Below are 72,089 nucleotides of genomic sequence, written 5' to 3'. Positions count from 1 at the left end.
TAGCGCAATCACACTAGAGGATATATAAGGTAACGAGCCGTTGAAATAGTTTGAACGCAAATCAATCACAGAAGTAGAAACAATTATAGGACTGTTCGGAATTTCTCCATGGATTAGATTGTGGGAGAGATTTAGAAATTGGAACTGAGAAGACAAGTTCCAAAATGAAGGAGGAACAACACCAGAAATCCTTGTATTGGATATGTCCAAATTCTGAAGATGTCTTTGTGAACAAAGCCATGTGGGAAAATTTGGCCCCAAATTCCATGACCGCAAGCTTAAATACCCCAGTTGAAAAGGAGGAATCCAATCGTGACTTACATTTAAAGTCAGTCGATTTCCAAATGCATAAAATTTTTTCAATCTTGTTAAATTGGAAAAATGAGATTTGGACACAACACCTTCCAACATATTTGATTCAATATATAAAGCCTTTAGTTTGGAAAGTTGCCCAAAATTTTGAGGGAGAGTTCCACTAAATTGATTATGTGAAAGATGCAGGATTGTTAGAGATGAAAGATTTCCTAAAGACATTGGAATTGGACCTGAAATTGAATTCCTTGAAAAATGAAGTTTGACTAGATTTTTGAATAGACCAAGTTCATCCGTCAAATGACCATGAAGTTGAGAATAACTTAAGTCTAAGATCTCTAGTCTATCTGAAAGACACCCTGATAAACTTTCTAAGATTTCAGATATCTCTTGACTCCATTTGTTGGATGATAATCTGATTTCCCTTAAGTTACAGAGATTACCCAACGATCTTGGCAACTTTCCTCCAAGTTCATTGAATGACAAGTCAATACTAATGACTGATGTTAGGTTTCCAATGGCATTGGAGATTGTACCCTGCAAATTATTGTAGCGAAGGTTGAGAAACTCAAGACGACTAAAACTATACAACCAATTGGGAATTGAAGAGTTGAAATTGTTTCCCGATAGATATAGGTGCCTAAGAGAAGTCATGTTGTGGAGACCAATAGGGATTGGACCTTGAAAGTAATAGTGAGATAGATCAAGAGAAACAAGATTACGAAGACCAAAGATCCATGATGGGCTCAAAGTATTTTCAAAATAGTTTCCTGAAAGATCAAGGGTAAGGAGAGATGAAAAGTTAACAGTAGGTGTCAGTGGAATGAAAGGAAGTTGGCAACGTGACAAGTGCAACTCAAACAAGGAAGGGAGTGTGCTTGTGAGTTGTAGCCAATCAGAGTCTTTGCTAAGATTTACACCACTCATATCGAGATGTTGTAGCAAAGGAAGACCAGAAAGCCATTGAAGGTTATTCACATATAAACCGTGAAAATGAAAACTAGAACTTTTGAGATTGAGATAGAGCAAATTGGAGAGGTTTCCAAGTTGATAAGGTATTACTCCCACAAATCCAGCATGAGAGAGATTAAGAGATGTTAAACTCTTCATTGAACCGAGAAATGAGGGGATAGGAGAAGCAGGGAAATTATTGAAGCTGAGGTCAATGTAATTCAAATGCTTCAAATCAAGCAGAGAAGGATTTAGCTTACCACCAAACACTGACCGCCAATACGCTTCGTATTGTTCTTCAGTTGCAGAATCACTCGGATAAATGGTTGAAAGATTGAGTTGATGGACGTGAGCAGTGAGGTTGTGGCAGACAACACCAACCCAGTGACAGCAATCCCCATCAACAGTCCAAGAGGAGAGCCGGTTTGAAGGATCAATAAGGTCTTTCTTGAACTTGAGAAGGGCGCGTCGCTCGGTATCGATGCAACGAAGCTGAGAGGGAGAGTGAGAGTGTCCAGTGCAAAAAATGAAGAAATGAGGAAGAGGAATAATTAGAAAAGTGAGGAATAGGAATCCTAAGGAACCCTCCATTATCAGATTATGAGAAGTAAGGGTTAATTGTGAAAAAGGGTAATTTATAGGAGCACCCCGTTTGATTTTGTTTTGTTTTGTTTTACACTTCAAATTCTACACTGTCCGCATTCCGTGGTCTATGCTTCAAGCATTGACTGAAGTCTTGCAATTAGGACCCTCCCTCCATTTTGTGGGGCCTTTATCTGTAGTATTTCAGTATTTTTTAGAAAAAACACTTTCTCATTCCAGGGCTAGGGCCATAGACTTTAATTAATAGATTGAGAATATTGTTTTAATTTAAAATGAATTGGGGAATTCTAAATATAAATAAAGTATACATTATGGTGAAATAATGGCAAAGTGTTTAGCTCTAGAGTGAGGAAATGTTTAAGAAATTGAATAATTGTAGTCTTAGTTATAACCTAAGACTATAATTTCACTCAATATCTTTGAATTAATGTAAATTTTGACAAATCCACCATTAGATTACATTTTTTTTTTCCATACCTGCAAAATTTTCAATAAAATTAAAGTTTAATAAATATGTCATCAATCAAATGTTTAACAATAAAAAAACTTAAGTTCAACCCGGTAAAAATATATCTCCAACTTTACTTAAAATGCCTACAAAACAGGATACTCTCCTACTAATCTATGATTTCACAAAAAAATTATCCAACATTTAAAAAAAAAAAAAAAACACTTCATTGCACGTGCAAAGTGCATGTGGTGAGACTAGTAAAATCCTATTATGATTGAGTCAATTTTGACTCAAGATGTAATGCTTTTATCTTCTTCTTAATAAAATTATGATATTCTTATTAATATATATATATATATATATAGTACGCTTTATAAAATAAGAAGAATACTAGTTTTTTTTTATCCACCTAAAGTGAGTCAGTTCGGTTCCAAAAGCTCTTGAGTTCTGGTTTTGTATTGTTCATATAGTTTATATATGGTAATATTGCTTATTTGAGTATTGTTGGTGGAAGTTTCAATGTTTTGTGTGAGTGTGTAAAAAAGATGGTTAGTTGTTATAGTAATTTGAAATGGAGTACCAAATTGGTTGTCGGAGTCTCTCTCTTCTCTTTCCCCTAATTCGGCATTATCAATGCCAAATTTCTGTGAAACTTAGCACTTAAGGTACCGAAATCTCCCCATCTTCTCAATCGCTTAAATATATATATATATATATAATTTTTTTTTTTTTTACAAATACCATAAACTCAAATTTTAATAATATTTTGTTAAAAGACTCACAAAATTCAAAGAAAAATAAACAAAACTTTGACTTCTTTTTCAAAACCCAAGTTAGATCAAATGCCAACAAAGTCCTAACCATAAGAAGGTTGCTATGCTGCCACCATTGTGATCAAAATCAAAATACAAAATGATAATTCTAAACTCATGATTGTTCAAATAATGATAAGTCTATTTATATACCTTTTTTTTTTTTTTAAATTACAAATTTATAATCCAAAGACTTTGAACTTCTAAAGTCTTAAAAGAGAGTTTGGAGATTTTGTTTTTCTTTTCTGAAGTATTTGGAGTCTCCTTTACGCTGGGCAAAACTTTTCAATTTAGAAATTTTTTTCTTAAATTACCTAATTTTCCACACCAAACTTTTCTTTATGATGGAATTCCACAAAATGTTTTCCACAAAATTTTTTCTTATAGTACCTAATTTTCTACACCGAACTTTTTCTTTTTGATGGAATTCCACACTACACATTGAATACACTCAATAACATTTTTCTCCATCTAGTTTTTCCAAGAAAGTATCGTTCAAGAAAATTAAAAATCATGGGACCTTAGAATCTTGACAAACAATAACTGTACGAAGAATTCAACATTCATTTCATGGAATAGGATAATACTCTCTAATACCGTATCCAACATTAAACATTTAATCTAGCTTTTACTTACTAATTGAAAAAGTATTTGAAAAAAAAAAAATTTTGCTGGCTGCCACATATCAATTTTTATTGGTCAATTTCGAGTGTCTTTGTAGTCTTTCCTAGGAAAAACACTTTCTCATTAAGGGCCAGGGCCATAGTCTTTAATTAAAAGATTGACAATATTGTTTTAATTAAAATGAATTGGGGAATTCTAAATATAAATAAAGTATACATTATGATGAAATCATGGCTAAGTGTTTGGGGAAAATGAAAGAGATTTTAGTGCGAAGAAGGAATTGGAAAAGTGATTACCTGGATGATGATGATGATGATGATGAGGATTTTGGTGTGATTGGGAGTGGCGGTGACTCCAGAGCTCTCCAGCCACTGAGTTTGAGAGCCATCTTGCACCTGAGCGGTAGAGACCTTGAACGAGTTGGGCTTCCAGATTTTGTTTATATACTTTATCGTTGTCAATTATTTGGGCCTTTGGGGATTCGGCTTGCTTTGTCAAGGGCCTAAAGGCCCATGGGCTGTGGCCATGAGACCCTTTTTCTTTTGGTGTAGTGATTTTTTTTTTTTTCCAAAAAAAAAAAAAAAAAAGCTGCCACATCAATTTTTATTGGTCAATTTCCAGTGTCTTTGTAGTCTTTCCTAGAAAAAACACTTTCTCATTAAGGGCCAGGGCCATAGTCTTTAATTAAAAGATAGACAATATTGTTTTAATTAAAATGAATTGGGGAATTCTAAATATAAATAAAGTATACATTATGATGAAATCATGGCAAAGTGTTTGGGGAAAATGAAAGAGATTTTAGTGCGAAGAAGGAATTGGAAAAGTGATTACCTGGATGATGATGATGAGGATTTTGGTGTGATTGGGAGTGGCGGTGAATCCAGAGCTCTCCAGCCACTGAGTTTGAGAGCCATCTTGGGCCTGAGCGGTAGAGACCTTGAACGAGTTGGGCTTCCAGATTTTGTTTATATACTTTATCGTTGTCAATTATTTGGGCCTTTGGGGATTCGGCTTGCTTTGTCAAGGCTGTGGCCATGAGACCCTTTTTCTTTTGGTGTAGTGATCTTTTTTATTTTATTTTATTTTTATTATTTTTATTTTTATTTATTTATTTTGTAATGGTTACAAACTTACAATGTGAAAGGTGGATTTAAGCTTAGGCTTTTTTTTTTTCTCAAAGAAAAAAAAAAAAAAAACCTTAGACTTTCTGTTAGAAACACCATGACATGAGGTTTTAGCAAGTTACATGCGCACCGTAGTACAATACTTTATGATACAAATGTGCAAGAAATACTTGTCACAGTGCCAACTTTGTTTCCTTCAGTAGCATTATGTTCTCAAATAGTTTAAAAATGAAGTACGTATTTCAAAATGAACCATATTTTGTATGGCAATAATCAACAAAACTATTATAACTGAAAACATTGGCACCCACAACGTCACCATTAAACAAGACCACACAAGTATTAAGGATATAATGTTTAAAGCATACCTTGTACAATACATAACCAGGAATTTTCAAAGACAAAACAAATATGCCCAAAGCAATTTCGCTGAAGAGAACAAATATATTTCAAAGATTTACTCAACTAGACCCATTTTAATTGTTAATTCGAAAGATTGTGTAGAAAATGAGAGAAATCAAGCTTGAGCTTTTTCAATTCTCCTTCGAAGTTTGAAGCGCTATTTGTCAGATTCCAATGAGAGAGAGAGATTGAGCGTGAAAGAGAGAGACTGAGAGAGCCATAAAAAGGAAGATACGACGTCGTCTGTGTATTAGAAACTTATGAGGAGCGTGAAATACTCATTTGCCCTTCACTTCATGATTTTAAACAATAAAAATGGAATCATTTTTGTAGGGACTCAATTTGGATTGGACCTAGAAAAAGAATGGGAATCTAACCCAACAAGCCCAAACAATACATTTTTAGAGAGTGGGATGAAGAATTAGGTCCTAACAGACAGGCAACTCTAAAAACAGGAATTCCAACCCTTTGGAGGCCGAGGCATCCAGGCAGCTCCTTAAGGTTGCTCCTCGGCACTCATCCGAGGAGCTTCCTTCCTTTCCCCATTTTTTCCTCTCCCTTTTTTTGTTCTGTTGGGTTCTTCTTATATAGCCCCCTCTCCTTCTTCTCTTTCTTCCATCTGTTGGTCATCCATGCGCTTTCCTTCTAACCGTCCATCCCATCAGCTGTACTATCAGTACTCAAGTGATTTACAGTGACCAAGGTTATCCAGTCCAGGAGTCACATCTCCATTAATGTGACCAGGGGTTAGGTGAGCGCATTTATTGTGGAGGTGACAACCTCTCCTAAACTCGTCTCCCCCCCACCACTTGGAGTTAGTCTCGGTCTGCCGAGGACAGGGATATCCTCGGTGGGGGTTCTAAGAGCTTGGGCCTTCATACATCGTCTTCGTACAATACTTCTTCCTCGGCATGGGCCTTAGGTCAGATGTGAAGTGGGCCGAGGTTACCAGGCCCATAGGCCCCACAATAGCCCCTCAAAATCCTGCTGTCCGTACCTGCGGACGGGGAGGAGGGTTTCGATATCCCTGGGCCCTCCATATGATTCACCCAACCTCAGCCCACGTCAGTGTTGGAGCCTTTTCGCCTACCTGATGTTCGTTTCTGGCGTTTCGAGGCCCAATGTGCCCTCGCATTAAATTCTAGCGGCTGCACATTTCCCACTTCCTACGGTGTGATGATAATCACTCGGTAGGGATTTCCTGCTTTTATGGGCGGGAAGTTACAGTTGGTTAACTTAAATTGGAGGTATAAATACTTGTTTGACCCGTTTGTCATTCTTATTTGCGTATTCACTAACTTCGATGCACGTACTGTGAATTTGGTTCAATTTCCACACCGTCCAGCGCCCTTTTCTAGCGTCGAAAGCCTGTCCGAGGAGAATCTCCCTATTTTTGTAAGTCTTCTCCCCCCCGCTAGCAAAAAGTTTTCTATGATTCTTCTTTCTCTTTCCCTCTTTCGAGTCCTTTAGTCGTTGCTAGGGATGGGGAAATTTAAGAAGTTAGTTGAATCTGAAGAGATGATGGAGAAATTTGTTGCCGATTATGGGATACCCCGTAATGTGGGCTTGAGGTATTGTGAGGAGGGGGAGTGATACGCTAAAAGGAACGAGGGCAAAGTTGTGATTCCCATAGTAGCTTTCGTAGAGGGAGGCATGAGAATCCCTATGAGATCAGTGATGAGAGATTACCTCACGCATTTTCGGCTGACCCCTACCCAGTGTGCCGTTAATGTGTTTAGGATATTAGGGTGCGTAGACGCCTTGAATGAGAAGATGGGGTTGAGGTTAACCCATCATGATGTGAATTGGTGCTACAATCTTCAGCACCTGAAGGGGAAATCATATTACATGAAGACGAGGGACGATAGGGTTCGGCTCATCCAGTGCTTCCCCGATTCTAGTAAGGGTTTGACTCAAGATTTCCTCATTGTATCAGGGGAATGGCACGATGGTCTCTACTGCCACACAGTAGAGGGAGAGCCAAGTAGGGTACCTGAAGTAGGAGGTGGCCTAGATTCTTGTATTTTTTCTTTGTTGTCTATCTGCTTTGGTTGATTGATCATAGGAGTTTTGTTTCTCCTTCCGCAGATCCGCAGGCCTTTGCGCGTCATTTTCATCTGGTCAACAAGGAGGACTTGGAAACCGTTCTTAGGGCGGAACTTTTTCTGAATGAGGCTGACAACCAAGTTAGGGCCGCCCACAAGATCCTCGGATGCGATCCAACCCAGAAGTTGTTCCCAGTCCCAAAGTATGTTATCAGGGCTCGTGATTCTCGGTTCAGGCAAATCACTGTGGTAGAGGACGGTTTTGCATTTCCCGAAAGATCCCCCATTCCGGAAGGCATTCCATTGGCAGGTTCTTCCTCTTCCCATAAAGCGGCAGAGACCAAGGAAGGGAGCTCGGAGAAAGGCGACTAAGTGGTTGAAATAAGTTCGTCTGAGGACGAATTCAGTGTGTTTGACCAAGTTGAACAACCCGAGGATCCTCTCGGTGATCTAGGGGACCCCCACTTGTTCGAAACCGATCTTCAGCCCCCGAGGGTTATTGGCCAAACAGAGATGGGTCTTAAAAGATAGCCTCAAACCAGTCTTCTTGATCTGCTTGAGGGCAAGTCTGAGAAGAGTGTACCAAAAGAGCTACAGCCCAAGCCCCCTCTCCCAAGATTTAAGCCCTCACCTGCACAGACTAGGTCGTCCTCTGTCCCTCCAATTTCAGACTCTCAGCCTAAATCCTCCGACCCGAAGAGGAAGAGATCCTTTAACGGTAAGGAGCCCGTGGATGGGGGCAGATCCCATTCTTCCCCAGGGGAAGGTGAGGCACGCCGACCTCCTAAACAACTGAAAATTGGTAGCCAGCACAAAGGAAAAGAGATCGCTCAACAGTCCGAGCCCCAGGCCTGGCTGCCTGCTGCCATGCTCCATGGAAAACCTTTGATGGATGACGCTACGATCCAGGAATCCCGAGGAAGTGAGGGGGCCCACGTAGCCAATGCACTAGAGAGATCCCTCCTTCTCCCCGTCGACATGGCTGAACTGGGGAGCATGGATGGGCCAGAAGTTGCCTACAACCTCAAGAGATACCTGGGCATGGTAAAACCTCTGATACTTGTTTATTCTGTTTGAATTTTAATGCCTAGCATCACCCTTCTTCTTTACAACGTATTTGCTACGGTTGGCAGGCCATCCAGGCTATTTTCAGGTTGGACAAGGAGGTCGACGGCCAGAGTAACGCTTTGGCGCAGAAGCGTGACAAGTTCTTAAAGGCTGCAAGTACCCTTAAGAGATCTGAGGCAGATCTCAAGAACGTGATCGGAAGTCCGGAGGAGATGACAAAGGACAGAGATAGAGCGGCCTCTGACCTAGCTGCGGCTACGAAGCGAGCCGAGGATCAGAAAAAGCGCTTGCAGGATGCCGAGGGCTAGCTGCGGGCTGCCGAAGAGGACGTCGCCGATTTGAAGAAAAAGTTGGCCAAGGCGGTTGGGGCAAAGGGTATTGCCGAGTATGCCAGGGACGAGGCCGTAAAGGCTAAAGACGAGGCTGTATTTGTAAGGATACACGCTGAGCGTTCCTTAGAACAGGCAGAGGAGGAGGCCTTTGCTAAGGGGGTCGCTAAGACTGAAGCTACCTTCAAGGCACAGGTCCCTGAAGTATGCAGGTGCTTTTGTTCCCAGACTTGGAATGAAGCCCTCAACCAAGCGGGAGTTGATGTCTTGTCTGACCTTAGGAGGGCAGAGAGAATATATTATTCTCCCGCAATTCGCGAGGTTACCTCCATTACTTCCAAGGAGGAGTCTGCATTACCCGCGGCAAGTGAAAGTCAGACCAAGACTGCCGAGGACACATCCTCAGCTGACAGACCTTCTGAAGAGGCTGAGCCCCATGGAGCGTTGGAGGGGACCGGAACCGATGGTCAAGAGGTGCCCCAAGGTGGGGTGAGGCATCCTGCTGACTCCCGAGCCACCCCTACTGTCCCTCAGATTTCTCCCATCGTGGAAGGGTCCTCTGAAGTAGCCCCTCCGAATCAGGGTTCCTAGGTGTTTCAACAGGCTCTTCTAGACAAACTGCCTACTGAGTTGGGGGTGGCGTAGGACACTCTTATTTGTTTTCTTTTTCATTTAATTTTTGTTTTTTGGCTTGGCGACATTGTAACGAGAATACATATTTTCTATTTGAAATATATATTTAGTAGCTTGCTTTTAGTTTCTTGATTGATGCTTCCTCTTACTTGTTATACTCTAATTTGCTCAATATCTTGGTTCTGTTTTGGACTTAGTCTCGTGAGGCAATCAGCTGTCCCTGAAGCGTGAATCCGAGGACGGTACTACCACTCAGTTCTATCTAATGCTTTTGTTCTTCCGCAAATAGTTAGCTTTCCCATAGGCTTGAATCCGAGGAACATGCAAGACCTTGGTTCTGTCTAACATCTCTGTTCTTCTGTAAATAGCTAGTTTCCCCATAGGTTTGAGGCCGAGGATCATGCAAGACCTTGGTTCTGTCTAACACTTCTGTTCTTCTGTAAGTAGTTAGTTTCCCTATAGGTTTGAGTCCGAGGACCATGCAAGACCTTGGTTTTGTCTAACACTTCTGTTCTTCTGTAAGTAGCTAGTTTCCCCATAGGTTTGAGTCCGAGGACCATGCAAGACCTTGGTTCTGTCTAACACTTCTGTTCTTCTGTAAGTAGCTAGTTTCCCATAGGTTTGAGTTCGAGGACCATGCGAGACCTTGGTTCTGCCTAGTACCCAAGTATATTTGAGTGGTTAGTTTTCCCATAGGTTTAGGTTCGAGGACCATGCAAGACCTTAGTTCTGTCTAACACTTCTGTTCTTCTGTAAGTAGCTAGTTTCCCATAGGTTTAAGTCCGAGGACCATGCAAGACCTTAGTTTTGCCTAGTACCCAGGTATATTTGAGTGGTTAGTTTTCCCATAGGTTTGGGTCTGAGGACCATTCAAGACCTTGGTTCTGTCTAACACTTCTGTTCTTCTGTAAGTAGCTAATTTCCCCATAGGTTTGAGTCCGAGGACCATGCAAGACCTTGGTTCTGTCTAGTACCCAGGTATATTTGAGTGGTTAGTTTTCCCATAGGTTTGGGTCCGAGGACCATGCAAGACCTTGGTTCTGTCTAATACTTCTGTTCTTCTGTAAGTAGCTAGTTTCCCCATAGGTTTGAGTCCGAGGACCATACAAGACCTTGGTTCTGTCTAGTACCCAGGTATATGCTCTGCTTCGTCGGAAGTGGGCCACCCTGTGGACTTGACCCCTGACCTCTCAATGCCCTGGGCAAGGGTAGTTTGGAATTCTAACCTTACGCGTGGCAGTAATCCCGCCCTCAACTCAAGTTTCTACCCTCTTCAGTTACAAGGCATCTCTTGACTATTCGCATTCCCCGCTTGACGTTTGGATGCACAAGGCGTGCTCTCATTAATATTTTCGAAGATTGATGCAGATCCAACGGTCAATAGGCGCCTTGGAATTTGGTCGTGATTAATGTCGCCGATAATTCTTCCTTCGTGTTTTGTGCAGATCAATTCTCACCAACTTCCACTCCTTGTATAAGGCTATCAGGAGGGAGGCGTCCTCCTTCACTTCATGAATCTTCTAACAAAACAGGAAACATGTCCTCCCAACTTTCCAAGCTCCTTCAATAACCCTGTCAGACTTATGATAAGAGTTTGGAGAAATGGGACAGCCCCGGATGGGAGTGAGGGTGTATAGGCTAAAGGCCCTCCTCCCTCGACCAAGAGCCGCTGCGGCAACAATCTACGTCAGACTTTCGGCGTGGCAAAAATTGGGCATCACCTTGATTGTGCCGTACAAGGCAACAAAGAGGAAGGTCCCTGAAGTACATAACGCTCTTCTATGGGGCGCATTCCTGCCAGAGGAGACGCGCAAGATTTCGTCATGTTTGGTGCTCGAGTGTTGCCGTCTCCAACGGCCAACCGCGGTGGGGCTAGGAGAGAATCAAGGGAACATAATGAGGAGGGGCCGCCAGGCGCCCATGCGTCTGCTCCTATCTTGTCGCCGGCACTACCGCACCGGCCCAGGAGTTGTTGGTAGCCTTGAAACAGGCCTAACTCAGCCCCATTCCCTCTAGTTAGCTTTAGGTCAGGGCTGTCTGGGCCTCTATTTGTAGCCTTAGCTTTAAAACACGCCTGTCTGAGCCTCTGTTTGTATCTTGTATTTCTTTTTCATTTAATAAAATGATGCGATGCTTCATCTATTTTCTTTTGAATCTTCTACCTTTCTGCAAAAGTTTATTTATTTATTTATTTATATATTGTTTTTTTTGTTTTTTTTTTGTGGCGCATCCTTATTAACCTTCCGTAAACTAGCTATTTAGGAACGATCGTCTGTTGCGCCTGTTAGTACACAAATTCTTCCCACAGACGGCGCCAATTGTAGGGACTCAATTTGGATTGGACCTAGAAAAAGGATGGGAATCTAGCCCAACAAGCCCAAACAATACATTTTTAGAGAGTGGGGTGAAGAATTAGGCCCTAACAGACAGACAACTCTAAAAACAGGAATTCTAACCCTTTGGAGGCCGAGACATCCAGGTAGCTCCTTAAGGTTGCTCCTCGGCACTCATCCAAGGAGCTTCCTTCCTTTCCCCATTTTTTCCTCCCCCTCTTTTTGTTCTGTTGGGTTCTTCTTATATAGCCCCCTCTCCTTCTTCTCTTTCTTCCATCTGTTGGTTATCCATGCGCCTTCCTTCTGACCGTCCATCCCATCAGCTGTACTATCAGTACTCAAGTGATTTACAGTGACCAAGGTTATCCAGTCCAGGAGTCACATCTTCATTAATGTGACCAGGGATTAGGTGAGCGCATTTATTGTGGAGGTGACAACCTCTCCTAAACTCGTCTCCCCCCCCACCACTTGGGGTTAGTCTCGGTTTGCCGAGGACAGGGATATCCTCGGCGGGGGTTCTAAAAGATTGGGCCTTCATACATCGTTTTCGTATAATACTTCTTCCTCGGCATGGGCCCTGGGCCAGATGTGAAGTGGGCCGAGGTTACCAGGCCCATAGGCCCCACAATTAGTATAAGTAGAAATAAGATGTAATTTAAGAAAAAAGAAAAATCTAGTACCACAAACTATTACACAACTTCTTTGCCACAACTGTGATATGATAGAGTGAGAGCAATGAAGAAAAAATAGAGAGTTTATGTGTAAATAATTGACAACCACTTATAATTTGCCACGTCAGAGTCGTAACAAAAAATTGTGGAATAGTTTGGTCATGGATACAAAATTTGTCAAATTGTGGTACAGTACAAAAATCAACAACAATTCCTCACCCATAAAAATTTGGTTAGGAATGAACTTTTTTTTACTAATAATTTGGCACCCCCACAATTTATCTCCATCAACCTTTCCAAGCTTCAATCTCTAATTCCAATTACCTGTTTATATTTTAAATTGAACAAATCCAATGAAACCTCTTTATTTTTTATTTATTAAAAAGGTGATCCCTCATAGAATCTATATATATATATATTAGAGCAAGACTTAGGTACAATACTTAGGTGCTGTTCCTTAGGTTTCCATTTTAAAATTCTACCATGTGGATTTTTTTTCATGGGATGAAACTGTTTTTTTTTTTTTTTTAATTAAGTAGCCATATGGCTGAATCTTAAGAGAGGAACCTAAGGAATAGCACCTAAGGTACTGTATCTAAGTTTTTTCCTATATATTAATAGGTAAAACTTAAAGAAAGCTCAATTAGAATTTAAATTAGAATCTAATTTTGTGCTGTGGGGCCTGTTAGGTAAAAAGGTATAGTAATCCTCAGAAATGGGCTCGGGGCCCAAAGGCCCAATCCGAGAACACGTAGTAATCCGAGGACAGCCTAAAAAGTTTTATTCTTATCAAATGGGTGGTATGGAAGAAACGAGTAGATATTATATACAGCGGCATGACATACGTCCGAGGACAACAAAGTCCGAGGTCAAGGTAACCTTCATGCTAGCGGAAAGACCCCACCAAGTTGTATCTGAACTGGAAATTGGATATAGCTTAGGAGGCGTCGGGGAAGCTAGCAAATATCTTTTTAAATATTATTTTTGTAAAACCTACTAACATTGAACTTTGATGTTATCCAAGGAAGACATCTAAGATTCAAATCTCCTCCCCCATTATAACCATCAAATGAATAAAAAAATGAAGTTGAGGAGATAATTGTTGGAAAAGGGTCAGTTGTAAAACATCATGAGAATTACATCACAACTTTGAGGCCATCTGGGGTATGAGAAAAGTCTCAGTCTATCATATCCGTGTTTTTAAAGTTTTTGAAGAACTAAATGTATTCACACAACTGAAAATCTGATGTGTCATTTTGGTATTTTTAACAGATGACATGGCATTATTATTTTAAAGCATTTATTAGTAAATTAATGATTTGGGAGAATTTGAATCATATTAGAAAAATAAAATGTCAAGATTTAAAGAACTCTATATGATGAAAAATCAAAATTTAAAGAACTCTATATGATGAAGTATCTTAAAAACTCTAAATGATCTTGATGCATTCAAATTTAGAAATATAAAAACTAACAAAACAAAATGAAATAAGAATTTTTATTTTTATTTTTGGTTAAAACTTAAAAGGGTTCTAGACTTTAAAATTTCAATGAAAAATGTATAAATATATAAAATTCAAATTCATATTAGAAATTAAATAATATTTATTTATATCAATTAAATTTATTCATGTCAAAACGAGTCAATTTGTTCATACAATAATAAAGCAATAATGAATTAAGTCATTTTGAGTTAATTGCGATTACTCTGGAGATCTTTTGGACAGTTTTCAAACAATACAATGGTTACACTAACTTGGAGCTCATTGGGTTCCACTTTAGGGATTCCAAAACACCATTATCGGCAGCTTGTAAGGGTGATTATCCCCTTTGTTCTTCCTTCTTTTAGTAATGGATTGCAAATTATTAAAATAAAAATAAAAAGAAAAAAAGAAGAAGAGAAAGGGTCCCAAAACACACGTTTTCCAACCCAAAACTCAAAAGTCAAAACGCGTGTTTGGTAAATTATTGCAAACACACGTTATCAAAATGTGCGTTTTCTAGTACGAAGGAATCCTACGTTTTCATGTGGCACCACATGAGCTACAATTGCAAAACGCAACAAATGCAAAATAAATATTATTGTTGGGAGGGTGCATCCATTTTCCAGATTGCCCATAGTTTTTTTCTGGAAAACCCAATTTTAACCCTTCTATTCTAAAAACAAATTATGCATTGTGCAGCCTAGAGCCAGATCTCAAACTCTAATTTGTAGGAGCTCTACTATTGGATTCCTCTCCTTTGTGCTGCTGCAGATTTGATTCTTTCTCTTTTTCTTCTTCTCTCTATTTTTTTTCTAATTTTTTTTTTATGTCTTATATATCTAATCTAAGAAAAACCTTTTTAAGGTAGAGTTTTTTTATCAATAGGACACCAAGCAATAACCACGAGGTACCAAAAACCACTTGTGATTGAGCATACTTTTGGTGTGTGAAAGAATAAATGGAGAATTATCAGAAACATGCCATCTTTTCTATAGCTTTTCATAATTTTGTTAGACTAGATGATAGGGGCTTCAAAGGTATCAACCAAGATTTAATTCCTATTAGACAACATAATAGTGAAGCAGACAACATGAAATCTTTAACAAATCCTGAGATGGTGGTTCTTCGAGATTCCATTGCTAATTCCATTTGAGGATAATAATCAGTAGTTGTCTTTTTTTATTTTTTATAATATCATGTAGTACAATTTAAACTTAGATTATTGGTAGGTATTTTATCATCTTTTTGCATTATCATTTTATGCTCCATGACATTGAATTTTTTTGAGATTTAATTAATATTGATTTTTCGAGATTTAATTAATATTGATAAGAAGTTATTAATAGTAATAACAAATAGTTATGACACAAAAAAAAAANGCACATTTTGATAACGTGTGTTTGCAATAATTTACCAAACACGCGTTTTGACTTTTGAGTTTTGGGTTGGAAAACGTGTGTTTTGGGACCCTTTCTCTTCTTCTTTTTTTCTTTTTATTTTTATTTTAATAATTTGCAATCCATTACTAAAAGAAGGAAGAACAAAGGGGATAATCACCCTTACAAGCTGCCGATAATGGTGTTTTGGAATCCCTAAAGTGGAACCCAATGAGCACCAAGTTAGTGTAACCATTGTATTGTTTGAAAACTGTCCAAAAGATCTCCAGAGTAATCGCAATTAACTCAAAATGACTTAATTCATTATTGCTTTATTATTGTATGAACAAATTGACTCGTTTTGACATGAATAAATTTAATTGATATAAATAAATATTATTTAATTTCTAATATGAATTTGAATTTTATATATTTATACATTTTTCATTGAAATTTTAAAGTCTAGAACCCTTTTAAGTTTTAACCAAAAATAAAAATAAAAATTCTTATTTCATTTTGTTTTTGTTAGTTTTTATATTTCTAAATTTGAATGCATCAAGATCATTTAGAGTTTTTAAGATACTTCATCATATAGAGTTCTTTAAATTTTGATTTTTCATCATATAGAGTTCTTTAAATCTTGACATTTTATTTTTCTAATATGATTCAAATTCTCCCAAATCATTAATTTACTAATAAATGCTTTAAAATAATAATGCCATGTCATCTGTTAAAAATACCAAAATGACACATCAGATTTTCAGTTGTGTGAATACATTTAGTTCTTCAAAAACTTTAAAAACACGGATATGATAGACTGAGACTTTTCTCATACCCCAGATGGCCTCAAAGTTGTGATGTAATTCTCATGATGTTTTACAACTGACCCTTTTCCAACAATTATCTCCTCAACTTCATTTTTTTTATTCATTTGATGGTTATAATGGGGGAGGAGATTTGAATCTTAGATGTCTTCCTTGGATAACATCAAAGTTCAATGTTAGTAGGTTTTACAAAAATAATATTTAAAAAAAAAAAAAAAAAAAAAAAAAAAAAAAAAGAAAGAAAGAAAGAAAGAAGAAGGAAAGAGAACCTAGGCCTTAGTACCTGTGCTAGCTTGGAGTATACACCAAGCATTGGAAATAAGACTCAAATCCCTCTAATTGCTCAATCAGTCAACATCAATTAGGTCCAACAGAATCATTTAGCATAACTACAAAGTATTCCAAGAATCAAGTGTACCACACAGTGAATTAGTTTCCACTAAATTATCAACCTGTGCATAAGAAATCATCACTTAACTGGCCTAGGGCACGGTTTTGAGTTAGATCTTAACTTCAAGATTCTACTAGGCCTATGAACCGGAGATGCATATTTACTCGTGTAACTATGGAAAGACAAAGCAGGCCTCCATTAATGCAGGTTGCTTGAAGATATTAGAATGCACCCTAAGATAAATGACTGAGGCAGTAAAATGGGTACAATTAGTGACATCATTGAAAGGAACATTTTTAAGTGGGAGTTGCTTGAAGATGTAGAATGCAACTCTCATAACTGACTCTAGGACTCTGAAAAGTGAACATTTTTGGCCCAAGAAAGAAAGGAACACATTCAACTTTGGAGAGAGAGATATCACCTTGTGGCCTATGTATTAATTAGATCATATCTAATTCAAAGAGATTAGTAGAATATCATTTACATTGATAGGATTCGTTTGAATAAATAAAGACAAGTTATGCTTCCTTACATACCAAGTTCCTCACAATCTAATCATTTTATGCTAGAACACACTCTCTTCAACAATTGACAACTCTCTGACTTTCGTCAAACCTGCCAAATCATAAGTATAAGCTCAAGTTTAGTATCATACAAAACTGTACTTCTCTAGTTATTATATTTTTTCAGATTATTTATACCCAAATATAAGATGCAACTTTTTATTCTACTACAAATTTTGATGTGAGAGTGCATCCTTTAATATGTTTAAGTATATGCACTTCATGTTTATGTGGATATGATACTTCTGCCAAATCATAGTGAAAACCTTACCTTTCTTCTTAAGCTTGTTTCGGAAGCTTCTTTTCCTGCTAAATGCCGTCTCCTGCAGACATAAGAAAATAACCAGTCATCATTCATGAAGGTGCAAATATTGGCAACAAAATAATAGGGAACCACATATGGAATTTACAATACATCAGTAGGAAAAACTAGCATTCATGTATGATAAAAAATCAATGAGAATTGTAACTTCCACCAAATTGTACATTCCTAAGTATCCAGCATCCCATTAAACAACACTACTCTAGGGGGAAGAAATAGAATTGCAGAATCATTGTTTGTTCTTCAAAATCCTGGGCCTAAGTATCATAAAATCTGCCTATTCACAGAAAACACATCTTTGAGAATCAAATTACAAGTTTCAAGAATTACCACAGGCTGACCAAGTTCCTCTGCTTGACGAACTGCAGCAACCAGATCCCGGTTGGATTCAGAGTACAGGCTAGTGACAAGTCCAAACTGACCAGCTCTACCACTGCGACCAACCCTATGCAAAAAATCTACCGCAGAAGTAGCAAAGTCTGCCTGGAATAGATAGATAATTTCAAGAGTTAAGTCCTCTATCAATTCATATACACCCCAAAAAATGTTGAACAAACAGAACAAAATTAGAAAAACAATTTGAAGGAAGCATGCCAGTTATAATAGTACAAGAGGTCACATGACAGAAGAGCATGTAAGAGAGAAATGAAAGATCATCTAGAGTGTCCATCTGTAGGGTCCCATACTAAGGCCATGATCATCTCACTACCAATAACAAGGTTTTTCATTTTCCTCTGGCTCTGACTACAAAGCACTCATTGTGATATATATATATGTATATATTGGACCTTGCTTGAATTTATAGGAAGTCTACAGTTTAGTGTCTTTTACCATTATTATATATTGTAAGAATATTTTCCCTTTCTCCTTTTTTTCAAAAATTCTCTGACATTGAGAAACTTCTAATTTTAAGTTCTTGTATTAGTTCTGGAAATCTGTGTCCATCAAAAAAAAATTTTCCAACATTTTACAATAATATTATTTTGTTTTCCTATTTAGATTTACTCTAATGGCATGGAGTTAGTAAAGTGACTCTAGTTGTTTAGTGACCACTCATTAAAAAAATTAATGTTTATCAATTTCCACTCTAATGTTTCAGAATTAGCAAACACACTCGTAGCTGCTTAAGTGCTTAGTGCTTACTCTCATGATTTAAAAAGTTCTTTTGATGTCTGTCATTTGCATTCTCTCATTTACTTACTGTTATGAAACCTAGCGTTAGTACTTATCAAAAAAAAAAAAAAAAAAAAAAAACTAGCATTAGCAGGGCTTTCTGTCCTGTGAAAGGAGAACCAGATACATGATGGAGGAATAGCTAATTTCATAAAAAGAGATGCACCTGAATAACGTGTGAGACATTTGGTATGTCAACCCCACGTGCAGCAGCATCAGTGCACACAAGAATACCACCTTTCTCTTTGAGATCAGTCAAGCTCTGGGAACGTTCCTCCAAGGAGACATCCTTATGGTAACGGTAACAGTGAATGTTAGCTTTCAACAATATATTTGCCACTGCTTCTGCAGCCTCAACAGTGTTTGCAAACACCATAGTTCGGCATTCAGTAGCTTTAGATTTAAAACCCTGTTTCACAGCATTTATGAGTTCATCCACCTGAGTCTCAGTTGTAACTTCAATCCACCTCTGCTTCAATCTGAAATGGAATTGAATCAATAATCACCAGCTCTCATGCATTTTCACATGCATCATAACACCAAAGAGGTTATTTAGCATAATTTTTTTTTTTAAATGACGAAGAGCCTTTTCAAGGCAGGGCTACTTTGTGCACCCACCTTAGTTGAGTCAACCACAGATACAAGACCCCACCCATAAGAATACATATTAAATAAAAGAATGGTTTTTTATATAGCATTACATCTTTAACCAATTATGTATATACTTTTAAGTTCATTAAGTCTTTACTAGAAAACAAGGCCACGCTGTTTGGCTAGAACTGGAAAATAAAAAGAAAAATTTCACCATAAATCACTGGAGTTGCATCTCTTTTTTTTCTTTTTTTTTTTCCCCACCTGAAGTACTATTTGAGGGTAAATTCCCTCCTCATGACTCCTCCCAATCTTAATCGACACTAATTTCCATGAGCTAAGCATATGATAATGGCTGCACACCTATGGGGCTCCACCCAACAAGCATGCAAGGCCTCACCTATTCTACACTAATGATTGGCAATGCAATCAAGCTATTGTTAAAGCATTTGCCAATGAGTTGGCTAAGGATCTCTTAAAGTGGAAGAAGTCATAATTTTGACCCACACAGTTCAGGAGAGATGGGTATGTATCACAAATTTCATATATATGCCCTGCCTATTCCTCTCAATTCTATTATCCAATATTTCCTTATTAGTTACACACAGAAAAATTAATAATGCTCATCTACAGAATACTTCAATGTACCAAGCAAGGGATTAAATTGTCATTTACTGCCTGAAATGGTATCTAAACTCATGCCCACTGATAGCATTTAGGCATCAACGATGTGAATAAAAGGGATCACCATGGAAATATAGATGTAGACATATATGCATACATAAATGAACATAGTGCATGGAGCAAACATCTCCAACCATGTGTATGATTTCATCATTTCATGTGCTATGGCACCATAATATAACTTTTTTGCATGGTTGTAAACAGTCTTATAGTGGGCTAAATGTAAGTGACCAAACTGGCATTTAGCAATTGTTGTTAAGATAAGTCATTAGATCACCATACACTTACTCTTTATAAGAAGAGTCACCATACACTTACTCTTTATATATATTGCATTGTGATACCAATATTTTCCCATTGAGCCACCATTAAACCTAATCTTTTTGCTATAGGTCACCATGTGTTACTAGTATATATTAATTTAAAATTAAAAACAAACACTAATGCTTCAAAAGCAGATGACTAGCAAAGGGAAAAAGAATATCACTAGAGAAAATAGTAGGCGACCAGAAATAGATGGGGCACCTGGGGTTGTGACAATGGAGGTAGTTTCCACTGACCCAATTGGCATTTGGAAACATCTGTTTCAACACTTGCCCAGCAGTTTTCTTTCCATTTACTGGAAGGGTGGCTGCAACAAAAACGTACTGTTTACTGCGCTCATAAGTTTTTCTCACTCTCCTCCAGTCTTTTCTTTTATTAGACCCAGCTTCAACTTCCTCTGCTAAGTCATCAACATGAACATCCTCATAATTTTCCTCCCCTTCTGATATGATGTCAGTTTGTAGGTCCTCCTTATCATCTAAAGTAAAGTGTGATGAAGGTTCAGACTCCAATTCCACTGGCAACTCAGATACAGATTCTTTTGATCGAGACAATAGCTTTTCATCAAAGCGGAGCATGTTTAATAGACGAATAACTTTATTCTGGAAGCCCCCACTAAGAAGCATATCTGCTTCATCTAACACCTGCAAGTTATAGCAAATAGATATGTTACTTATAAATTATGCGATCTCTCCTATGTTATAATTCTGGGCAGCCAGATCAGATTTGGAATTATTGAGATAACCAACATATTTACACGTAGTTAGTTACATGAAAAACATACCACATATTTTACACCACGCATAAACTCCAAACAACGGCGTTTGTCTGGGTCAATATTATTAAGGAGAGCAGCTGGTGTCGACACAAGAATATCAGGCTCATGAACTGGCCATCCCTGCAGTCAAAGTTTCTTATATGTGAGAACCAAAAATCTTAAAATGTCTACGGACATAACCCCCAAAGAAAATTGAACCAAATCCCTTCAATTAACATACTATGTAAAGCCTTAGTAGCCCATATCCATCACAAGAATAATTTGCAAATAAAGTACCTGCCCACCACAGACAGCTGCAACTCTAAGAAGCGGTTTACCATCATCGCCAAAAAGACCATTTGCCATCCGCACCACTTGCTCACACAGCAGCACATTTGGGCAAAGAACAAGAAAAATCCTTTGGGATTGGATTGATTCTTGATTAGAAACAGTATTTACAGAATCATCATGTGCAGAGCAGAGCCTATTGATCAGGGGAATCAAATATCCATGTGTTTTACCACTACCGGTCTCTGCAGCCACAACCACATCCTTTCCCGAAAGTATAGCTGGTATACAAGCAGCCTATATTTCAAATAGAAATATCTTAATAACAACCCTCAATAAACTCATTAAAAATAAATGCACAAGGATTTGGATTTCAATCATTAGTTTTAAATGACTTGAATAAAGTATGAAATGATAGGATTTTCTTTATTAATGAAATTTATGAAGGAATTTGAGCATTATCAATATGTGGATTTGAAATGACTAAGTGTAAAATGTCGTTTCATATCCATAATATCAAGTGTTTTTCTTTAGCAAACTCTCAAAACCTTACATCATCATGTGTTGTTAAATTTATATCAATCAATTTATACTACTGAAAAGTGAAAACCAAATGGAACCTAAGAATTACAAAGAGAGATCCAAAACAAAGCCTTTAACAAGTCTAGTATAGAAATTTTCGCTATTAAACACCGTATTGGTCAAAGTTTTCATCTTTTCCCCTCAAAAAACAAAACCCACAATTCTAAATATGTTGTTTTTCCCTCTTTGCCTTTCATTTCTCCGAAAACAATCAAAAACAAAACATTCACACTCCTGCTATAATTCAACAAATGAGTGAACAAGTCCAGGATGAGTGTGTGTGGGTACCTGAACCAGAGAGGGCCTATCGATGCCGGCACTATAGAGAGCCCGAGAGAGCTTATCGGACACCCCGAGGGATGCCCACGACACGTCTTCATCGGCGTAAAACGTATCAGTTCCCTTCCTTTCCGCGGCAGCAGCGGTGGCGGTAGCAAAAGGTCTAGCTTGTCTTTGGCGAGGTGGGTTCAGGCAAAAGAAGCTAACCCTGGGCAAAGAAAATGAAGGGCATGAAGGAAGTAATGGTGGTGGTGGTGGTGAAGGTGAAGGGTTAGAGAGAAGAAGAGAGTATGAGTGTTTGAAATGGGAAAAGAATTTAATACGAGGAGGTGAGAGTTTGTGGAGGTAAAGCAGTGAAGTTGAGCGATTGAGAAGCATCTGGGTTTTCCCTTATTTTGTGGGATTGGAATGGAGTTTTGAGAATTGTAGAATGTCGGGAAGGGATATGGGGTTTTAGTTTAGGGTTTAAGCATAAACGGTGAACCCTTGCCATCGTCTTTGGTCGATTACTCTAATTTAAAGGTTTGACTGATAAAAATAAAAGTTAAAATACTATTTTATCCCTAATCTTTGCTAAAAATTTGTTTATCATCTCTAAACTTTAAAAAGTTTGCATCTCTAAACAATTAAAAAGATCTTATTTTCATTTAAACTATTAAAAAAATTTTACTTTTTATTCTTAAATTTTACCAAAAATTTATTTTTCGTCCATAAACTATTAAAAATATTTTACTTTCCATCCTTAAATTTTACCATTTTTTTTTTCGTTTCTAAACTATTAAAAAAAGTTTTTTTTATCCCTATTTTGTCTCTAATTTTTTTTTAACTCTTTATAACATGTGAGGGAAAAAAAAAATTAAAGGAAAAAATATTTTCTCTCCCTTGACATTCGATTGACCAAATTTTGTTAAATTTAATATTAAAAATGTTGTGTATTAAGTGGCTACTAATAACTTACTATCTAAATATATGAATGAAGCACCCGTCATTATGTGTAGTCAAGGTTATTAGGATCGAGATCCTACACATAATTGGTGAGAGGGTTCAATGATTGGATCGTAAGATCGGCATGAGGATCGTAAGATCCTACTTTCTGATTAAGAAAAATACTAAAAAAAATACTCATAATTATAATTCGTAATATATATTAAAGAAACATTGAAAAAATGTAATTTTTGACACAAATTAGTGGAATTACTAATAAAGTACCAAATTACAAATCACTACAAGAAAAAAGTCTTATTGCAACGAATTTTTTTGTTGCAATAAATTTAAAATGTTGCAATCTATTGCAATGAAAAAAATTTGTTGCCAATTGTTGCAATAAAGTTTGTGGCATTATTACAACAAAAATTTCGTTACAATAGAGTTTTGTTGCAATAAAGTTGCTTCATAATGCATAAATGTATTTATTTACTAAATCTGTGTCCTAGCTATTGATGGGGCTCTCAGGAGATGCACACCTACGTCTTACTCGCAACTAGTTTTGTCCTTAGGGACTAGAACCAGTTACCTATTTGTGCTAGTTTGTCCTAGTAAAATGCAATAGAGTTTGTTCAGAAAGTTCTTTTTTGGAAGGTGAGGCCATTATTGTATAGGCCAAACGTTTATTTAGTAATGACCCACCTATTAAAGTCTTCAGAATTGAGAGTGATGCAAAAAGTATTGTTAATTTTTTAATTGATTAAGCTAGTTGCAACGGTGTTAATCTAATAGATTTCAAAAGAAATTTTGTTTGTTAGGATGTATGTGAATCATGTTAGGAATATATGTCAATATAGAATTGGATAATCTTTTGACAAAACACATTTTACTTGTAATTGGATAGATCTAGGATGTGTTTAATATTTCAAGGAACAAGGTTTCAAGTTCAAGTGTTAAAACCATGCAAGTTTGTTCAAGAATCAAGTGAAGAAATGTTAGATTTTAAAGCTCGACAACTAGTATCTATCGAGGTTTGAAAAGCTGTTTAAGCTCAATGCTCGACAGCTGCTAAATATATAGGGTATCTGTCGAGGTTTATGAAAATCAGTTTTTCAGATCTGATTTCACTCCAATTAGTGAATAGATGTTTGGGCTTTCTTTTCTCACAACCCTAAACATATATAAGGATTGTTTTAAAGGCCGTTACAACTAATGCAACTCAATACAAAAGTTTTTCACAAGCATATTGTGAACCAGAGACATATGCCCGTAGTTCATTTTTCTATTCAAGAAAGTTGTTGTGTTTGTACAATGTAAGGTTTTGTAACCAAGGAGGTTTGTGTAACTGAAGAACTTTGTAGCCAACATCTTTCTCAAGTTGGTGAGTAAGCCGCATACTGAAATCCGCGCATCGAATTAGTTAGTCACGTACTAGGAATTGTGCATTGAAAGGAGAGATTGTCACTATAGAACAAGTCCAATTGGATATTGAGGTAAGAGTTTAACTGTAGATTAGTATAAGGTACTGGGATTCTTTTACTTGCAACCGCTTGTTGTGATAATAGTGAATTCTCGAGAGTGGTAACCTTAAAATCACTCGATGGGGGGTTTTTGTCATGTAGGTTTTCCCCATTCTTAAACAAATCACCGTGTCAATTTATTTTTCGCTGCCTTCTTAACTTAGTTGGTGATTTGTTTATGCTAACATACTTATTGCATGCTAATTGAACTAATTCATCACAATGGGTCAATATATTCTTGGCCTATAATTGTTGTTACTCATAATTAAAGGTTATATGGATAAATAGGGAACTCAATGGAATTGCATATAGCCTTGCACAATATGCTTACGAACGTCAAAGGCTGGATAGTTTTAATCATAAGATGGAGTTTGCCTTTGAAACAATGAGAAGGGAAGAAGTGTGGTATTATGAAAATGGTTTTTTAGCTAGTTTGATCATCACTATATTAGAGGACTTTAGGAGGAGAATGCTTAAGGTCAAATGTAGGAGTAGCAGTAACAACAATTTTGACACAATAACTTGGCCAATGTTACGTAACGGACTCAGCTCTAATGCAAGAACAGTTAACAATTAGATGAACTGTAAGTTTACATGTTTTTTTCAAATTTTTTTTGTAAATTTAAGTCTGACCATAACTGACAAAGTAATAAGTTCATTTGTACTACAAATTAGGGATGACAAATTATCTGGCCCGTAGTATGAAATGAAAGGTGTGCCACCTTTTACAATAATGTTATCTTAAGTGAAAATTTAAAGTTACCTATTGATAACATATTTTCATATTGACAGTGTTGATATCATATAATACAACAAAATATTCAACATTAGAAAGTTGTAAGTCATTCTCAACAAAATAAATTGATACATAATAAATAACTATGTTTATTGATATTACTGTTATTCTTTTTATAAATGATTCAGTTTTCAACTGTTTAAGCTTATTGAGCTGTTCTACACCTTTCAAGTTTCTATTTTATGGTAGGTTTTCTTCCTTATAATACTATGATCTTTCTATTTTTACTTGAGTACATAATGTTCTTTTGATGAAATGTAACGTTAAGAACTTGTGGTACCTACATAATGTTCTTAACCATAATATTAAATTTTTATTTGCATGTTATATTATACTATACTATACTAGTTGTAGGGCGGCTAGCGTTTTAGTAATATAATATCAAGTAAAGAGAGCACTATCATGATCTTAGTAAGACTGAATATGCGTTAAAAATGTCAATTCCTCCCCTACGACACCAAAAAATCGGGTTGAACTTCTAACAGCTTGCCTGCTTCTTAGAATTTCTCATTTTATAGGTACTCCAATTTATTTGGAGAAGGTGGTCAGAGGACCCATGTTATACTATACTATACTATATTATATTATATTAGTTTGTAGGGTAGTTAGCATTTTAATATTATAATATCAAGTACAGGGGACTTTCATGATCTTAGTATGTCTAAATATGCGTTAAAAAGTTAAGTCCCTCCCCTACGACACCAAAAAAAGGGGCGGAACTTCTTATAGCCTGTCCGCTTCTCAGAATTCTCATTTTGTATGTACTCCAATTTATTTTAGTTTTCAAATAACATTAGTTAATGATACTTTTATAAATATGTTAAAAATTGTAGGACTCATCAAATAAAATGAGGGAACTCTCTCTTTCTTCAAATAAAAAGACACATATACATACTAAACATACAATTATGCTTTTTCACATTTTAAAATATGTTATTTGAAATATGGTACCAGATAATTTTTTTGCATTATGAATACTTTAAACATAATTTTTCACAACACTTTTTAAACCACATTTTCCAAATAATTTTGAATGACAATACTTAAATGCTACCAACAGGCCCTAAAACTTAAGCAAACAGGCCCTAAAACTTAAGTTGATACCTCACCTTTAAGAGTTTCAGTCGAAAATCTGATAACCTAATCTACGGAAAGCTCAACCCAAATGCAAGTCCTATTATATACAAATATATTCAAGTCCCATTTTCTGCCCTAAAGAATCTGACAAAGAAACCCCCAAAAGAAATTGAAGAGCAAAAAAAGGAAATTGAAAGAGCAACTCGATGAGGAATTCAAATTTGACTGTATGCTTAATTTTTTTTTTTTTTGTTCTTTTCTTTTCTGTTAATTATTCTTTGCTATTGCTGTATTAATTTTTGCTTCTTGTTCATTTCTTTTTAGGTTCTGGACATTCTATTGAGATTAGGTTCCAGTTTCGTACATAATCCCAAAACTTTAGGTTCTCGCATTGCAAAACTTATACCAAATGTAGAAACAACAACAGCAGTTGCAATTCCTAAACCAAACTCAGTCACAGAAACAGCAACACCAACAAAAGCTTACATGTTAAAAGGTAACTTTTCTTTTATTATTTTTACATATTTTGAAAATGTAATAGATGAGATTGCATATTCTTTACTAATTCTTTCATTAGTAATTTCTCTTCTAATATGTCCAGCTTCTTTGAGTGAATTGCCTTCCTTTTAAGATGTTGGGAAGTTTTTCCTAGATTCAAGAACTTTAAAATTGGAGTATTGCCATAAATACCTAGAAAATGCACCGAGTATTTCACACCCACTCACAAGTATTCCCCTCTCTTGGGCAACACCACAATACAAAAGGCACTAAGTGTGAAATATTTGGTTTTTTGGTGTCTCTAGCAATTTCTTTAAAGTTGACGTGTCATCAATGTCAAGCTGACTGTCTGATTGTATTCCCTATATTTTAGATGAAACTCATGATGACATATAGTCTGTCTAATATGAAGTAGAGTGTTCATTCTTCACAATGGTGTTTATTTGTGAGTCTGCTCTTTCCTTATTGAGCGTAATTGGCCTAGTGATGATTTTATCTAATTTATGTTATTTGTTTCTAGCAGACTTACTCTCGCACATGCGCACACACATGTATATATACTTGGGATCTAGATTCAAGTGTGCTACTTTAGTTAAAAAATTTCTACTACATTTTATACTTGGAGAGAGTATAATAGGAAAATGGTTCCATGTTATTTGTAAGACTATCACATCTCATAAAGATAGGAAAAACTTGTGGTACGCATGTTATATTATACTATATTATAGTATAGTATAGTACACTATATTATATTAATTTATAAGGCAGTTAGCGTTTTATTAATATAATAAAGGGGACTTTATCATGATGTTGGCAAGTCTGTATATGTGTTAAAAAGTTCAATTCCTCCCCTACGACACCAAAAAAATCGGGCTAAACTTCTAACAGCCTGCCCGATTTTCAGAATTTCTCATTTTGTAGGTACTCCAATTTATTTGGAGGAGGCATTAGAGAACCCAACTTTACAAGTTCTTTTAGCCTATTTGTTGATGGGCTCTGAGGTGGTGCACACTTACATCCTATCTCGGAATTGGTGTTGTCCTTAGGGAACAAAACCAGTTACCTATTTATTCCGATTTCTCCTAGAAAAATGCAATAGAGTTTGTTCAAAAAAGTTCTTTGTTGGAAGGAGAGGTTATTATTGCTTGGGCCAAATGTTTATTTAGTAATGACCCACCTATTAAATACTTCAAAATTTAGAGTGATGCTAAAAGTATTGTTAATTTTTTAATTGATGAAGATGGTTGCAATGATGTTAATCTAATAGATTTCAAAAGAAATTTTGTTGTTCCTCACAATTTAAAGGTTATATGGATAAATAGGGAACTCAATGGAATTGCACATAGCCTTGCACAATTGCTTTTGCACGTGAAAGGCTAGAAAGTCTTAATCATAACATGGAGATTGTCTTTGAAACAACGAGGAGGGAAGAAGTGTGGTATTATGAAAGTGGTTTTTCCACTTGTTTGATCGGTACCATATTATAGGATTTTAGGAGGAGACTGCTTAAGGTCAAATGTGGAAATAGCAGTAATAACAATTCTGACACAATAACTTGGCCAATGTTACTTGATGGCTTCAGCTCCAATGTAAGAACTGTTACAATTAAATGAACCGAAAATTTATATGTTTGCTATTTTTTAAAATTATTTATTGATGGATATAGTTTCTTTTTTTTTTTTAATTTTTTTGCAAATTTAAGTTAGGCCATAATTGACAAAGTAATCAGTTCATTTGTACTACGATTTTGGAATGTTGAATTATCTGGCCCGTGGTATGAAATGTAAGGTGTACCACCTTTTACAATAGTGTTATAGTGAAAATTTAAAATTACCTGTTTTTAAAATATTTTCATATTGATAGTGTTGTCATATAATACAACAACATATTCAATGTTAGAAGAGTCATGAGTCATACTCAACAAAATAAATTAATACATAATAAATAACTATGTATATTGATATTATTATTTTTTATTATTATAAATGTTGTAGTTTTCAACTATTTAATCTTATTGAGTTGTCTAGACACTTCCAAGGTTCTATCCTATGGTAAGTTTTCTTCCTCATAATACTATGTTCTTTCTGTTTTTACTTGAGTCCATAATGTTCTTTTAATGAAATGTAATGTTAAGAACTTATGCACCTACATAATGTCCTTAACCATAATATTAATTTTTTGTTGCATGTTATCTAGTTTGATTTAAGAATATAATGTTCTTAACCATAATATTTTTTTTTTTTTTTTGCATGTCATCTAGGTTGATTTAAGAAATCAGTCGAAGAAGGTTATAAAGGTGATTGAAGATTGTATATAATTAATTTCTTCTTATTTGAATTTCATCAGTATTTTGTTTACACGGTGGAAGAGGTATGTATATAATTAATTTCTTCTACAAGAATAAGGAATACATCTACACAACTACCTAGAGCCAGAGAGGGAAGAAAGAATGAAAGATCTTGACCAAGCATGTTAACACATCATTTACTACAAGAATGTGGGTTTTAAAATTTTTTTTAAAAAATTATACACATGTTTTTTATTATGATTTTTTTATTATTGTTTTTATTTTTAAATTTGGGGCAAGCTTGTCTTACTAACGAAGTACGATGTGCTTTATAAACTAGGAAGCACAGGTGCACTATTTTGGTCGGCACACCCACGTTGAACTCAGAGGGATGCGTTGTGCAGTCTAGACGCAACTACACGTGTCCCTTGACCCTTTTTTTTTTTTTTTCCGATGTAGCCTAATACAGTTCGAAATAGTACCCGATACGGCTTGATATGTCTTGATATACTTATGAAAAAAGTTAATTATATGAAAAAAAAAAAAAAAAAAAAAGACTTTTGACTTGAGAGCTGGGAAGTACGGGTGTGGATTTGGGTTTAGGTGCGATGCGGCTACACGACAATTTTTTAAAACGTAGGACACAAGTGCAGCAGGACACGTTTATTAATTAATTATTAAATATATTTTATTTTTATTTTCTATATATTGCTTAGCATTTTTTTAATTAATTATTTTCTATATATTTATATTAATTATTAAATCATATCATATCGGACCGCGTTAGTAAAAAAAATCGTCAGGGGATGTGCGTATAGCCGCACGACGTGTTTGACCAAATCTGGTGTGGTTACATTGACAAAAAGGGCACACCCGTGAAACCTTGCATATGAGTGAACATGTCCTTGCACAATTTTAACAATAGTTTGAAAAGCATAATATCAATCCACATATACCATAAAGATACTAAATTCAGAATCCCCTCAATTTAACTAAGTCAAAAATACTGTGAACAACCCAGGTGACTTTAGTAGCAGCAGATTGTCTGGCCTTTTGTACCTGCAAATAAGAAAAAAAATAATGTCAATAACATCAAACAATTAAACCATGTCAAGGGCCTTATTTTTGCCTTATTTTTGAGCTATAGATACTTGCTGGTTCATGACCCTACACAATCAATTTCATCTATGACTAATAGCTCAGAAGTTAGCACATATATAAGCTTAAATCGAATCATNGAAGGTTATAAAGGTGATTGAAGATTGTATATAATTAATTTCTTCTTATTTGAATTTCATCAGTATTTTGTTTACACGGTGGAAGAGGTATGTATATAATTAATTTCTTCTACAAGAATAAGGAATACATCTACACAACTACCTAGAGCCAGAGAGGGAAGAAAGAATGAAAGATCTTGACCAAGCATGTTAACACATCATTTACTACAAGAATGTGGGTTTTAAAATTTTTTTTTTAAAAAATTATACACATGTTTTTTATTATGATTTTTTTATTATTGTTTTTATTTTTAAATTTGGGGCAAGCTTGTCTTACTAACGAAGTACGATGTGCTTTATAAACTAGGAAGCACAGGTGCACTATTTTGGTCGGCACACCCACGTTGAACTCAGAGGGATGCGTTGTGCAGTCTAGACGCAACTACACGTGTCCCTTGACCCTTTTTTTTTTTTTTTCCGATGTAGCCTAATACAGTTCGAAATAGTACCCGATACGGCTTGATATGTCTTGATATACTTATGAAAAAAGTTAATTATATGAAAAAAAAAAAAAAAAAAAGACTTTTGACTTGAGAGCTGGGAAGTACGGGTGTGGATTTGGGTTTAGGTGCGATGCGGCTACACGACAATTTTTTAAAACGTAGGACACAAGTGCAGCAGGACACGTTTATTAATTAATTATTAAATATATTTTTATTTTTATTTTCTATATATTGCTTAGCATTTTTTTAATTAATTATTTTCTATATATTTATATTAATTATTAAATCATATCATATCGGACCGCGTTAGTAAAAAAAATCGTCAGGGGATGTGCGTATAGCCGCACGACGTGTTTGACCAAATCTGGTGTGGTTACATTGACAAAAAGGGCACACCCGTGAAACCTTGCATATGAGTGAACATGTCCTTGCACAATTTTAACAATAGTTTGAAAAGCATAATATCAATCCACATATACCATAAAGATACTAAATTCAGAATCCCCTCAATTTAACTAAGTCAAAAATACTGTGAACAACCCAGGTGACTTTAGTAGCAGCAGATTGTCTGGCCTTTTGTACCTGCAAATAAGAAAAAAAATAATGTCAATAACATCAAACAATTAAACCATGTCAAGGGCCTTATTTTTGCCTTATTTTTGAGCTATAGATACTTGCTGGTTCATGACCCTACACAATCAATTTCATCTATGACTAATAGCTCAGAAGTTAGCACATATATAAGCTTAAATCGAATCATGATTCCACCTTCGTCTTGTCTGGCTACATCCTCAAATGAAACCCATTCCTCACAGGTGTGGCAAGATACATTCATTAATTAATTATTAGATATATTTTTATTTTTATTTTCTATATATTGGTAAACATTTTTTTTTCATATAATGGTAAATATATATCTATTTAAGAGCAATAGTAGATAACAAAGTGAATACATAACCATTACATGATGTTCATAAATTATAATACAATATTGAAAGTTTGAAACTAAAACTAAATAAAAGATAAGTTTGAAATTGATTTTTTTTAATAAGCATTTTGGCCCATATTGGGTCCTATTTCGAACCGTATTGGGCCACGTAGGTTAAAAAAAAAATCGTTATGAGATGCGAATGCAACCACATCCAAGCCGCATGACGCGTCCCACAAAGTTCGACGCGAGTGCACCAATGAAAATGGCGCACCCGTGCTTCCTTGCTTGAGAGAGAGAGTGAGAGAAATGTGATAAAACAAACTTTAAAAATTAAAACAACAACAATTCACATGTGAAAAGTTTTATTAACCATTGGAAAGTGAGTTGAAAGGAAATTAAGAAACTTCCAGGAAGTTCCTGGTTATAAATAACACAATTGCTTCACTTCCTTTAGTATAACTCTTCAATTCATTTGGTTTTTATTCAGCACTTCACTTTAGGCATTTTTCAAAAAAAAAAAAAAACACTTCACTTTAGGATATTAATTTAATTTGAATAAATTACTTTGAAACTTAATTACCCTTCACATGTATTTCTCTCACTGTAGTGGTGCCAATAATAATAACGCTCACATGTATCTCTCACAATAATGATGCCAATAATAATAACGCCAATAATAATAACATAACATTTATATATATCAATATAATAATTTTAGTTGATTTCTTGATTGGAAAAAATATGTTGAGTTTCTTTCTTTCTTTGATAACTAAAAAATATGTTGATTACTTATTTAGTTATCATGTTTACCATTATATGAAAAAAAAAAAAAAAAAAGCTTAGCAACATATAGAAAATAAAATAAAAATATATTTAATAATTAATTAGTAAACGTATCCTGCCACACCCATGTTCTACTTTTAAAAAAATTGTCGTATCACCGTACCGAACCTGAACTCGAATCTACACCGTGCTTCCTAGGTTATAAATTTGATGAGGTAGGTTATTTGTTGTTTTCCTCTATTTCTATTTCTATTTGTTGTTATTTTATGTATTTTCTCTTCTTTTTTTATTCAATTAATTTGTTTACCTTGTGAAACTGTTTTTGTTTTTGATGCAGTATGGGAAGTATTTGTTTCAAGACCTACTGAAGCAAAGAAGATATAGGATCCATTTAGGAACAATTTATTTAGAGAAAACAAAAAAAAATTTGTTGAAAGTATTGTAGGTAAAGCTAAAAGCTAGTTGAATTGTACAATAGAACCCATGAACTGTAAAATGGAACTCATGAATAGTACAAAAAAGTGCAATGAGACTTATGAATAGTAGCAAAAATAAGCTAAATAGTAGCAAAAAATAAGAAAAAAAAAAAAAAGGCTGCCTTTTCAGCCAATAATAAACGCAACCTTAATGTCTTAAAGTAGCTTTTAATATAAGTTTTTCACTATCTACAAATTACTATTTTTAAATTTCCCTTTTGTTTTTGTATTTGTAGCTACGAGGTTCCATTGTTGAGGATGCACCTCTCCTCGAAAAATATTAGACATGGCAAAACGGGTCAGACCCGTTTGACCTGACCCGTTTGACCTGCAACCCGTTTGACCCGTTTAAAAATGACCCGTTTTGACCCGCGACCCGATTGACCCGACCCGAACTCGACCAGACCCGCCCATTTTTCCACATCTACCAACGTTGAGTAGATTGAGATTGAGGTGTAATTCTTATAAGATATTTACTTATTCTTCTTCACTTAATATGTTATGTACTCCATTATAGTTTGTCATTCTTTACTTGCCACCTTCATTTTCTCTTCCTACTTTAAACATATCAAAAATTATATCAAGATTAGCTTCTAGAAAGCTGGAATAAGAGTTGCACCAAATTTAGGTATCAAGTGTTTAGTGGTAATTGGTAAGTAGTAATAGTATCACCAATTAAAATCTAATCACAGTTAAGGAACTTAGAAACAATTGACAAATTGCATCTATTTCCAAAAAAAAAAAAAAAAAAAAAAACTTGTTTGAAAAATATGGGTCAACTCGATAATCCATTTAATTTTCTTGTGACATAGTAAACCTTAAATAAAATTTTATTAATTTTAGTTTTGAAAAACTTTTTTGTGCAGATGCAAATGTAGTGATATTTTATAAGCAATATATGCATTTGGAATAAAATCTTGCATTTTTAAATAATTAAGTACATTAATCGTAGTATTTACACCTATTTGCATAACCAAGTACAATAAATTACTTCCGCAAAAAAATATATATATAATAAATTAGTATCATTATAATACAAATAGGTTGATATGATATACATCAAATTATTAATTAATGTGATGGCTTATAATAATTAATAAAGTAAAAGTCTAAAAGATACATGTACAGTGCAGTGGGTGTGTGCCTATGCTGCGAGTGTACATTGAGATTAAGTGTGGGTTGTGGGTTAGTGTGTGTTGGCCAGCCGGCCAACTATGAGATGTGATGTGGGCATGGCAGTGCCTGTGTCAATGTGCTTTCCTGTCATTGCTGTCAACTGTATGTGCAATGGCAGTGTGTAGATTAAAAATAAATTTTGAAATAGTGATACAATGGGGCCTTTTTAATCTTCTATATTTTAGGATACAATAGGGTATTTTTAATGCATTCTATTGATCAATAAAATGATTAAAAAATTGTAATTAAAATATATAGATAAATATATATTTCTTTCTTTTCTTTTCTTTTCTTTTTTTTTTTATAAGGGGCCTTAGATAATTGCATTAGTTGCATCTATAGTTGAGCCAGCCCTAACCATGTGTTTATTGAGTGTTTTTACAAAGAACTTTAGGAAAACTTTTGACAACTAGTCGTTTTAAAACAGAGTCCAAACTAACTTTTCTGAAATTCCACACACAAAACAAAAAGAAAAAAGAGGTAATACAAGTTAATTTAGAACTTCAATCACTTTCCTTTTTGTTTGCAACTCTCCAGTAGTAAGAATCGTCAAAGCCTCTGCCTATCCCACTATGGGGTTCTTCCATTTCTTCTTTTTGGTCCCCCTTCTTGTTCATATCTTTTGTCATCTACACAACAAATGAAAGATATTTTTTAGACATGGCAAAACGGACGGGTCGGGTCGGGTTCGGGTCGGGTCAATCGGGTTGCGGGTCAAAACGGGTCACAGGTCAAAACGGGTCATTTTTAAACAGGTCAAACGGGTCGCGGGACGAGTCGAGTTGACCCATATTTTTCAAACAAGTTTTTTTTTTTTTTTTTTTTTNTAGATAGATAGCTTCCCATTGTTGCATGCAATTAATCTTGGCGAACTCTTTCAATTTTAGACCTAAAATGCAAATCTTAGTTGCACCACATTTCAGCAGCTTAAAAGGTAAATTGCTCTTTTTCAACTAAAAGAAAGTTTGATGTCCTCACAACCCATAGAAACCCATCCCTAAACTCTTACCACAATCGGACATGTTGGCAAAGCATGAAAGAAAACTTGACAAACTCTTCTTTTTCATACTCAACCACTAACAAAAAGTACCATTGAGATAGAAATATGCATCTAGAAGGGACATGTAACATTATGGTTAAAATAATTGGTACGGAGGAAGAAATTTAATTTTGGGGGGCTAATCTCTTGGACCAAAAAGTAAATTCTATGAAACTTTAAATCACATATACAACTGTACGCATGCTATTTTGCTTTAAAATGTGTGCAGAATTTTCTATATTTTGTTAGACATAACTAAACGAATTTTATAGACAGACATAAATTTAACTAATTTTTTTAGATTCTTAATGTCATAATTTTTTTATAATACTTTTTATAATAAAAAAAAAATAGATTCCATATATTATTGAATAATTGAAGATTTAGGAAACATGGACGCGGATACAAGTACAAGTACAACACTACAACACAAGCAATTTGTGAAAAATTATAAAATAATATGACTTTGATACGACACCAGTAAGACATCGATACGACACGGGTATGACACCCCAAATGAAGAATCTTTGCTTCCTAGTTGATGATTTACAAGCTTTATAGAAAAATAAATTTTAATTAGGCATTTAATTGCCTTAAAAAAAAACAAAGTACTATCCAATACACCAACTAAAAATCATCGTAGGAAACTAGTAGCCAATACCCCAACCAAGAAACATTTTAGGAAATTATTATTTCAATCAATCTCTCAAAAAAGTAACTCAGACTTTCTTTTTAATTGACATCTCATGTGACTTTGTACTCTTTATCTCAAACATCAACAAAGTACTAGAAAAAAAAGTGGAAAAAGAATAATAAATTGAAGAAAAATATTTGAGTACTCAAGAAAATTATGAAATATAGGCATATTGAAAATATAATCCAAAAAGTGCATTGCTAAAACTAAGTTGACAAAATTTAAAACTCCTGACAATAGTTTACTACCCATACTGAAAATTTTATTTAGCCACAAGCCTTATATTGGATTTGAAAAAATTATTTAGCTACAAGCCTTAAATAATTGTATTAAAAGAATTGTCATGTAAATAAAATCCGATTAGTGTTACCACAATCAAATGTTCAAATTCAAATTTTTGTAGTCTAAAATTATGCATAAAAAATAAGTTTATAGATCGAATAGTAAATAAAATCTATTAGTGTTAACCAATTGCATGCAAAAACACTCCCAAAGCAAATGTGTTTAATTACCATTAGCTATTATATTGTCAAGTTTACTAATACTCACCATGAAATGGCAATTATGAGACAAACCCTTCATTAAGTAGATCATAATTGATAAGAGAAGCCCTCACAAGTGGCAAGACTCTCATTATTGAGAATGAGTGTAATATCCGGTGATCTTATCAATTTTTTTTTACTAGGAATTGTTTTTTTAACTTTTAGTAAGTTTTTGTGAGGAATTAGGAAGTTCGGAGAGATTTTAGGATTGGGAAAGGCATTTAAACATTAGATAAGAATATTAAGCTAAAATTGATCATTATTTAATTTTTTTATATCTAAACGTTGGTTTAGATTGTAATATGTATAACTTATATTTATCCCTATCTTAATTATATATACAAAATGCATTGGATAATGGAAACATATCAATTTGTCACTTATAACCTAGTTTAAAATTTGGACTCTCACTGCCATGACTAATAATCTGCTGTGACAAGAAAAACTTTGAAAGAGTAAATTTTCCCTTTCTGCAACGTGGTCCAGAACTAGAAGGTGAGATTTGGGTATATTTGCAATGAAATGAATGAAATGAACAAGGTAAATGCAAGGATGAAACTTTTTTTTTTTTTGGCCTTTTGTGTTTTATTTCCTTTTAGGGTTTCATTTGAATATTTTCATTCATGTGAAAATAATAAAAATAAAAATTTTTGTTTCCTTTGATTTATGTCAAGTTTACACTAAACTCTCTGTATGGATGTTGTCTCTATCTCTATACTCACTTTCTCATTTAGTTATTATTCTTAACTTGATTAGAAAACCTCCCCACTCTCAAGGACAACAAATCGATTTTCATGTCAGTTTCTCTCTACTTGACTTCTATATTTTAAAATTTTTTCTTTGGCAAAAATTTCTATATATTCATTAACCATATATGATTTGGTTTGTATTTCTTGTACTAATACTGCTTTAGTTTTGTATAGTATCACCTCCACAAGTTCAAAAACTTCAATTTAATTATATTATTGAAATTTTATATTTGATTTACATATAATTCTTGATTAAGTAATACTAGTAAATAAAATTAAAAATGTAGCAGCCTTTATCACACCAATAAAACAGAAACAGAGACAATTTTTACTTATATGCAGTATGCACACTAACCGGAATTTATTTGTTGCTGCATCAAAGACTTTCAATCATTCGGCTTTTTATGCTTTCCTTTCAATCATCAAAGATTCTTGATCTCCTCTGAGTTCTTGTCTGGAAAGATGATAACAAAAGTAAATTAATAAGAAAAAACTAAACAAAAAACTCCTACAACTCTTTTTATTATAAGGAATTGGAAAATAGTCAATATAAATAAAAAAAATAAAATAGTCAAGACGTCAACTATGCAACAATAGAGAATGGCCATGGGCAGGGTATGGATCGGGTAAACCCATACCTGCCCGAAATGTTTGCCCATGGATACCCAGATACCAATACCCATTATTATCCATATCCAATTCTTACACGGATTTATTATCGGATATCCATACCCTACCCGAAACCCATTTAATTTTTTCTTTTTAAAATCCAAAACATTTTAACTGAAAAACTAACCAATAAATTTATCTTAAAAAAGAAAAAAACTAATCAATAACTTTGAAACTAGATGTATCTGCTTCTTTATTCTTTTTTTCTTTTTAGATAGAGATGGAAATTTTAATAGACAAAATTTTATTATACACTCTCTGATAAATGCTCACAAAGCCTAACAAACACACAGCACATGAGCACAAAAATCCCAGTAGCTTACCCTCTGTCATACCTGTGTTGTTCACGCGCTCACGCGCCACACAGCCACGGTTCTTGGCAGATCCGTGAAGCCTTTAACCTCCGCATCACCGATTCATGTTCCACGCACCGTTTGGAGCTCTGCTAGGTAGTAGATCGAGAAGTTAAGTTCTAGATTTTAGAGAGAGAGAGATCGGAATAATATGAAGTGTTTGGCTCGGGTTTAGAGAGAGAAAGGATGAGAGGTTGGGAACCACCATCTTGGTGGTGGCGGTTGGCCTTCACGATGGAGCTAGGAGGCTGTGCCTCGTTTAGATCGAAGAGAGGGTGAGACCGATCCAGATCGAGAGAGGTTCTATGTTTCGGTTTTAGAGAGAAGTTGAGGCTGAGTTGTGAAACCACCGCCCATGGTGGCGGTGATGAGCAGCCATGGTCGTCTGAGATAGAGAGATAGTTCAGATCCGACGATTAGAGAGAGATTTCGAGGTTGAGAGAATGGTTCGGAGATGGAGAAGACCACCGTGGTGGTGTTGCTGGTGATCGAAGTGATGAGTTCAAGGTACTGGGCCATGGAGGCTCGGGTGAGAGAGTGACCGTGAAGATGGAGGCTCTGGTGTGTGAGAGAGAGAGATAAACGGAGAGAGTTAGGGTTTTTTATATACGGGTCGGGTATGGATAATATCCCTATCCTACCCGAGCTATTTGGGTAATATCTATACTTACCCGATTAGGTTCTACCATGAAGAACCGATATTACCCAAAACATTTGAATTGGGTATAATATCTAATTATCTCTACAAAAAAAAAAATCTAATTATCTCTCGCTTTAGGGTTGGTTTTTTTTTTATAAATTAAGGTTTTTTAATAAATTAATTAGTAAATAATATATTAAATTAAGGGCAAAATGTTGTCATTTTGGGGATTTCAAATGATAATGAAATTGTGGAGCTTTGAAACTTAGGAAACTGAAATAAAAGAAAGCAAATATTTAGATAATTGAAATGAAAAATAGTAAAACTTAAATGATGAATTTTGAAATTTGAGTTTTTTTGTGTGGTTAAAATATTATTTTAATTTCTAAACTTTACCAAAATTTTATTTTTCATCTTCAAATTAATTTTTTTATCTCACATTTTGTAAAGATTTTTTTATAAATAATTCAAAGATAAAAAAAGATTAAAAAGAATTTTTTTTAATAGTTTAGGAACGAAAAATAAACTTTTAATAAAATTTAAGGATGAAAAATAAAACATTTTTAATAGTTTAGGGAAAAAAATAAACTTTTCAATTGTTTAGAAACCAGCAACTAATTTTTTAAAGTTTAGAAATAAAAAACAAATTTTGGTAAAGTTTAGAGCATAAACAAAATAATAATAATAATAATATTTTTTTTTTTTCAGTTATACAAGACAATGGCAAGGGTTTATGCTTAACCCCTAAACTAAAATCCCATATCCCTTCCTCTGCTACAATTACACATCTCAATTCTCAAAACCAATTCCAATCCCACAAAATAAGAGAAAACCCAGATGCTTCTCAATCACTCAACTTCACTGCTTTACCTCCACAAACTCTCACCTCCTCCTACTAAATTCTTTTCTCATTTCAAACACTCATACTCTCTTCTTCTCTCTAACCCTTCACCTTCACCACCACCGCCATTACTTCCTTCATGCCCTTCATTTTCTTTGCCCAGGGTCAGCTTCTTTTGCCTGAACCCACCTCGCCAAAGACAAGCTAAACCTTTTGCTACCGCCAATGCTGCTACTGCGAAAAGGAAGGAAACTGACACATTTTTCACCCATGAAGACGTGTCGTGGGCTTCCCTCGGGTGTCCGATAAGCTTTCTCGGGCTCTCTATAGTGCCGGCATCGATAGGCCCTCTCTGGTTCAGGTACCCACACAACTCACCCTAGCCTTGTTCACTCATTTGTTGAATTATAGCAGGAATGTCAATGTTTTGTTTTTGATTGTTTTCGGAGAAATGAAAGTTAAAGAGGGAATAGCAACATATTTAGAATTGTGGGTTTTGTTTTTTAAGGGAAAAGATGAAAACTTTGACCAATACGGTGTTTAATAAGCAAAAATTTCCATACTAGACTTGTTAAAGACTTTGTTTTGGATCTCTCTTTGTAATTCTTAGTTCCATTTGGTTTCAGTAGTATAAATTGATTGATATAAATTTAACAGATGATGTAAGGTTTTGAGATTTTGCTAAAGAAAAACACATGATATTATGAATATGAAATGACATTTTACACTTAGGCTGTGTTTGGTTCCCGTAAAATATTTTCCGGAAAATATTTATTTTTTGGAAATGCTATTTTCGGGAAAAGAAAATATTTTCAAGTGTTTTGTTGCATTATGAAAAATATTTTGGAAAATATTTTCTGGTATTTGGTTGTATTTTGAAAATAATAAAGAAAACACATTTTCTACTTGATGCTCACATTTTCTCAGCTTCCAAACAAAACCCAACAAAAAAAAAACTCATCAATGGCGCGATCTGAGTGAAAGAAACAAAACCCAACAAAAAAAAATTCATTAATGGCGCGATCTGAATAATGAAAGAAACAAAACCCAACCAAAAAAAATTCATCAATGGTGCGATCTGAGTGAAAGAAAACCCATTCGTCGGAGTGGTGGGTTTGACGAATGGGTTCGTCGGAGTGGTGGGTTTGTCGACGCGGTGCGATCGGCGTGGTGCGAGTGGGTTTGTCGGCGATCTAGTGCAAGTGGTTCGAGCACAATCTCGCCGGTGGCATGACGATCTCTCTACTCTCTCTTCTTTCTCTCTCTGTCTCTCTCTTTGTTGGTGGTCCGAAAATGGCGAGACGATCTCGATGATCGATGACTGGGTTCAGCGATCTGGTGCGAGTGGGTTCATCGATGAGGGTGGTTTTGAACGATCGGAGCGGTGCGATCGTCTTGCTCCAATGAGGCGATCTTCTTGCTCTCTCTCTCTCTCTCTCTTTACTATTTTTCATTTCAATTATCTAAATATTTGCTTTCTTTTATTTCAGTTTCCTAAGTTTCAAAGCTCCACAATTTCATTATCATTTGAAATCCCCAAAATGACAACATTTTGCCCTTAATTTAATATATTATTTACTAATTAATTTATTAAAAAACCTTAATTTATAAAAAAAAAACCAACCCTAAAGCGAGAGATAATTAGATTTTTTTTTTTGTAGAGATAATTAGATATTATACCCAATTCAAATGTTTTGGGTAATATCGGTTCTTCATGGTAGAACCTAATCGGGTAAGTATAGATATTACCCAAATAGCTCGGGTAGGATAGGGATATTATCCATACCCGACCCGTATATAAAAAACCCTAACTCTCTCCGTTTATCTCTCTCTCTCACACACCAGAGCCTCCATCTTCACGGTCACTCTCTCTCTCTCTCTCTCACCCGAGCCTCCATGGCCCAGTACCTTGAACTCATCACTTCGATCACCAGCAACACCACCACGGTGGTCTTCTCCATCTCCGAACCATTCTCTCAACCTCGAAATCTCTCTCTAATCGTCGGATCTGAACTATCTCTCTATCTCAGACGACCATGGCTGCTCATCACCGCCACCATGGGCGGTGGTTTCACAACTCAGCCTCAACTTCTCTCTAAAACCGAAACATAGAACCTCTCTCGATCTGGATCGGTCTCACCCTCTCTTCGATCTAAACGAGGCACAGCCTCCTAGCTCCATCGTGAAGGCCAACCGCCACCACCAAGATGGTGGTTCCCAACCTCTCATCCTTTCTCTCTCTAAACCCGAGCCAAACACTTCATATTATTCCGATCTCTCTCTCTCTAAAATCTAGAACTTAACTTCTCGATCTACTACCTAGCAGAGCTCCAAACGGTGCGTGGAACATGAATCGGTGATGCGGAGGTTAAAGGCTTCACGGATCTGCCAAGAACCGTGGCTGTGTGGCGCGTGAGCGCGTGAACAACACAGGTATGACAGAGGGTAAGCTACTGGGATTTTTGTGCTCATGTGCTGTGTGTTTGTTAGGCTTTGTGAGCATTTATCAGAGAGTGTATAATAAAATTTTGTCTATTAAAATTTCCATCTCTATCTAAAAAGAAAAAAAGAATAAAGAAGCAGATACATCTAGTTTCAAAGTTATTGATTAGTTTTTTTCTTTTTTAAGATAAATTTATTGGTTAGTTTTTCAGTTAAAATGTTTTGGATTTTAAAAAGAAAAAATTAAATGGGTTTCGGGTAGGGTATGGATATCCGATAATAAATCCGTGTAAGAATTGGATATGGATAATAATGGGTATTGGTATCTGGGTATCCATGGGCAAACATTTCGGGCAGGTATGGGTTTACCCGATCCATACCCTGCCCATGGCCATTCTCTATTGTTGCATAGTTGACGTCTTGACTATTTTATTTTTTTTATTTATATTGACTATTTTCCAATTCCTTATAATAAAAAGAGTTGTAGGAGTTTTTTGTTTAGTTTTTTCTTATTAATTTACTTTTGTTATCATCTTTCCAGACAAGAACTCAGAGGAGATCAAGAATCTTTGATGATTGAAAGGAAAGCATAAAAAGCCGAATGATTGAAAGTCTTTGATGCAGCAACAAATAAATTCCGGTTAGTGTGCATACTGCATATAAGTAAAAATTGTCTCTGTTTCTGTTTTATTGGTGTGATAAAGGCTGCTACATTTTTAATTTTATTTACTAGTATTACTTAATCAAGAATTATATGTAAATCAAATATAAAATTTCAATAATATAATTAAATTGAAGTTTTTGAACTTGTGGAGGTGATACTATACAAAACTAAAGCAGTATTAGTACAAGAAATACAAACCAAATCATATATGGTTAATGAATATATAGAAATTTTTGCCAAAGAAAAAATTTTAAAATATAGAAGTCAAGTAGAGAGAAACTGACATGAAAATCGATTTGTTGTCCTTGAGAGTGGGGAGGTTTTCTAATCAAGTTAAGAATAATAACTAAATGAGAAAGTGAGTATAGAGATAGAGACAACATCCATACAGAGAGTTTAGTGTAAACTTGACATAAATCAAAGGAAACAAAAATTTTTATTTTTATTATTTTCACATGAATGAAAATATTCAAATGAAACCCTAAAAGGAAATAAAACACAAAAGGCCAAAAAAAAAAAAAGTTTCATCCTTGCATTTACCTTGTTCATTTCATTCATTTCATTGCAAATATACCCAAATCTCACCTTCTAGTTCTGGACCACGTTGCAGAAAGGGAAAATTTACTCTTTCAAAGTTTTTCTTGTCACAGCAGATTATTAGTCATGGCAGTGAGAGTCCAAATTTTAAACTAGGTTATAAGTGACAAATTGATATGTTTCCATTATCCAATGCATTTTGTATATATAATTAAGATAGGGATAAATATAAGTTATACATATTACAATCTAAACCAACGTTTAGATATAAAAAAATTAAATAATGATCAATTTTAGCTTAATATTCTTATCTAATGTTTAAATGCCTTTCCCAATCCTAAAATCTCTCCGAACTTCCTAATTCCTCACAAAAACTTACTAAAAGTTAAAAAAACAATTCCTAGTAAAAAAAAATTGATAAGATCACCGGATATTACACTCATTCTCAATAATGAGAGTCTTGCCACTTGTGAGGGCTTCTCTTATCAATTATGATCTACTTAATGAAGGGTTTGTCTCATAATTGCCATTTCATGGTGAGTATTAGTAAACTTGACAATATAATAGCTAATGGTAATTAAACACATTTGCTTTGGGAGTGTTTTTGCATGCAATTGGTTAACACTAATAGATTTTATTTACTATTCGATCTATAAACTTATTTTTTATGCATAATTTTAGACTACAAAAATTTGAATTTGAACATTTGATTGTGGTAACACTAATCGGATTTTATTTACATGACAATTCTTTTAATACAATTATTTAAGGCTTGTAGCTAAATAATTTTTTCAAATCCAATATAAGGCTTGTGGCTAAATAAAATTTTCAGTATGGGTAGTAAACTATTGTCAGGAGTTTTAAATTTTGTCAACTTAGTTTTAGCAATGCACTTTTTGGATTATATTTTCAATATGCCTATATTTCATAATTTTCTTGAGTACTCAAATATTTTTCTTCAATTTATTATTCTTTTTCCACTTTTTTTTCTAGTACTTTGTTGATGTTTGAGATAAAGAGTACAAAGTCACATGAGATGTCAATTAAAAAGAAAGTCTGAGTTACTTTTTTGAGAGATTGATTGAAATAATAATTTCCTAAAATGTTTCTTGGTTGGGGTATTGGCTACTAGTTTCCTACGATGATTTTTAGTTGGTGTATTGGATAGTACTTTGTTTTTTTTTAAGGCAATTAAATGCCTAATTAAAATTTATTTTTCTATAAAGCTTGTAAATCATCAACTAGGAAGCAAAGATTCTTCATTTGGGGTGTCATACCCGTGTCGTATCGATGTCTTACTGGTGTCGTATCAAAGTCATATTATTTTATAATTTTTCACAAATTGCTTGTGTTGTAGTGTTGTACTTGTACTTGTATCCGCGTCCATGTTTCCTAAATCTTCAATTATTCAATAATATATGGAATCTATTTTTTTTTTATTATAAAAAGTATTATAAAAAAATTATGACATTAAGAATCTAAAAAAATTAGTTAAATTTATGTCTGTCTATAAAATTCGTTTAGTTATGTCTAACAAAATATAGAAAATTCTGCACACATTTTAAAGCAAAATAGCATGCGTACAGTTGTATATGTGATTTAAAGTTTCATAGAATTTACTTTTTGGTCCAAGAGATTAGCCCCCCAAAATTAAATTTCTTCCTCCGTACCAATTATTTTAACCATAATGTTACATGTCCCTTCTAGATGCATATTTCTATCTCAATGGTACTTTTTGTTAGTGGTTGAGTATGAAAAAGAAGAGTTTGTCAAGTTTTCTTTCATGCTTTGCCAACATGTCCGATTGTGGTAAGAGTTTAGGGATGGGTTTCTATGGGTTGTGAGGACATCAAACTTTCTTTTAGTTGAAAAAGAGCAATTTACCTTTTAAGCTGCTGAAATGTGGTGCAACTAAGATTTGCATTTTAGGTCTAAAATTGAAAGAGTTCGCCAAGATTAATTGCATGCAACAATGGGAAGCTATCTATCTATTTCATTGCTAGTTTGGTCTTGATTGCACTTATATATCTCTCTTTTTTGGTTTAAGTCTCCTTGGAGAGGTGTGGTGTGAAGGGATTTTCAATTTGGTATAGAAGAAGGGTTTATGAAGAAATTTCCACTAATACACTATGATTACAGCTTGAATGCTTCTATATTGATTGATTGATTCTTAAATGCTTAATTTTCCCCCCAAGCTTAAATGCTTCTATATTGATTCTTGTGGGCTTGGAGAAATCTCTTCCTTGACTTTTTGTCCTCTTCAATTTTCCACAGTTTTTGGGAGTTCGAATAACATTTTCCATCCTTTCTTTCTTTGTCATCTTAACTGCATCAAGAAAACAGCTTTGTAGCCTTTATATGCTAATAAGAATTTATAACACAGAAAGTTCTAGAACCTTTCTTTGATTTGTAACACAGCAAGCTTGAGAATCTTTCTTCAATTTGTAACATGAACAATTAACATAGAATAAATACCAGCATTTGACCCATGCAATTTTGGTGTTTTTAATATATATATATATATATATCGGCTCAACCTAACCCTCGCATCTCTTGAATCTTGTCAAATTGAGTCTTGATCCATAAATTCTTCCCAATCACAACAGATATTTTTGATAATTTAATAGTTACAATTGAACATAGGGGATTTGAATCTTGGATGTCATGGACATACTAGGAGATTTCAACTAGTTGAGCTACAAGATATTATATCTATTTTCTTAAAAATAAAAATTTTCAATGATTCAACATTATTCCTATAGAAGAATTATTAAAAATCACATCTTTCCAAGTGACAATATCCATTTTCATTGAAAATTTTCTTTGTAGAATACCAACAAACACTAGTTGGTTATTCAACTCAACATCCATATGCAATCCTTTCTTTGAATGGTTCCACAACAATATTGAGGTATCTCATCAAAGATTGTATTATGGTTGGTTATCCAAATTCTTTCCTTAGTCTTGCTCCACATTTCCTCAAAACTCCTAATTTCATCTAGCTCCTCTCAATGTGAAATCTTTTAAATTCCCTTGAGGTCTAGAAACTATTCCACCTCAAAAGTGGTGGCATAGGACAAAGTGGAGAATGTGTCTATGGTGTGTTTATGATTTAGAGAATTTTGTGTATCTAGGGTTTAGAATTGTTGAAGAAAGAGTCAGGGGGTGTGGTAAGAATTAGAAGGTGGCTTGATGAGTTATTTTATGGATATTTGGTATATGAAATTATGGGGGGTTTTAGGGTTTTGTTAGGTTAAACTTAAGGGCATGATTTTTTGTGTTTGAGAAAGAAGGAAAAAAAGGTTGTATCCAACACAAAGCTCTCACTTTTTGCAGGTTTGAGAGTGGTCGTGGTAAACTACCTTTCCTCCAATTTATTGGAGGCTGATATTTGAACTTGATCTTGCAGTTTGTCGCTTTTGGTGGATGAAACTTGCTATTGCACCAAGGCTTAAACTCTTGAGGAAGAAGGAAAAGAGAGAATTTTATGTTGTTTAATGACTGTATGAACAATACCAGATGAAAGTAAAGAAGAAAATGGGGAAGGAAAACATCACGAACAACCATCATGCCTCGATACTTAAAAGTATCTTATTCAGCAACTTCATTCCTCAATATAATTTATCTGGCACTTTTTAGAGTGAGGTCTTGCGTTTAAGATCATCTGGATGTGTGTATAACTTGTCATTTAAAAAAATGTAATGACTAATGAAAAAAAATGAAATAACTAAGAAAATAAACTCTAAGATACTTAGGATCACCTTGAAAATTCTAGAACCAACTAAACTACCAAAATGCCCTTAATTTGTGGGGATTGCAAAAATTACAATTTTGCCTTTGATTTTAAAATCAATCATAACATTCCATCTCCATGTTAGTTTTTACTTGTCCTTTTCTTGGTTCATCTGCTCTTCTTTTCATTTAGTCTGAGAAAATATTTAAGATGCTCCATCTCTCCTCATTTTTACTTCACTTTCTTTGTAAGATTTGGATGATTCTGATATGGATGCATTTGGATGTGGGGCATTTGCATGACAATGAAATATTACATTTACTTCACCTAGTAATGAAAGGACTATTTAATCCGCTATATGTTAGCAAATGGGCCTTTTATCAGTACTTATCAACCATCCTTTATAGGATATGAGAAAATACCAATTGGTGAATGCTACATTCAGAAAAAAGTGGATATTTTACCTTAAAAAGTTATGAAAGATGAAATGGGACGGGAATTCCAAACACACTTCTAACCAATTTGAGCCAGAGTGTTGTTGTAATATCACAATATATCAGATGATGAAATAGTCTAATCATTGTTTTTGCACAATCTTTTCATGACTTATAGATTATGAAATTTCATTTACTTTACAGTGGAGCATCTGAGAAAAGTCCAATAAAATTATTTCAAATTGATCCGCATTGGAAAGCTTGTGGTAATGGAAAAATGCAATCTCCTATTGATCTTTTGGATTGTAGGGTGCAGGTTTTTCCTAGCCTAGGGAAATCTATGAGGGATTACCAACCTGCTCCAGCTGTTATGAAGACCAGGAGACATGACAATATGGTGAGCTGCCTGCCTACCATTGAGGCTATACTTTGTTATCTGTTTTCGTGATCGTGGTTATTATCGTGTACCAATTTAGTCCATGTTTATAAGCTTGATATAACGAATGCTTGACTTTCATGCCCACCCACTCGGACCATTTGAACCCAGGGCAGGTTAATCATTAAATGATCAACCTGTTCTATTTATAAAAACATGCATCACAGGGACACTTTATATGATCCTTCCAACTGCTAAGTACTTTTTGCATGAACTTATTTTTCTTTTTGCTTAAAATAGGCTAAAGTATGCTTGTACTTTGAAAAAGTGATTTTTAAAGTATTCCATCTTTTTCTTGTTTTTCTCTTCCTGTTTTGTTTGATCATTGTAATTTGGTTTCTTGATATTTTTGCCTATCTAGTACATTTCCTATGTACGGGACTGTGCTCTTCTTTAATATATATTTTCCATTACTTATCAAAAAAAAAAAGTTGTTCATTCAAAAAAAGAAGCTAAAAGCTAAAGAAAAAGGCTGGTTGCAAACTATTTCTTAAAGATGTAATACACAGAGTCACTTGTATGTGTGATGGTTTTGTAGTTGTCATGAGAAAAATTTCCATAGGTGTAAATGGATAATAGAGGTACCAAATCAGATGAAATATCTTTATCAATTTATTATCTATAACGGATGTCTTGTCAGGTGATGTGGAAAGCGAATGTTGGAAACATCAACTTAAATGGGACTGAGTACTATAGCTGCTACAGTGTCATTGGAACTCACCATCTGGCCACATTCAAAGGATCAAGGTTTCTATTTGCCTTCTTTTTTCATTTGATACATATGTGGGTATCCCACTGCATACATTGGTTTGGTTTAAATTTCTTTTCATTTGCTTCTAATGATTCATAAATGCATATGTATGTATGTATTACTGACATAAATGCATCATGGTGATGGATGTTACCGATTTGGCCCCTGGTTCCTTCTTTTAAATGGTATTTTTAGGTGATTCTCTCTTTCTGACTCTCTCATAAACACTCATATAGACATTCATAATATGTACCACACAAGTATTATTCAGATAAATGCATTATTTTTTATATTATATGCATGTATACCACCGTGCACATACTTAATGTACATGCATGCATTATCATTTTAAGATGGTCCCATACTCCCTTTTATCAGCCAATAAAAATATAGGAAACTATCCTTTCCATGGGAAGGCTGTGCATAGTGCACTCCAATTTAGTGTTAACAAATAAGAACAAAGAATTTTAGTCTTCCAAATACAGAATGTGAGCAGAACCTTTCTCTCTCAATGCACCAAAATCAAAATTAAAACCATAATTAATAGTTTTACTCACTAATTTATTACCTGAAATGTGAACTCTGATGTTGTCCAGAGCTAAGTAGTGACTATGTCGGCTTGTGGCTAAGTAATTTTTCAAATCCAATATAAGGCTTGTGGCTAAATAAAATTTTCTGATTATATTTTCAATATGCTTATATTTCATAATTTTCTTGAGTATTTAAATATTTTTCTTCAATTTATTATTATTTTTCCACCTTATTTTCTAGTAATTTGTTGATGTTTGAGATAAAGAGTACAAAGGAAAATGAGATGTCAATTGAAAAGAAAGTTGAGTTATTTTTTTTGAGAGATTGATTGAGATAATAGTTTCCTAATATGTTTCTTGGTTGGAGTATTGCAGGGCTGGCCCTAGGCCTAAGGCCCCTCCAGGGAAAAAAAATTTACCCCTAGGGAAAAAGGCCCCCTCCCCTATTGTGATAGACCCAAAATTTTATAAAATTATATATATATATATGAATATAATGGCTGTGCACTTTATTTATTTATTAGTGATGCTAAGAATACCATAAATCTTACTATAGGCTTACAAATTGGCCTGTCAATGATTACAAAAAAATTAATTCAAACATTCATGAATTAGATAGATGAAGTTCATCAATCATAGTCATTGTCACATCATATTTTGAACATTTTGTTGTGTTTTTAGCGCATTTTTCCTTTTTATTTCTCTCAAAACTCCTAGAGTATGAGACCAATGGAAACCTAACCCAATTGAAACCTTAAAACTGTTTCCAAAAAATGTTGCAAATGTGTAAAATCATCAATTATAGATTAATCTCCCTTACTAGTTTCCTAGCCCAATTGAAACCTTAAACTATTTCTAAAAAATGTTGCAAATGTGTAAAATCATCAATTATAGATTAATCTCTCCTAATAGTTTGAGACTTTAATTTTCGTAAACGGATAACTTACAAAGCCACACACTAAGAGACCGTTTGGGTTGGGTGGAAAAGCTGAACGCGTTTGCGTTTCAGCTTCTTTTTTTTTTTTTTTTTTTTTTTTTTACGGGTTTCCGTTTTTTTACTGTTTATGTACTGTAGCGGCTACTGTTTAATGAACAGTAGCCGCAAAGTTTGACTTTTCAACCCAAATTTACTGTTCACGGACCCACAATTTTCACTTTTCAGCAACTTTTTCATTAAAAATGGGTCCCACGGTACTATTCACACATTTAAAAATTATTTTGCTACAGTGTTTTCAGTTTTCAGTTTTCAGTTTTCAGTTTTCAGCTGTATCCAAACAGGCCCTAAATAATATCTCTCTCTCTCTAAAAAAGATATAAAATTAAAAAATTAGATTACAACTTTACTTAATTATGCATCGTCATATATCTAAAATAAAGTATCTTTATTAATTAAAATTTATTTTTATTTCTTTTTCATTAAAATTTATGGTTCAATTGTGATATTTAATTCTCTATATGAAATTAACATTATTTTAGTTGGTAATATACATCAAATTAGCCTTGATTTGATTAATATTAAATAATATTGTTTAATTATTGAGATTAATATTAAAGGCCCTAAATTATGTGGGCTCTCTTGGAGTATTGGCTACTAGTTTCCTAAAATGATTCTTAGTTGGTGTATTGGCTAGTACTGGTGTTTATGGTCCTAATGTGGCTATGGAGCATAGCTTGTTGTGAGAGGAATTGTCGGGTCTTCATAGATGGTGGAACGTGCCTTGGTGTATAGAAGGGGATTTCAATTCTTTTCATTTCCAACCGAGTGATCATGGTTGATAACTGTACTCAAGCAATGCATGACTTCTCATAATTTCATTTCTGTGCATGGTTTGGTGGATAATCCTATGGCAGGTGGTAGGAATACATGGTCCAATTCCATCTTTGGATCCAGGATAGATTGTTTTCTTTTTTCTCCTGATTGGGAAGGTCATTATCCCAATATGTCACAAAGGAGGTTGGTTAGAATCTTATCTGATCACTTTCCAATTATCCTAGAGGGTAGTGCAATTTAGAAAGGACGAATACCTTTTTGTTTTGAGAATATGTGGCTCCAGGTGGAAGGTTTTGTAGAGAAGGTGAAAGACTGGTGGGATTCATATCAATTCAAGGTACACCTAGCTATAGAATGGCCATGAAATTAAAAGCCCTAAAGGCAGACTTGAAGAAGTGGAATGAATTGGAGTTTGGAAACGTGGCTGTAAAAAAAAAATACAACTGTGGAGTGTGTGGAGTGATTTGAGCACTTTGGATGCAAAAGAGGAAATGGTAGTTTTATCAAAAGATAAAAAGATAGAGAAGGAAAGGCTTTAAATAGAATTTAAAAAGATCACCATTTTGGAAGAGATTAATTGGAGGCAAAAATCAAGAATGCTCTAATTGAAGGAGGGGGGCAACAACACAAAGTTCTTTCATTATATGGCTAACTCACATAGAAGGAACAATGCAATTACTAATCTCAAGGTTGATGGGGTCCTGACTTCAGATCTAGAAAGTAGGATTGTATTATGCAGTTTTATAAGAATTTATTTACGGAACATAGAGTTTATCGCCCACATCCAGATGTGTTGAACTTTCCTAAAATTTCTGAAGACAAGGCTTGCTGGCTGGTTAAGCCTTTTGATGAAGTAGAAATTTTTGGGGTTGTTAAAGATTTTGAAGGGGATAAAGCTCCTGGCCTAGATGGTTTCCCTATGGGTTTTTTTTTTTTTTTTTTTTTTTTTAACTTGTTGCATTGGTATCAAATCAGATATTTTGGAGATTTTTTAGGTCTTTTTTAAGAGAGGTCAGTTAAAGGAAAGCTTAAATGCAACCTTTATCTCCTTGATTCCCAAAAAATTAGATGTAGTAGAGATGAAAGATTTTCAGCCTATTGGTGTGATTATTGCTAAAGTCGGTTAATAGGTTGAAAGATGTGATTGGGGACGTTAGTTCGGAGTCTTAGAATGCCTTTGCTAAGAATAGGCAGATTTTGGACTCGTGTCTCATTGCAAATGAGTGCCTGGACAGTAGGCTGAGATCAGGAGTTCTGAGGGTGTGGTGCAAGTTGGATGTGGTGAAGGCTTACGATCATGTGAACTGAGGTTTCCAGATTTATATGCTTGAGTGGTTTCATTTCCCAAAAAAAAAAAATGGGGAAAATGGATTCTTTACTGTATATCCACGGTTAAATTCTCAGTTTTGATTAATGAAGCTTGTGGTTTCTTTGAGAATTATAGAGGTTTACAATAGGGTGACCCTTTGTCCTCATTGTTGTTTGTTGTTGTTATGGAGGCAGCAAAATGATGAATAAGGCGGTGAGGGAAGGTCGTTTGTCTGGATTTAGTGTGGGTACCTCCACAGGTGATCACTTACAGGTAACTCATCTTCTCTTTGCAGATGATACGTTGGTTATGTGAGATGTTGATCTTGACCAGATGTTTTTGAGACAAACAAGCAAAAACATGTATTGATTTATAATAAAAATGTGTTTAGTTTAAGGTGACTTTCTCCAAATTTGCTATGATGAAGTTTCTTAACCTGAATGGATCATTTCTGTTGCAGTTACTGGATTTGAGTTCTGTGGATTTAATTTCTAAGGGAAATGCTTGTATCTCCTCTCGCCGGAATGCTGCAGATAACTTTCTGAATAAGGTTTTCAAAATTTGGTTGGGTAGAGGATTTTATGGGGAGTGTCTGGTTATAATAACTCACCACATTTTGGATTTTTTATGGTATAATATAAATCCTACTTTATTTGATCAGCTGCATTTCCAATATGGATGGCTTTGTTTCTGATATGGCTTTTCAAGACCTTATTGCCATCCATATCGGTCTGCCTAACATGGAACTATTCGATGCCTTTGAATTATTATGATTTACATAAAACACTTAAAATGTGACACCTTTTGTACAATGTATTTTAAGCAAATTTTTATACCCTCATTGTTATTTTTGGGAGTTAAGTGGATGGGAATTCCAATTTAAGTAATGAAATTGGCAAGCAACTTGGTGTAAAGAGTGCTGCAGCAGGTCTAAGGTAATACGATTGAAGTGCACATGGAGGCATATATATATATATATATATATTTTATATATATATATATATATAATAGTAATAATAATTATGTAAGGATATGTGAAGTGGGTAAGATTTGCATGGAGGCATATATATATATATATATATATTTTATATATATATATATATATAATAGTAATAATAATTATGTAAGGATATGTGAAGTGGGTAAGATTTGCATGAGAAATATATGCTAACAGTCCATATTTATTTGTTTCAGCATTTATTCGTTATATTCTGGAATTATTCAGAACTATCAAAGATGTGCAATAAATTCAATTTCCTATGGCTTTAGATCTATTTGGAAGGGTAGTTTGAGTTGCCTGGGTGTCAACTGAAGTGGATAATCATACTCTCTGCTGCCTTGATTGGTAGTGGTTGCCTGAGGTGAAGCCTTGCCTTATGCTTGTTTAAAAACTATTTATTTAGGGATTTCAAAACTAGGTATTTTTCAGGTTATTCTTTTATTGTGTGCAATAGTTTGTGATGAAGGGCAAGCACTGTAAAAATGATTATCTGGACACTTTTTCATATGTAGACTAGTAACATGCATAGTTTAAGCATATAATACCACTTTGATGCTTGGTGGAATGCCATTAAAAAAGCTTCCTCTTTTGATTTTTTGGTTGCCAATGAGCTGTAAAAGCAGAGTGACAAGACCTACTGGATCCATGTTTGATCTGCTAGTAAAATAATGATGCTCTAGTTGTTTCCTTTAATTTACTATCAATTAAATCATCTCTATCAATTAAATCATCTCTTTTAAACTACGATGTTTTATCCATTGTGGTATTTGATTATAATTTATAGTTTAAGCATATCTTTTTTGATAACAAGTGAAAGAATTTATATACGCCTAGCTTTTCCCTTGCCAATGCTTTGGTTAGGAAGTTTAATCAAGTATGTATAAACTATGACACTTGGAGAAACTGGTAAAGAATCACACTTTAATGCTTGGGTGAATGCCATTAAAAACGCGTCCTCTATTGATTTTTATGGTTGTCAATGAGCTTTAGTTGAGATGACACATGCTCCCCTTGTAAAATAAGGTAGAGGGTGAGATCATGGTAACTTATACCAATATTAAAAAAAAAAAGAGATGTTTCTGGTCAGTTTATTTACCATCAACTAAATCATCTCTTCTAAGCTACAATGTTTTGTCCATTTTGGTATTAGGATCTTGATTTCATTGGTGCCAAGAGTTTTGTGGCTCATTGGCATTGCTTGGTACCCCCACCCCCCACCCCCGCGGGAACCTGAGTTCAAATCTCCCCTTCCGAACTTGTTGTCAGCCCAAAAAAAAAAATGTTATTGGTATTTGATTATACATTTGTTGTTGTCTTTCTCTATTGGTGGTCAGGCTTATAGGAGCTGTTATATACATGCAACGAAGCATATGGTGGGGGAGGTTCCCCAAGTTCTAGTTCCTTCATCATAACGATGGATGAGTATAACCAATGGCTTTCAGTAAATTCATCGTGAGCAGGTGTGAAACACTATCCTTCAATATTTTATGCCATTGGACATTGTTAAATTACCATGCCTTCTTCTATATAATATTTCTCTTTATGACATATTAAGACCGTGTAAAGGTTTTCTTATTCCAATTTTTGGTATTAGCATTGAATAATTGCCAACATCGTCATACAATGCATAAATTTTTTACCTTTGAAGTTGTTGGGGTTTATGCCCTAAAATCCAATTTAATGACATGTCATAAATAATTAAATTGTTTAATTATATGAAACTATTTGTAAATGAACTAATGGGACATTATTATAGTCCTTGAGATACATTGTATGTGATTTAGTCATAGAAGATATAAATAATAAGTTCCTTGTAAACTCAAAACGTAGTTCGTAGTAGGTGATGAAATTGGACGTTTCATCTACAAAAACTATAACACATTAACTAAGATGGTTTGTCTTGATCATGGAAGTGGAGACTTCTAGTTGATGTGTTGATGTGTCTTAAGTGTTAAGACATATTGAACTGGACCGCTGTGAGATTAATTATTCAATCAATAACTGTCACCTGAATAATTAATCTCACTACTTCTAATTTCATAGACTCTCAATCCTGAGAAGATAGTGAACCCGATCATGAAATGTAGGTTACTTTGATATATTAGGAGTGAGATCTAATATTCACGGTCAAAATTTCAGTATATTAGGTAACCACACGTAGTTTTGAGGGAACACATATTCTTAAGATGGAATCCATAATATCTTTTTATAGAGACACGAAATATTCCCTTGAGATAAGTTTAATGATAATTTGTTATTCAGGGCTTTCACTTTAGTAAGGAGTTACTAAAGCTTATATTTTATTGAAATTGGATTTCAATAAATGTGAATAACTAAAATATTAAACTGGATACTTAAGGATAAAATAGTTGTCTACAAAGTGACAATTTATTATGACTTTGTTCACTATGGATATTTCATGGAGGGGTCAAATAATATTATTAGAGTCTTAGGATATAATTTATTAATATGGCCTAGAGTGCAATTATATTTATATAATGATATTAAATATAATTAATAATAACTTTGGACTTGTCAAGAGTTGACAGATAAGCTCAAGGCTCATTGGAGCTAGAGTCTTATTTGTTTTCTTTGTACCCATCTCAAGCCACAAACTAAAGCCCAATTGGGCAGGCCCAAAAGGCTAACCCAATTAGATAATCAGTTTTTATTTAATAAGAGTTATTAAATAAAGTAACTACCAAGGTAGTTAGAATGTACGTATGATGAAAAGAAAAGAAAACAGTTTTTCTCTACAATGAGAAAAAGGGGAACTTTCTTTGAGAATCAACGTACATAAAGATTGATTGAAAGAAAACTTACCGTAGAATAGAATTCTGGAAATATCTGGAACAGCTCAATAAGCTTTAATTAGCTGAAAACTGAAACATTTATAATAAAAAAATAATAATATCAATATACAGTTATTTATTATGGATTCATTTATTATGTTGAGAATGACTCATGGCTCTTTTGACGTTGAATACACTGATTTTTTTTCTATTATATGGTATCAATACTATCAAAATGAAAATATGTTAAAAACAAGTAATTTTAAATTTTCATTTAACATAACACTATTATAAAAATATGGCACACCTTCCAATTCATACCATAAGCCTGATAATTACTCATCCTAAAATTGTAGGGCAAACGAACCAATTACTTTGTCAATTATGGCCTGACATCTATTTGCAAAAAAAAAAAAAAATTATAGCCATCAATAAATAATTTTTTTTTAAAATAGCAAACATATAAACTTACGATTCATCCAACTGTTAATGGTTCTTGCATTGGAGTAGGGGTCATCAAGTAACATTGGCCAACTTATAGTGTCAACAATGTTGTTACATCCAAATTTGACCTTAACCATTCTCCTCCCATAGTCCTCTAATATAGTGGCAATCAAACCCGTTGGAAAACCGTTATCATAATCTCACACTTCTTCTCTTTTTCTTGTTTTAAATACAGTCCCCGTGCTATGATTAAGACTCTGCAATTCCGTTGAGTTCTCCATTTATCCATAAAACCTTTAAATTGTAAGAAACAACAAATTTTCTCTTGGAACTCTATTAGATTAACATCATTGCAACTAGCTTTACCAGTTAAAAATTTAACAACAGTTTCGGAATCACTCTTAATTCTGAGGTTCATATTAGGTGGGTTATTCCTAAATAGACGTTCAGCCCAAGCAACAATGGCCTCGCCTTTTAACAAAGAAGTTTTCTGGGCAAAATTTATTGCATTTTCTTGGCAAAACTCAGCACTAACAGGAAACTGGTTTTGGTCCCTAAAGATAAAGCCCGTATCGAGAAAAGATGTAGGTGTGCTCCTTCTCATTGCCGCATCAACAGACAAGTTAAAATCTATTGTAAAGTCAAGTTTCCTAACTACCTCTTTCAAATAAACTGGCACCTTATTTGGAGGAGGTAGTTAGGGAACCTGACTTTATAATAGATTTTAACTTGTTTGTTGATGTGGCAATGAGAAGGTGCACACCCTACGTCTTTTCTCAGAACAGATTTTTTCCTTAGGAAATAGAAACATTTTCCTGTTTGTGCTGGGTTTTGCCAAGAAAATGCAATAAATTTTGCTTAGAAAATTTCTTTGTTGGAAGGTGAGGCCATTGTTGCCTGGGTTGAACGTCTATTTAGGAATAACCCACCTAATATGAACCTGAGAATTGAGAGTGATGCTGAAATTGTTGTTAAATTTTTAACTGGTGAAGTTGGTTGTAATGATGTTAATCTAATAGAGTTCAAGAGAAAATTTGTCCCTTACAATTCAAAGGTTATATGGATAAATGAGGAACTCAACGGAATTGCACATAGCCTTGCACAATATGCATGTGAGTGTCAAAGTCTGAAGAGTCTTAATCATAGCACGGGGACTGCATTGAAAACAACAAGAAGGGACGAAGTGTGGGATTATGAAAACGGTTTTCCAGTGGGTTTGATTGCCACTATATTAGAGGACTATGGGAGGAGAATGGTTAAAGTCAAATTTGGATGTAACAACATCGTTGACACTGTAAGTTGGCCAATGTTACTTGATGGCCTCTGCTCCAATGCAAGAACCGTTAATATTTGGATGATCCGTAAGTTTATATGTTTGCTATTTAAAAAAAAAATTATTTATTGATGGATATAATTTTTTTTTTTTGCTGATATAAGTCTGGCCATAATTAACAAAGTAATTGGTTCGTTTGCACTACAATTTTGGGATGATGAATTATTAGGCTTGTGGTATGAATTGGAAGGTGTGACACATTTTTACAATAGTGTTATGTTAAATGAAAATTTAATATTTCTTGTTTTTAACATATTTTCATTTTGATAGTGTTGATACCATATAATAGAAAAAAAACCAGTGTATTCAACATCAAAAAAGTTGCGAGTCATTCTCAACATAATAAATTAATACATAATAAATAACTGTATATTGATATTATTATTTTTTAATTATAAATGTCTTAGTTTTCAGCTGATTAAGCTTATTGAACTGTTCCAGATGTTTTCAGGGTTCTATTCTATGGTAAGTTTTCTTTCTCATAATACTGTGGTCTTTTTGTTTTTACTTGTGTAACGTTAAGAACTTGTGGTATTTGCATAATGTTCTTAACCATAATATTAATTTTTTTTTTTTTTTTTTGCATGTCATCTAGGTTGATTTAAGCAGTCCAAACCAATGTTATTAATTTCATTATTCTGGCTGAAAAATTTTGTACTGCAATGCAAACTGGAATGACACGCCCCCCTGTTCCACCTTGGATAAAATTTTGACCTATTCTGGTGTGTTTCAAGCATTCTAGTTCGTTTCGGTGAAATCCAGCCGATATTCAAGATTCGGTCGGTACATATTCAATAGCTCAAGATGAGCCTCAGTGAAAAAAAGAAAAGAAAAAGAAGATGAAGATGAAGACGAGAATAAAAATTAAAAGATGAGAGTAGTGTCAACAAATTTACAGAGCAATAGACCCGAAGAGAAATCCGTGGAGATGAAAATGCTGAGAAAGGGAGGAGATAAGACTTAAGAGAGACAGAAGGTTAAGTAAGATTCAGAATTTTTGAATAGAAGAGTATAAAGAGAACTTAAAAGACATTTTGAATATACGGTTGTGATGAGGTTTGGAACGTGGGAATATTGGGATCGGTGATAGATGGGACTTCAAGAGAAAGATGAATATGGGGGAAGAGCAGACCAAAGACACGTGTGACATAGAAGAAAAAGAAGTTAAAAAATGAATCAAAAGTTATGAAGATATGGCAGTGGTGGGATCGGTTTAGAGAAAATGAATGCATAGGGAAAACTGAAAATTAAAATCATTATTTTATATAATTAAATTAACTCCATTATTTTATATCTATATTACCCATTTTTGAATTGATATCTTTTTTTTTTCATTGCTAAGATTGAATGAGCTATGCTAGTGCCACATAAAGTGGCGCAATTTGTGCCACAACTCGCTCACGTGGCGAGTTGTGAGCGGTAGACAGGTGATGTGGGGTCACCTCTCTACCACTCACAACTTGCCCACGTGGCGAGTTGTGGCACAAGCATTATTCGAGATGGAATTGATTTGATATGTATATATATGTGTGCGTGTGTGGAATTTTGAAACAGCTTGAAATGGTACACCGAAATAATCCAGTGCTGAAATAATCCGGTACCGAAATATTTCATTCTACTAAATAAACCAAAACGGATTCCGAAATGGAATTAATAACATTGGGCCAAATGGGTGAACGATGAGATAGAAGTACATAAATAATTAATTTCTTCTTATTTGAGTTGCATTAGTAGTTTGTTTACAAGTTGGTAGTAGTATGTATATATTTAATTTCTTCTACAGAAATCAGGTACACGTCTATTCAAATACCTAGAGGAGGAGAAGGTAGAAAGAATGAAAGTGCTTTGCCAAGCATCTGAACGCACCATTGACTGCGTGGATGTGGGTTTTTTTGTTGTTAATTTTAAAACTGTGTTTTTATTATGATTTTGTTATATATATATATATATATAAATATTTTATTAATTTAGGTGAGGCTTGTCTTACTAACAAAGTATGATGTGACTTATGCATTTGCTGAGGTAGGTTATTTGTTGTTTTCCTCTATATTGCTATTTGTTGTCATTTTGTGTCTTTTCTCCTTTTCCCAATTAATTTGTTTACCCTGTGAAACTGTTTTTTTGTTTGATGAACTAACAACTCACAGAAAATTTAACGTCTTCGGCCCGGAAAGGGTCTTGAAGATGAAAAGGATAGATTTTGGAGAATATGGCCTAATTCCTATTGTAGCTTTTAATTTTTTTTAGTAGTAAATAAGTTGTTAATGGTAAAAAATTACTGTTTTTAAATTTCCCCTTTGTTTTTCTTTTTGTATTTGTAGCTATGAGGTTCCATTGTTAAGGATGACAGAAGATATGGACAAGAAGGGGGACCAAAAAGAAGAAATTGAAGAGTCCCATGGTGGGATAGGCAGAGGCTTTGACAACTCATATTTTTGGGGATTTGCAGAGAAAAAGTAAGGAAAAGTGATTGAGGTTCTGAATTAACCTTTGTACACGAATTACTTGTTGTTTTGTGTGTGGAATACAGACAAGTTAGTTTGGACTCTGTTTTGATACAATTGATTGTCAAAATGTTTTCCTTTATAGTTCTTTGTATAAAACAGTCAATAGACACATGATACTGTCTAATTTAACTTGCCCCCTTTATAGAGGAAACCTTTACAAAACATGGCTACTGTCTATGAAAAGCTGTTCCTTTTTCGATATTCTTGTCAATGCAAAAGATAAGAACTGGAGTTTCTGGTAACAATAAAATATTGTCCTTTTAACCAGTTTGGTTTACAAATCTGAGTCAAAATAAAATTAGATTCTTTCTGCATATTATTTGATTAAACTGTATTTGGGTTTCTTGTGAGTGCAAGAAATACAAGTGACTATTTGCTTGTTTGCCGCATTACATGAGTTGGGGTTTGATTCTTTGTTGTCAAAGGTAGCAAGGAAAAATTGTGTCTTGAGGTTACACTTAACACATTGATAACTGAGTGTTTGTTGCAATTCAGCTGAGAAAAATGGTGGTGAATTTAGTATGCCAATATCCTAAAATGTCTTTGGTTCAATCTCAAGTCAGACTGAGAAATGGTTTTCTCACCAGTCCTCCTCTCTCTCACTACTCTCACCTTCTTCTTCTCCTTCATTGCCATATAATACTGCTTACCAGAAACAACCGAGCCCATCATCATCATCTGGAAGTAAAATAAGCCCAGCAATTCTTTTTATCATAGTTATTCTAGCTGTCATCTTTTTTATATCTGATCTACTTCACTTGCTTATTAGATTTCTCACAAAACATAGATCTTCATCATCAATCAGTGAATCAAATAGACACCCAGAGATTTCTGAGTCTGATGCTTTCAAGAGACAATTGCAACAACCCTTACAACTTTCTTGATTCTGACCTAGATCAAGCTTTCATAGATGCTGTCCCAACTTTCCTCTATAAAGAGATAATGGGTCTGAAAGAGCCATTTGATTGTGCAGTTTGTCTTTGTGAGTTTTCAGAACAAGACAAGTTGAAGTTGCTTCCAATGTTTAGCCATGCTTTTCATATTGGTTGTGTAGGCACATGGTTACTATCTAATTCAACTTGCCCTCTTTGTAGAGGGAACCTTTACACACCTGGGGTTGTTGGGCTTTCCATTGAAAACCCAGTTTTTTGTTTTGAGGACCCAAGGGAAGAAGATGAGTTTTCAAGCAATGGGGCAACTGGGTTTCTTTCTGGTCAAAAAGCCTGCAGAAAATGCCATTATTAGTGAAAAGAGTGTATTTTCTGTGGGACTTGGCAAATTTAGAAGCTCAAATGATGGAGTAGGAGCTGTAGTAGAGAGACGAGTGGGAGAGACCAGCAGTAGTAGTTTGGATGCAAGATGTTACTCATTGGGATCATATCAATATGTGGTTGCTGATTCAGAGCTGCAAGTTGCTCTATGTCCCAATAGAGTGGGTGGTAGTATGAGAATTGTGAAAGGGAGAGGGACAAAATGGGACTTCTACAATTGATGGGGATGGGGATGGGGATGGTGAGGGGATGAAGATTACATTGGAAGTAAGGTGTAGTTTTTCTGTTTCTAAGATCTGGCAGTGGTCCACTGGTACATCCTCTCTTACTGTGGCTATGCCATGGTCTGATAGATTATAGGGTTCACCATGAAGGTATTCAATGTGCTTTTTACTTTTTTGCATTATGTCAAATTGTCAATAGGTCCATTTCTCAAAAGCTTTTTCCTTCTTTTCTTAATGAATGGATAATTCCTTACCTAAATGCTAACTCATGTGAATGGTGCTCATTTTTTTGAACTCCATAGAAAATGCTCTTGCACTTCATCATTTTTTTGAACTCCATACATCTACAATTTGACGCTTTACTCCTCTTTCGTGCCTTTTTTTGGGGGCAAAAGTTAGGAATATTGGGTATCCAATCAATATCAATATATATATATATATAATGCGAGAATGCATGATGCCCTGCCATGTGGCGCTCTAATTTTGAATTTATTTATTTATTTTTTTACCTCTTTTTGTTAAGTTTTTTTGCTATTACCAAAATATCACATTTACTTATTTTTATTGTTATCTCATTAATCTCTCAATAATTGCTTGAACTTACACCATACATTTCTCTTTTCTTCATGACTTATAGCATACCCACCATCTTAGTATTAAAAACAAAAGTGAAAAAAAAAATGCTTATGGAGGAATATTGGAGAAAAATTAATATTTGTTGTCACTTTGTTGCCCTTTCAACGTGGTTTGTCTCTCTATTTTTAATTTTTAACTCATTGTTGTGATAAAGAAAACTTTGTCATTGACTCATTATATAGTTTGAGTAGGTTGATCTTTGTGATACATTGCTACTTGCTACTAATTTAATTTTTAATATCTCAAAATTTATATGCTTCTTTACTCTAATTATTAAATTAGTTTACTTTTTCTTTAGAGCATCACCATTGGTGGTGGTTAGCTATTTTACCACCTCATGTAACTTTACATGTATAATTTTGTATCAAGTGGTAAAAGTTAAAACTAACTGTAAACTGTGGTTGTTTGCAGCTTCAAGGTTATGATATCAAGGAATTGCTACAAGCAACCTGATAGGGATTTTCATTGCTTCTGGAGCTTGTTCAGGCTACCTTCTAGGTTATTAACCATGGAACCATACAGGCTGCCTTTATTACTTCTTTCATAATCTCTCACTTCATAATTGGTGTGAGTGAACCAAGTGACTTTTGTCCCCGATTCTGTCATAAAGCATAGAAAGCAATGTCCTTTTTTTTTTCCTTTTTTGCTTTTGTAGTTACGATTATTCCCTGTAATCTTATACAAGTTAGTTCCTTTTGTATGTGAAAGAGTTCTATATAACATGCATTTACATTTGTAAGCATCCATTTATGAAGAAAGGCCATAATGCCTATGTTAAAATTTGCTGTGTTAGAAACTTCGAGGGCTTGAGGCTTATGGGGAAGTTGAACTATTTCAAGTTAGGTTCATAGCAGCATTAGAAAAGAAGTCTCAATAGTTCTTTTAATAATAGTAGTAAAACTTGCAAGGTTGTCAACGTTCAAGCTGACTGCAGCAAAATTGACAGTAGTAGTAATGGTCCTGGACTTACTGTGCAGTGTAGAAGTAGAAGTAGAAGAGGAGGCTAGACAAAGATAAGAGTCTATAGATTATCATCAGCTGCAGTTTATAGTCACTATATAGCGATTATAAATAGTTAGTAAGGATTCAAGGCTAATTGTAAGCAAAAGAGGCATCTTTTATTAAGGAAAGGGAACTAAAGTAGTTAGAGGGAGGCCTAAAATAACACTAGTAGCCATAATAATGGGTCGGAGGTTGACTGACTGAGGTCATGGGTTCAAGACCTATTGGGTGGGTGGGTGTAGTTCATCAATTAAAATAGAAGAGAAAAAACGAACACTGGTAGTAGTATAAAAGAACATATTAATAAAGGAGGTGACAAAGAGTTTGTTTTATATAGGATAGAATAGCGGAAAAAGAATGCAAGTGAATAACTCTGATTAGTCTATTAAGGATTTATAGCCGATCTCATAGTTTTGGATGAGGGCTTTGTTGTTGTTGTTTTGTCAAGGGAATGGTGGTTGTGGTATTTCATGGAATTAGAGATGTTGGTGATGGTTATTATTTCTGATTGCAAAATATCAAGCACAAGTAGAACTTTTGAGTCTACTGATGATAAAGCCATTGCTTAACTTTAAATCTAGTACTAGTTGTAGTACTGTAATAGTAGTTATTAAAGAATGAAATTTATAATAGTTTGTGGTGGAAAAGGACTAATGTGTCTCATGTTCATGGACATCTACTATAGTGAAACCAGTAATACTAGTCTAGCAGCAGCAGTTATTACCATTTTAGTGCTACTATTCTTAACGGAAACAACATTGTGGGGAAGGGGGATGAATTATTAATCATGTGATCAGTTTTTATTTCTAAAAATGCAAGCTTGTTACTTATTTACCATAATACTAAGAATGTCCACTGCAGATAATAGAGAGACCATAAAAGAAAAAGGGGGGAAGAGGGGTGGTGAAGAGGGGTGGGGGGGAGGGGGGGTGTTGTTTGGGGGGGCACATAATAGAAGTTGGAAAAATGATTCTGAAAATAGGGAAAGACTATCTATGCAAAATGGAACCTAACTAAGAACTCATAGTGACTTGGATGAAGTAAATTAAAGTAGTTGCCAACTTGCTTTCCTTGGCAAGCACCCTTGACAAATTAAAAGCTCAGTGCAAATTCTGTCAAAAGAATTTTATCAGAGAGCTGGGGTTCGAGGGATACTCCAGTAGTTCCAGCACCTCTTGTAGTGTCTTGGAATTAGGGTTTTAACCCCGCCAGCCCCCTCCCCCTATTTTACCTATATATATATATGTGAATCCAAAATATTTAATACAAGATTTAGCTAAACTTAGCCAATGGAGATGCATGGATGAGGGTGAGCCCCACAGAGAGTTGAAAAAAAAGAAAAAAATATCATTGAGGTTGCTTGTTTTTACACAGGACTACAAATTCTGTTGACACATCATAAATAAGAACTCCAGATTCTTAACCTTGACCAAAATTTTTAGTGCTGAATTATGCTTTGAATTATTACACTGAAAATAAAACAAACTTTGTTACTCCTATTATAATTCTTTCAGAGAATTTTAGAGCTAGCTTGTGTGCTTTTTATGTCTCTTCTTTTGTGGTCATAACTCTTTCCTTTTTTTTCATATATTCCTTTATTGTTGTCTAAAAGCAAATCAAGCAAATACTACAGATGGCAGAAATGCTTAGAATTATGTTTAAATGGAAAAATGGGGTTTGAGGGATATCCCAGTGGTTCCAGCACCTCTAGTGGTGCTGGGCACTGGGGTTTGAACCCCACCGGCCCTTCTCCTTCAAAAATCCACCGGAGGCAGTCCACATGGATAGTGAAAATGCTCTAACAAGGTTTGACTAGCAATTCTCAAATCCATTCCAAACAATTTTGTTTCTGATTGAACAAGGCAAGATGAATTAGATTATGATTTATCAACAGGAAAGAGGAGATTTGGAGTGTATTCATAGGCTTTGTTGTTGATGTTAAGTAGGAATAAATTGCATTGTTTATCATCCAGGATAAAAAATTTTACCTATAAATATATTGCACAAACTTACTTATATATATATATATATATACACAGTTAAAACTTAGAACAGAAGATACCATCACAACTTGCATCTAAGAACAAATCTTGGGTTAAATATCCTGAACCACTTGAGTATATCATAGCCTATCCATGTTGACTCTCGACAGAACTGAATTTGGGGTCTTAGGCATAGTCCATCCAATTACACGAGAAACAATAGCTAAGGTTTATCTTGCTGCTTCAGGGAAAGAAAGCTAATGACATTTCATATTTATGACACTGTGACGGGGAATCAGTGGATTACCTTCTTCTTAGTTGTAAGTTTTCTCATGCCTTATGGTGTGAAGCTTTTGCAGTGTTTGGGATCTAGTGGGTAATGCCGAGGTCGGTCAGCTCTTTTTTTTTTTATCTGGAGAAACTGGTTTGGAAAGCATCTTTCAACCATTTGGAATATGGTCTTGGCATGTTTAATGTGGTTAGTTTGGCAGGAACGCAATGCCCACATTTTTGAAGACAAGGAGAGAACATTAGATCATCTAAAATCTCTCATCTTTGGTGCTCTATTTCAGTGGGCTTGTATTTGGGGGTGTACGAATTGTATTTCTTTATCTAAATTCTTAAGTCTCTATTTTCTTTAGTTCTTGATTATATAATATTTGTTTCTTGTTTAGAGTGTTCACCATTGTGAACACGATGTTCAATTTTTTTCAATAAAAATATTATTACCTATTAAAAAAAATGTCATATTTATGAGAGGACAATCCATAAGGACTTTAAAATAAAAATTTTAATACAATTGTGTGATTTTGGGTTACTACCATTGCTGTAAGTTATTTTGTTTACAGCTCATGATACTAAGAGGAAGCTGGGGATGGCACAGTTGGGCTGCCATTAGTAGCCTTGACACCAAAAAGATGAGAAGACAGCAAAAAGAACCTAGCAGAGCTAACGTGAAAATAATTTGTGTATAGGATTTGATATCAAAAGAGCGGCACTTCATTTCACAGAGCCAGAAACATTCCTTTTGCCTGCGATTAAGATTAATACTAGCCATATAGCGTGGAGTGGGAATATATAAATATCATGCAATGAGGTGATTTGTTGTATGTTTGATTAATATATTTTTAAGGTAAACCACATTCTTCTAGCTTATGTGTAGTGTGTTATATTTGCTTAATATACAACTAAACTTTATAAATTTCAAATTTATTATCTCGGAGATTATCAAAATAGTAAAAATTTATTACAAAATTACAATGTTATTTTAACCAAAATTAAAATAAAACTAAAGGAAAAAAAGATAGAAGTTATAATAATTTATTAGTCAAACAATTGGTAGGTATATTCAAATTCATAGCCATGTAGATTGTGTCTTAATATAAACTCAAATTCTTATTTGCCAAAAAATTAAATATTAACCCAAAACAAAATTCAGGCAAAGTTATAAAGGGAAAGGGAAGAGTTAGTGATGAGAGATTAAAAAAATACAATACCATAACACATATTTATTGTAAAAAAAAAAAAAAAAAAACCATCAACCTTATCACAATTATAAGAAAGAACAAAAATCTACCAAAAGAGAGAGAGAGAGAGAGATATTATATGAATTGAATTTATGCTCCACACTCTCAATGTTGGGAGTTATTTTCATATATATAATCAGATCAGTTACATAGGATAATATGTTTGAATACAAAATGATACATTTGAAATACAAATTGTAGATAAGATAGAAAAGCATATGAGATATGAAAGTGCTTGGGCTTATCTTGAATTGTTCTTATCTACTGCAATATTTGAGTTTGATCTAATATAGTTTGCTGTAGTGTTTGATTTATTATCAGATTGGAATGTTGAGAGAGAGAGAGAGCGTACTCACAATTTTTTTGTGAGAAAAATATGGATTGAATGAGAAAATTGGTATCGAATTTACACAAAATAAAATAGGAAAAAGAAGAGTCAAAATATAAAAAAGAGAAAAAGATGAAGAAATTGTAACGGTAAAGTATAGAATAGTGGGGAGGTAAAGAGGCAAAGAGAGAGGGGAAATGTTAGAGGAAGTATAACAGTAAATGTGGACTAATAGGGAGAAGAAATTTTTTTCTTCTTCTTCTTCTTTTTAAAATAGGGATAATAAAAGTTAAAAAAAGCAAAAAAGAGAGAAAAAAAGTGGATGATGTGGCAACTGATGTGGCTCAACATGAGTGTAGGAATAATAAATGCTATGTTTCAACTTTTAGATATATATATATATATAGATTAGAGCACTCATGTTGTGCTAATGCTATACATTACTGTTTGGTTGTGCGATATTTCATCACAAAGTTAACCATTGTAAAAAAATCTCAAGGGATGAGCAGCTTGACCAAAGTTTTTTTAGTTATTCCATCTAAGGATAAATGGTTAGATAGCTCGTGTATCTCATCTGTTTGGTTGCTATAACAATAGTAACATTTATAAGAATCCAATATTATTTCCATCACAGATTGATAGGTAACCATGATCAAGAAAAAAATATTGACAAATAAAAAGAAAGGGATTAAATAAAAGGTACAATGTCATTTCAATTTTCTATTCATGTATATGCAAGTTTGTGCGTCCACATTACAGAATTGCCCTGTAAATATAGATGTATGTACTATTACTCCTATCTTTCTTCCTCAATTGATATAGGCCAATAATAAGACAACACAATGAGTTAAATGGGATGGTTTTCAAGAGACTTCACACCTTAGATTGATCCTCAACAACAGAAGATTTAATGTTACAGTAGAAACTGCTTCACTAGGGTGGGAAAAGGTGTAATATAGCAACTGCCTTAGATCTAAAGTCCTAACTTTACAAGGATCTGTTACTAAGAACACTACCAAAGACAAACAATAGCTTAGATCTTCAATCTCCAAATGTCTGGTGTTTTGTGAGAATGTGAGCTTCAGTCAATAATAAAGTACATAATAAAACAGATTACATACAAAAGATAGGGTAAAATAGGTAACTAATTTTTTTTTCCTAACTATCTAGTTAGTAGTTAAGGTTTTGAAACTATATTTTTTACTAGCATATCGAGTCTAAGAGACTCGATTTAGGGTCTATAAATTGAGTTTTTGGGACTCAATTTTCATGGGCTGTTCACGTTTGATGTGGCATTTTTTCCACGTGGTGACCACGTGGAAATCGAGTCTCTAAGACTCGATTTATATGCTGCCACATTTTCAAACTTTTTCTTTTAGGGGCCTTGACCAAGAAATGTAGAAACAGCAAAAAACGCGGAAAGAAAAAAAGAAAGAAAGAGAGAAGAAGAAGAAGAAGAAGAAGAAATGGAGATGCAAGCTTCGACCTAGGCTGCGCCAGACCTAGGCTACAGCGCGACCCAGGTCGCGTGCGGCATGGGTTGTGCTGTAACCTGGGCCGCGCGACCAATGTCGCGCTGCGACCCATGCCGTGCGCGACCAGCGCAACTTGGGTCGCTCTGCGACCCACGCCATGCGCGACCCACGCCTCCTATCTGATCTGGGTCTCTGATCTGATTGTGTTGCGTTTCTTGGATTTTTATTTTTATTTTTTATTTTTTTTTGTATTTCTGGGAATGACTGAGAAACTTAAGACTTAAATTTTTTTTTTTGCTTTTGCTTGTAAATCGAGTCTTAGAGACTCAATTTTCACGTAGTTGCCACGTGGAAAAAATGCCACATCAGACATGAACAATCCATGAAAATTGAGTGCCAAAAACTCGATTTATAGACCTTAAATCGAGTCTCTTAGACTCGAGATGCTAGTAAAAAATATAATTTCAAAACCTTAACTACTAACTAGATAGTTAGGAAAAAAAAATTAGTTACCTATTTTACCCCAAAAGACAAGTCTCGAGGTGTTCCAAGATCATCATTAAGACTCAGCACTAACAAATGGTGACCATTTGAAATATAATTAGGCAAAGAGAGATAACAGAGAATTAGAAATGACCAATAAGCCTATTAGCCATCTTTAAATGACTAGTTGGTCATGTTAGATTAGACTTTGTGTAATTCTGTTAAAACATTTTTCTGTACATACAGTTTCTTGTTTTCAATAAAACTATAAATTAAAAAAAAAAATATATATATATATACACATACACATATATAAATTAAAAAAGATCAAGTTAGATTACACTGCAAAATTGTTCTGAAATGTAACAAGGAGATCACATCATATTTTACCAAGTTCATTGTTGGAAAGACACTTAGAAGTCAAAAGTAGCCTCAGAGGAGCAGAGTAAGTTAATTGATTTAGCATGCTATTTTCTTGCCCAGAATTAGGAATCTTGAAATTTTTACGTGTGCCAAAGTAACTAGAATAACTCCATAGGGGGGAAGTTGCGGAGCACTCCAAATGCCTATAAGTAACAATAGCTTGATCTGATGAGTTGACAACAAATATTAGATTAAGGCATTAGTCATGAATTCTTCCATGGAATATCATGATTATCATCATACATTGTGTTTAAACTTTCACCCTATCATATGCTTCTCATAAAATAATATCTCATCCAAAAATAAGACATGACTTCCTCTCTTTTTTTACCATTTCATACACAGGTCTGCATGGAGTAGCACACAGACTGCTTTTTAGGAGAACACTCACCTATGGGGAAGCAAATTTGGGTCCTTGGGAAAAATCATATGCCAACTTTCATTATTAGGCATCCACAATAATGGTTGGAGCTGTTGTTCAGCTCCTACTCTGAAGCCGTATATGCATCCCATTTTGGAACTGCAAGATAAAGCTATTTAGATTACAGATTATGATCATACCAAGGAAACACATCAGGACTAAAATTCTCACATTAGTAAAAGTCATTCTTTACCTGACTACTGCATTCTAATGACATAAGTTGCTTCTTTTGTAGTTTTTCCTGCTAAACAAAGATAGAAGGGATTAATGTCTATAGAACTGTTGATGATAAAGAGTAGATATCCTAGCATGTTTATGGCTGCCTATGACTTGCTCTTGTTACTTGGCTCCACCTTAATTGATGTCATATCAATTCTCCATTCACGTATTTGAGTTCGTTCGTCTACATTACATTACAGAACTACCATGTAAATATAGGTAAATGTAGGTATATGTACATATTTCTTACTCAGTTAATATAGGTGAATAACTCATTACAATAAGAAGACAACATAATGAGTTGAATGGTTGGGTTTTCAAGAGACTACACACAATAGATTGATTCTCAACAAAAAATGATTTAATGTTACCGTAGGAGTGTGGTTCCAATAAGTTCAATCGGTAAAATTTCTTGTAGTTAAATAAAAGATTTGGGGTTCAAACTCCCACTTACACCAAAATCTAATTGGTGTTTTAGTCTGATAATAGAGTGATATTATCATGGAAATGATGCCATAGATTAGATTTTTGTAGCTTATTTGCAAGGACGAAAAGGAAAATGGGATAGAATGAAATTATCATGGAAATGGCGCTATAAATTATATTTTTGTAGCTTATTTGCAAGGACGAGGAGGAAAATGGCTTTACGCAAATAAGCTATCAAAATATGGACAAAGTTTAGCTACAAAATTAGTTGTAGCCTTAGGCTACAAACTTACTCAATAAAATAAATATTACTGCATATTTTAAAAATCTAACCGTTAAATTACATGTTCTTTACGCTCTTAATGCGCATGTCAATTTTTGTGTCAATCGGATATCATTTACTATATAATCTATAATCTTATATTTTATGCATAATTTTAAATTACAAAAACTTGCAATTTAAAATTTTATTGATGACATAGCTATTGATCTTTAATTTTCTTGAAATTTTGCAAACATGGAGGATATAAGAAGAAGATGCAATCCAATGGTAGATTTGTCAAAATTCACCTCCAATAAAAAGATATTGAGTGAGTTTGTAGCCTAAGGTTATAATCGATTTTGTAGCTAAACTTTGTCAAGCTAACAAAACACAGGTTGTGGAAATTAGGACATAATGCCTAGGGGTGGCAATTCTTGTTCAAGAGTCGGGTTCATGTCGAGTCAACTCATTAGTATTCGACTATATAAGTCAACACTAATCCGACATATTTATTAAAGGGTCAAGATTCCTCAACCCTAATATGACTCATTTATTAAACGGGTTAATCGTGTCGACCTGTTTATTAGATTTTATCAAAATGAAGGAAAAAAAATTATGAAAAAACAAACAAATAAATATTTTTAATATAAAATTCAGAATTGACGAGTAACTATATCACAAATAATCATTCAAAACTAAAGCATATTCCAATATCACAAATAATCAGTCACAATATGTCAAAGTAAATAAACGACAACAACTAATAAGTTTATATACCTAGAGTTTAAAGGGTGTATTGGTAAAACGTCATTTAATTAAACGGGTCAAACGGGTTCTATGGGTTAAACACTAACCGAACCCATTTATTAAACGGGTCAGTTGTGTCAATCTAAATATAACACGAACCTATTAAACCTCAACTTATAATCTGCTAATTTCGTGTCGTGTCGTGTCAGTTTTGTGGGTTGGGTCCAATTTTGCCACCCCTAATAATGCCCTTCCCTTCCTACTTATTAA

The 72,089-nt window shown here is 34.4% G+C and overlaps 2 protein-coding genes, 2 long non-coding RNA genes and 1 pseudogene across 14 annotated transcripts in view; 2 read left to right on the top strand and 3 right to left on the bottom strand.

Annotated features, from left to right (window-relative positions):
• The window catches only part of LOC112032841 (uncharacterized), a 5,450-nt gene extending 1,290 nt beyond the window's left edge, over positions 1–4,160 (bottom strand). Inside the window, exon 1 of the long non-coding RNA XR_010632461.1 lies at positions 4,050–4,160. This is a non-coding gene — a long non-coding RNA (uncharacterized LOC112032841). The remainder of the gene's footprint in view (positions 1–4,049) is intronic.
• A 12,705-nt stretch (positions 4,161–16,865) lies between these two features.
• On the bottom strand, positions 16,866–22,496 carry LOC112030004 (DEAD-box ATP-dependent RNA helicase 22). Its single transcript, XM_024062688.2, has 8 exons — positions 22,006–22,496; positions 21,145–21,432; positions 20,875–20,988; positions 20,292–20,734; positions 18,658–18,970; positions 17,649–17,801; positions 17,268–17,319; positions 16,866–17,048 (listed from the first exon to the last, which is right to left on the bottom strand). Exons 1-8 carry the CDS (start codon positions 22,372–22,374, stop codon positions 16,999–17,001), a joined length of 1,782 nt encoding a protein of 593 aa, XP_023918456.1. The 5' UTR covers positions 22,375–22,496; the 3' UTR covers positions 16,866–16,998.
• Positions 22,497–37,397: 14,901 nt separating this feature from the next.
• LOC111990357 (uncharacterized) lies at positions 37,398–38,936 on the bottom strand. Its single transcript, XR_002880642.2, has 2 exons — positions 38,213–38,936; positions 37,398–37,662 (listed from the first exon to the last, which is right to left on the bottom strand). It is a non-coding gene; the product is annotated as an uncharacterized LOC111990357 (long non-coding RNA).
• A 2,541-nt stretch (positions 38,937–41,477) lies between these two features.
• Positions 41,478–63,305, top strand: LOC112030044 (uncharacterized). 11 transcript variants are annotated; one of them, XM_065782096.1, is made up of 11 exons: positions 41,478–42,144; positions 42,695–42,793; positions 46,691–46,940; positions 47,831–47,918; positions 48,598–48,704; positions 52,513–52,591; positions 52,779–53,253; positions 53,513–53,679; positions 54,653–54,778; positions 60,209–60,343; positions 62,937–63,305. In XM_065782096.1, exons 4-7 carry the CDS (start codon positions 47,862–47,864, stop codon positions 53,010–53,012), a joined length of 477 nt encoding a protein of 158 aa, XP_065638168.1. In that variant the 5' UTR covers positions 41,478–42,144; positions 42,695–42,793; positions 46,691–46,940; positions 47,831–47,861; the 3' UTR covers positions 53,013–53,253; positions 53,513–53,679; positions 54,653–54,778; positions 60,209–60,343; positions 62,937–63,305. The 11 variants fall into 11 exon arrangements, 10 of the variants coding, with proteins under 10 accessions (XP_065638168.1, XP_065638169.1, XP_065638170.1 ...); XM_065782097.1 differs by having other exon boundaries at positions 41,480–42,144; positions 46,764–46,940; XM_065782098.1 differs by lacking the exon at positions 46,691–46,940 and having other exon boundaries at positions 41,486–42,144; positions 47,838–47,918.
• On the top strand, positions 60,372–62,103 carry LOC111990345 (RING-H2 finger protein ATL47-like; annotated as a pseudogene).
• Positions 63,306–72,089: the final 8,784 nt, after the last annotated feature.

This window comes from Quercus suber, unplaced genomic scaffold (assembly GCF_002906115.3).
Source record: "Quercus suber isolate HL8 unplaced genomic scaffold, Cork oak 2.0 scaffold_289, whole genome shotgun sequence".
Taxonomy (NCBI): domain Eukaryota; kingdom Viridiplantae; phylum Streptophyta; class Magnoliopsida; order Fagales; family Fagaceae; genus Quercus; species Quercus suber.
The sequence above is the reverse complement of the archived record's forward strand: the minus strand, read 5'-3'. Positions and strand labels throughout refer to the sequence as shown.

Coding starts and splice junctions, on each gene's coding strand:
- LOC112030044 (XM_065782096.1), top strand. CDS start 47,862: ATGAGGGATTACCAACCTGCTCCAGCTGTTATGAAGACCAGGAGACAT. Junction 47,919..48,597: donor CCAGGAGACATGACAATATG/GTGAGCTGCCTG, acceptor ATGTCTTGTCAG/GTGATGTGGAAAGCGAATGT. Junction 52,592..52,778: donor CCACAGGTGATCACTTACAG/GTAACTCATCTT, acceptor TTTCTGTTGCAG/TTACTGGATTTGAGTTCTGT.
- LOC112030004 (XM_024062688.2), bottom strand. CDS start 22,374: ATGCTTCTCAATCGCTCAACTTCACTGCTTTACCTCCACAAACTCTCA. Junction 20,735..20,874: donor TGCGTGGTGTAAAATATGTG/GTATGTTTTTCA, acceptor TATAACTTGCAG/GTGTTAGATGAAGCAGATAT. Junction 17,802..18,657: donor ATGTCTCACACGTTATTCAG/GTGCATCTCTTT, acceptor TATCTATTCCAG/GCAGACTTTGCTACTTCTGC.